General features: G+C 35.9%; 1 protein-coding gene across 1 annotated transcript; it reads left to right on the forward strand.

Annotated features, from left to right (window-relative positions):
* Positions 1-20,514: 20,514 nt before the first annotated feature.
* Positions 20,515-24,587, forward strand: LOC123902296 (ACT domain-containing protein ACR10). Its single transcript, XM_045951984.1, has 6 exons — positions 20,515-20,914; positions 21,290-21,508; positions 22,295-22,400; positions 22,878-23,214; positions 23,547-23,831; positions 24,262-24,587. The coding sequence occupies exons 1-6, from the start codon at positions 20,761-20,763 to the stop codon at positions 24,397-24,399; spliced, it is 1,239 nt and encodes a 412-aa protein (XP_045807940.1). The 5' UTR covers positions 20,515-20,760; the 3' UTR covers positions 24,400-24,587.
* The last annotated feature ends 47,502 nt before the right edge of the window (positions 24,588-72,089 follow it).

Here is a 72,089-nt window from a genome sequence, read left to right on the forward strand (position 1 = left end):
CACTTGTAGTCTACAAGTTACCAAGCCTGATAATCCTTACTCTCGGCTAGAGTATAACACACAAATTAAAGTCTTCATAGACGTACTGCTTTGTTGCAACAATATCACTCATTTCCCTATCTTTCACTAGATATCTAGAAGTACATGTTGATTCTCTTCTTGTTGTCCCACTAGAGAAAGACTCCACCTCAAGCTGAGTTTCCTCCACCATAGTTTCACGCAAGAAACCTTTATATGACTCAGCTCCCAAACGCGTACATCCACTATGACTTTCACCTTATAACCTGCAAATTTTATGCTCTGAAACAAACTTTAGGCCATTGTTAGTATCCAACATTTTCAGTTCAGTTACACCACCAGAAAACCTCGTTTAGTTTGTCCAACTAAACCCATGTCACCAACAAGCAACAACCTACAATCTCATAGCTTAACCATACTATGCGAGACATCACTAACAACCGATGCACGACCAATAATAGTAGAACCATCTAACATGTACAAATCATACATTTTGGTACCTTTACCAATTACCTTTGTATACAATGAATTGAAAATTTTCGCTTAAGTTCAGGAATATATACCTCGCAAGGAAGTCACGACCGTCAAACATCTTAAGATGAATCCATGTGTCGTGTGCATGATGTTCCTTCCTTTGATACATATGAAAAGAGCATACAGAGTCCACGACCCAACTCTCCTCCAATTCCCAACTTGTTAACACTAATGAAATCTGGCACGCAGTGAACACAATGCTGCACAAGATGCTATAGCATACGTTGCAGCAAGACAGTTGCAGAACACAGGAAATAAATAAATAAATTGCAGAATAATAAATAAGACAGATAGTTGTTAACCCAGTTCAGTGCAACGTCACCTACTCTGGGGGATACCAATCCAGGAATGAATCCACTATAATAGCTCTAGTTCAAAGCCCTCGACCAACACCCGGTACTTGACTTATCACCTAGACACTACCCGTGCAATCCTACCTAAGAACCTGTTAGATAATGAGACTCCGTCCCAAATTCCCTCTAACAACACGTACTATGTTGCTGTCAATAACAATAATCAGGATGGAGACACTCTCCTAGAAACTAGACCACACTCTTGCTTAAAAGCTTATGAGTGAATCACACACTACCTCCGTGCTTAAAAGCTTAGGAGTAGCTTACAATTAACAACCAAAACACAGTCCTAAACTTGCATCAAATTGACACAAGAAAGGCTAACAAAAGACACAAACTCTAAACCTTAAAAACTCACACTTTGTAAACAACACGGTTTAGAATACATGAATAGAATAGCTTGAGGCTTCACATATTTATAGTCTTCAATTGTCTTGATGTCCAAGTTAGGTCTTCAGACATATACAGCTGTAGGAATTATGGCCAACCCTAAATTATTTCCAGAAATATAATTCATGTTGTACCAAACAAAAAAAACGCTAAAAATATAATATAATTATATTTTTGTTTTAAATAACATTCCTTCAACCGACTTCAATAAAACTTGCTGAGCAAGGCTCGTTTTGCCCAGGCGCACGTGCTTGAATATATAATTGAAGCAAATCTTGACTCAGATTTGAAATAAAAATTCTGCACAAAAACAGAGCTTCAGTATGCTGTACTATAATGCTACAGCATCTCAGTCCAGCATCTGGCTGGTTGGCTTTTGCAAAATGTAACCAATCAAAACACCAACAATCTCCCCCTTTGGCAAATTTTGGCTAAAACAACCTTAGGCCAGTGCATAGAGAGATACAGTCTAAACTTTCCTTCGAGTCAACATAAGCACACAACTAGGAAAGAAAGTAGAACGATGCTAAGCTATTTAAACTTTCCTTCGAGTCAACATAAGCACACAACTAAGAAAGAAGGTAAGAAATTCATCAGATGAAAAGATAGCTAGCACGTAAGCATCAGAGGCATGCAACAGCGGAACATAACACATTTTAGCCTCAAAGTACAGATAGAGAGAAATAAACTCTCACATAGTGGATTCAAGATCGGAGAAATAAACTCCTTAAAATTTAAGCAACGCCACAGAGAATAGGAAAAATAAATTCCTATATAAGCATGCATATCATAAGTAGTAGAAAAATAAATTCTACCTACTCCCCCTCAACACATGCATAATCTTCACTCCCCCTCAAAACTTGCATATCACATAGAACAGACATGCTATACTAGATGCTATAGCATTATGCATCACATCATGCACACAAATATTACTCCCCCTTTTTAGCCATAAATTCTGACAACTAAAGTCATTACCATAGAATAGGAGCAAAGTACAGACTTCCACAGAGTTATCAGAGCATAGAGAAACATAGAGTGTAGAGAGTATCAGAGCATAAGAGGTCATAAAGTGCATATTACAGACCATCATGGCAAAGAGAACCTGGAGTGTCGGAGCCAAAAGACATGGATTGTGCATGTTACAATCCAGAGAGCAGCAGGGCGTAGCCCAACAGGACATGCAAATAAAGCATAAGCAGGTCACATAGAAGGACTTGCGTCAGAGTCCTCCTCCTCTACCTCAGTATCACCACCTGTAGCCAGAGTATTGGAATGAGTAGTTGGAGCCCAGTTGCAGTTTTCATCAATCCAGCTGCATTAATCAAATCAACAAGCTTTTGGCATTGTAAAAAAAACTTCACTTAAATTCCTTTCCACAGCAAGCCTTCTTTTTATCACAAATTTCCACCTGTCAACATTTTCAAAACGATGAAAGGAAATGTTGTCAATAGGCACAGGGGATACATCTTGAGGGATCCTCTTTTTCTTCACAGACTTCTTTGAGGATGCTGCAGGCGATGCAGTAGCATGTTGGTCTTCCTCAAACTCTGAATCACTAGAGGAAATAGTCTTCCTCCTAAAAAACTTCTTCTTTGGCTCAGAGGGCCTAGTAATCTTACTCCACTATCTTTTAAGACCATAGATTTTCTTTTCCTTGGCAGTCTTGACAGGAACATTAGAAACAGCTACATCTTTACCAGCATTGCTCCTTAACCTCCTAGTACTAGAAGCAGGAGTCCTCTCAGTAAGGTTGAGATTGTCCACATAAATAACATTTGAATCTTTCTCAGCAGATTCATCAACATTCAAAGGAACAAACATAGTTTTACCACTATCATCAACATAAGGGATCACATAGATATCATGAACAAAAACATTATCAGTAGTAGTTGCTTCAGAACCCTTTTCTTTGTCAGGAACAATAACATCATCTGGAGACTCGGGTATCACGATGTTATCCAAATTTTCCCGTGCTGCAGATGTTGTAGCATCATGTGCAGCATCTTTCTCAGGAACACTCTTCTTGACATGTTCCAACACAAAGTCATCTTTGACCTCAGTTGGAGCGCTAATATCATTACCAACAAATGTTAAACACGGCAGGGGAGAACACCACATAACTTTCTCTGACAAATACTTTCTCACCACAAGAAACATCCTTATCATCAACAAACACACAATTCTTAACAAATCTTCAGATGTTTCAACATTACCCATAACAGCGTGCATTACTAAATAAGTTGAAGAGAAAACTGTACGCCGCACTTGCAATAATTGCTATAACTCTTCAGATAGGCAAATCCCAAGTTTGGCTCGCAATTTTTCAAATTGGACCGCATCTAGAGCCTTAGTAAAAATATCAGCCAATTGTTCTTCAGTTGAAATATGCTCAAGAGTCACAATACCTTCTTCAACTAGGTCTCTAATAAAGTGGTGCCTAATATCAATATGCTTCGTCCTGCTATGTTGGATAGGATTCTTTGAAATATTGATGGCACTAAGATTGTCACAGTACAATGCCATAGCATCTTGTACCACATTGTACTCCAGCAACATTTGTTTCATCCATAATAGCTGGGAGCAGCTACTACCAGCAGCTATGTACTCAGCTTCAGCTGTAGATAAAGATACACAGTTCTGTTTCTTGCTGAACCAAGATATAAGATTGTTGCCTAAAAAGAAACAAGCTCCTGAGGTGCTTTTTCTATCATCTGCACAACCTGCCCAATCAGCATCACAATACCCTACTAGCATAGAATTCTCACCATGAGTATACAAGATTCCATAGTCACAGGTACAATTCACATACTTCAAGATTCTTTTTACTTGAGCAAGATGACTCATCTTTGGCTCAGCTTGGTACCTAGCACATACTCCTACAACAAAAGTAATATCAGGCCTGCTGGCTGTAAGATATAATAAGCTTCCTATCATGCTTCTATAAAGACTTTGATCAACATCAACTCCCTTTTCATCTTTGGTAAGCTTTAAATGGGTAGCTGCAGGTGTTCTTTTATGAGCAGCACTTTCCATACCAAACTTCTTCACTATATTTCTTGCATACTTACTTTGGGAGATAAAAATAGTATCTTCCATCTGCTTTACCTGGAGCCCAAGAAAGTAGGTTAGTTCACCTACAAGACTCATCTCAAATTCAGACTGCATTTGCTGCACGAAATGCTGTACCATCTCACTAGACATTCCTCCAAAGACAATGTCATCAACATAGATTTGTGCTATCAGAAATTTGCCTTGATCTTCTTTCACAAATAGAGTCTTGTCATTTCCTCCCTTCCTGTAGCCTTGACTAATAAGAAACTCAGTCAATCTTTCATACCATGCTTGAGGTGCTTGTTTTAATCCATATAGAGCTTTCTTTAATTTGTAAACATGATTTGGAAAGCTTGGATCAACAAACCCCTTTGGTTGTTCCACATACACTTCTTCATTTAAGTACCCATTGAGGAAGACACTTTTCACATCCATTTGAAATAACTTGAATTTTAGAATGCATGCCACTCCTAGAAGTAATCTAATGGATTCAAGACGAGCAACCGGAGCAAAAGTCTCATCAAAATCTATCCCTTCAATCTGTGAGTATCCTTGTGCAACCAGCCTTGCCTTGTTTCTGGTCACAGTTCCACTTTCATCAGACTTGTTCTTGTAGACCCATTTGGTACCAATTACATTTGCATTTTCTGGTCCAGGAACCAAGTCCCAAACTTCATTCCTCTTGAACTGATTTAGCTCTTTTTGCATAGCATTTATCCAGAACTCATCAGTCAGAGCTTCCTTCACATTTTTTGGCTCAAACTTAGACACAAAACAAGCATTAGAGACTAAGTCAAGTGTCCTTCTAGTAGTAATTCCTTGATTAGGATTACCAATAATCAGGTCTGCAGGGTGATTCTTCTGAGTACGAGTAGAAGGGCCTTTCTTTGGAGTAGCAGAGATTTGTTCAGATGCAGTAACCTCTGTATCATTCTTGGATTCATTAATAGTTTCACAATCTACACTACCTGTTATAGATGCTATAGCATCTTCTGTATCATCTTCAGCAGTTTCACTTGAGGTGTCATCTATTACCACATTTATAGACTCCATCATGGTTTTGGTTCTATTATTATATACTCTGTAGGCTCTGCTATTTGCTGAGTATCCCAAGAATATGCCCTCATCACTTTTAGGGTCCATTTTGGTTCTTGGTTCTCTATCAGACAAGATGTAGCATTTACTACCAAACACATGGAAGTGCTTAACAGTAGGTTTCCTCTCTTTCCATAGTTCGTACAGAGTAGTTGTAGTTCCAGATCTCAGGGTGACACAATTATGGATATAACAGGCAGTATTCATAGCTTCTGCCCAAAAACCATGTGAAAGCTTCTTTGCATATAACATTACCCTTGCAGACTCTTGTATAGTTCTATTTTTCCTTTCTACTACACCATTTTGTTGTGGTGTAATGGGAGATGAGAATTCATGTATGATGCCTTCAGAGGCACAGAAGTCAGAGAACCTGGAGTTTTCAAACTCCTTACCATGATCACTCATGATCCTTAATACAACATTGTTTTTCTCCCTTTGAAGTTGAATACATAGATCTTTGAACACATCAAAGGTTTCTGATTTCTTTCTAATAAAATTTATCCAGGTGTATCTAGAAAAGTCATCAACAACAACATATGCGTACCTTTTACCTCCTAAGCTTTCAGTTTGCATAGGACCCATCAAGTCCATGTGTAGAAGTTCAAGAACTCTGGTGGTGGTAAGATGCTGCAGCTTTGGATGTGGCATCTTGGTTTGTTTTCCAATCTGACAGTCTCCACATATGCTACCTTCTTCAATTCTGAGATTTGGTAGTCCTCTGATGGCTTCTTTAGATATTGTTTTCTTCATGCTTCTTAGATTAAGATGACCAAGCTTTTGGTGCCATATATTTACTTCATCTTCTTTAGTGATTAAGCATGTTGACATATTTGCTTCTTCTTGGGGAACCCATAGATAGCAGTTGTCTTTTGATCTGACACCTTTCATCAAAATCTCACCTTCGTTATTTGTAACCAAACATTCAGACTTGGTGAAGTTTACTTTCATTCCTTGGTCGCATAGTTGACTAATACTTATCAAATTTGCAGTCAATCCTCTTACTAACAGCACATTATTTAGTTTAGGCAAGCTATTACTTATGAGCTCCCCTATCCCAACAATTTCTCCTTTTGCACCATCACCAAAGGTTACAAAGCTGGTTGAATAAGACTTTATACCGACAAGAAATTTACTTATTCCGGTCATGTGTCTTGAACAGCCACTATCGAAGTACCAGTCTTCCCTTGATGAAGCTCTAAGTGATGTGTGAGCAATCAGAGCAGTAATCACTTCTTCAGGTTGAGTTGTATCACTTTTCTTCTCATTTTCACCTTTAGGTTTCCATTCTTGTTGAGTAGGGGCAGTTGTGGAAACAGGTTTGTGCTGAGGACGTCTGTTAGGGTACCCAAATAGTTTGTAGCAGTAAGGCCTTATGTGCCCTTTTCTACCACAGTAATGACATCTCCAAGCATGATGTTTTCTTCTATTTCTAGACATGGGATGCTGCTGATGATGCTGCGGCTTCTGATAAGGCATCCTTTGCTTCTGAGTCTCTCTAGGATCCATGTACATAAGGTCAGCACTGTATTTTTTGAATTTGTTGACATTCTCATAGCTAAGCCCAATATTCCTAGGCTTTCGAACATTTTTCTCTAAGATTTCCTCCAGTTGACCATCAGCCTTATGAAGTTTGTCAAGATGCTCATCATCTTTATACAACATGTCAGAGAATTTTCTCAGCCGCCAAATGTCAGCATTTAATTTTTCAATGACTTCCTTAGCTTCTTCAAGATCAGAGGATAGATAATTTACCTTCTTTTGAAGTTCCTCCATCTTTGATATATTCTCAAATTTTTCTGCTTTTAACTCATTGATGGTTACCTTTTGTTTCTCAATAACCCTGCAGATTTCTTCACTCTTAGAACAGAGTTCCTTGTAGGATTCAGCAAGCTCTTCATAGGTTACCTCTCCATCATCAGATTCTGTATCAGATGTAACAATACCTGTTAAGACTGAGATATGTTTAGCAGTTACAGATGCTGTATCATCTTCTGAATCATCATCCTCAAACCAACTGACAGTTAGCCCTTTCTTTGTTCTCTTCTGATATGTTGGACACTCAGGTCTGATGTGACCATATCCTTCACATTCATGACATCGAATGTTTCTGTTTAAGTTTGATTTTTCATCACTTTTAGGCTTTCCTTGATTTTCATTGCTGCGCATAGTGCCTGGAGCATTGTTTTTGAAATTTGATCTGGGTCTCTTATCCATTCGTTTCAGAACTTTGTTGAATTGTTTTCCCAATAACACCATGGCCTCAGAGATGCTCTCATTAGATTCTTCTTCATCCTCCAGTTCTTCTTCATTATTTTTAGATGAGAAGGCAATGCTCTTATTTTTCTTTTCACTTCTTCCATTTGCAACACTTTCATAAGTTTGGAGTGATCCAACCAGTTCATCCAGCTTCATCTGAGATATGTTTTTGGCTTCTTCCATAGCTGTGACTTTCATATCAAATTTCTTTGGAAGAGATCTGAGCATTTTTCTTACTAACTTTTCTTCGGGAATTTTCTCCCCCAAAGCATCAAATTGATTATCATAATCTAGAATAGTCATATGAAAATCTTGAATTGTTTCCTCATCCTTCATACTTAAATTTTCAAACTGAGTAGTAAGGATCTGTAATTTGGACATTTTTACCTGAGGAGTACCTTCATGAACAGTTTCAAGAATCTTCCAAGCTTCCTTTGCTGAGACACATTTTTTGATCAGTTTGAAAATGTGTTTGTCTACCCCTTGTATAATGCATATAATGCTTTTGAGTTTCCTAAAGCAAGCTCATCTTCTTCTTTAGACCAATCCTCCTCAGCTTTTAGTTCAAGTGTTGGCTTTCCATCCTTGTCCATGACCACAGGGGGGTCCCATCCTTTAAGAACAGCTTTCCAAGTTTTGCTATCCATAGATTTTAGGAAAGCAATCATGCGTGATTTCCAATAATCATAGTTGGAGACACCAACAAGAAGTTGTGGTCTGCTTACAAGCCTTCCTTCTTTGTCCATGTTGCCAGACATTCTCCCTATAGCTCACCCTATAACCAGAAAGGGTGCCTGCTCTGATGCCAATTGAAATCTGGCACGCAGTGAACACAATGCTGCACAAGATGCTATAGCATACGTTGCAGCAAGACAGTTGCAGAACACAGGAAATAAATAAATAAATTGCAGAATAATAAATAAGACAGATAGTTGTTAACCCAGTTCAGTGCAACGTCACCTACTCTGGGGGATACCAATCCAGGAATGAATCCACTATAATAGCTCTAGTTCAAAGCCCTCGACCAACACCCGGTACTTGACTTATCACCTAGACACTACCCGTGCAATCCTACCTAAGAACCTCTTAGATAATGAAACCCCGTCCCAAATTCCCTCTAACAACACGTACTATGTTGCTGTCAATAACAATAATCAGGATGGAGACACTCTCCTAGAAACTAGACCACACTCTTGCTTAAAAGCTTATGAGTGAATCACACACACTACCTCCGTGCTTAAAAGCTTAGGAGTAGCTTACAATTAACAACCAAAACACAGTCCTAAACTTGCATCAAATTGACACAAGAAAGGCTGACAAAAGACACAAACTCTAAACCTTAAAAACTCACACTTTGTAAACAACACGGTTTAGAATACATGAATAGAATAGCTTGAGGCTTCACATATTTATAGTCTTCAATTGTCTTGATGTCCAAGTTAGGTCTTCAGACATATACAGCTGTAGGAATTGTGGCCAACCCTAAATTATTTCCAGAAATATAATTCATGTTGTACCAAACAAAAAAAACGCTAAAAATATAATATAAATATATTTTTGTTTTAAATAACATTCCTTCAACCGACTTCAATAAAACTTGCTGAGCAAGGCTCGTTTTGCCCAGGCGCACGTGCTTGAATATATAATTGAAGCAAATCTTGACTCAGATTTGAAATAAAAATTGTAACACCCAAACCCCTTAACGCGTATTTATTGAATATAAATAAATAAAACACTTAAGAAAACTCAGGCGTCACATGTTATAATACAAAACCTCGGCATAATTAAAATCATGCTAGCACAACGGAAATTAAAAACAAATAATTATCATAGCGCATATTATATAATAGTCATAATTGTTCACACAATATCCCTAGGCTCAAGGCCATATCAACAAAGGATATTATGTTTACAACCCAAAAGATAGGATTAGCAAAGTTAAATATGCCGTCACGGGCTTAATACAATTCAATTCGAATAACCCGACACGGTAAATACCTAATCAGAGCAATTCTATACAACCCATCAAAAAGATATATAACATATATCTAAGGAGTAGTCTAAGCTAAACTCCTCACCAAAAAGCGCACTACCACTAGCACGAGCAACCTCTAACTCTGATCGGGATCCTCAACCTGAGAATCTGAACCCCCAACGGTCCAACACATAACACAAAGCATGAGAGTTAGATCACATAATCAAAATACAAGTGCAAGTAAAAGGGTACTTAAACACTTCTTCTATAATCATGCATATATCATACATTCATCCATATCCATCAACAATCTACCATTCAATTATAAGTACATAAACACATATAATCGAATACTCACACAATCAATTATCACAATTATCCAAGTATGTGTCACATATCACTTATCACCTAAATGTACACATATCCTAATGCATTCCAATGCGTCAACTTCATGCAATGTCACCCTAGACATATCTAATGCATGTGGTACCGTTTCGACTTTATTAGAGTATCTCACCTCTAATATTCGTCTTTATCGGATAAATATAATCTGATATCCGTCTTTATTGGAATATCCAATATACAACAACAAAATTCATGAATGCATGTATATGTTTTTCATGAATTCACCAACAATTATTTAGCATAAAGCTCGTCATTTACTATGTGGAACACTATCCAACATACGTCATTATTAAGATTAACAAAACCTTAATATTCGTCATTTACAACATCATACATGATTAACAATCGTTATAAGCATCAACAAGCATCAACAATCATGTAAGAATAAGACACTGATTTGAAACTACATGCAAAGGAAGATAGCAGATGAAAAATTGGTGAAATCTGCAGTATTTCCGCCTGGGGCGGAAATATTTACGCCTGGGGCGGAAATTTTACGCCTGAGGCGGAAATGTTTACGCCTGGGGCGGAAAAACATCTGAAAGGCTGGCTGCTCACTGCTCTGCCGTTTCAGGCGGAAATTATTGTGCCTGAAGCGGAAAAACTTGCGTTTTCTACACAAAAACGCCCAAAAATCCCATTTTTCAGGTTATAAATCCCAAAAGAGTTTGTATTCAAGCATAACAAACATGGATGAACACAAAAGGACAGTCCATTTCTCAGATCTACATCATAAACATCGAAAAAGTAAAGATTGAACACTTTTTCATCAAAACTCTCAAGAACACAAAGTTCTTGAGTTTAATCTGTTATAAAACTCGTTTTTAACCATTATTTTCGTTCATTAACCATGTTAAAAGCATGTTAAACATATTAAGAACCTTAGAAACGATTTCCATCAAGAAAATCCATTCCAAACTAAAACGAAAATGGGGTGGAGGAAGTTCGGGTGAGGAGAAATCGACATTCTCCCCTTCCTCGGGTCACCCACGATTATGGAACCTACTCTCATACCTGGATTCGAAGAAAACTCGATGAATGATCTTGAATCTCTCCCTTTCTTCTTGCCCTAGCTTCCAAGCTTTCCAACTCTCTCAAGAACACAAAACTATGAGAAATGAAATGTTCTCTTCTCCCCCTCATGGCCATATGGCGCCACCTCACACACACAAAGCCCATTGGGCCTCAAGCCCAATTGGCTTGGCCCAATAATACGTTAACCCACTCTACTCGCTTAATAACTAAAGTATTCGATAAATAACTCAAGTTATTAACTTAATTAAAATTCTACGTTAATAAAATATTTTAACACATAAAAATTATTAATTTGAAAATTGGGTCGTTACAACTCTACCCTCCTTAAAGAATTTTCGCCCTCGAAAATTACCTGGAAATAACTCTGGATACGAACTCATCATCTTGCTCTCCAATTCCCAAGTCGCATTCTCACCAGCGGGTCCTCCCCATACCACCTTCACCGAGGCGATATCCTTATTTCTCAACCTCTTCACTTCTCTACCGTCGATCCTCAAAGGCACAGTCTCGACTGTTAAGTCATCCCTCACTTGAACATCATCCGATTCCATCACATGTGACGGGTCTCTTACATACTTCCTCAATTGTGACACGTGAAACACATCGTGCAAATTCGCCAATGATGGCGGTAAAGCAATCCTATACGCCACTTTCCCCACTCTTTTCAAAATCTGATAAGGACCAATAAACTTCGACGTCAACTTCCTCAACTTCAAAGCACGTCCAATTCCGGTAGTCGATGTAACTCTTAAGAAAACATGATCACCTTCTTGAAATTCAATGTCCTTCCTCCTCTTGTCATGATAACTCTTTTGACGACTCTGAGACGCTTTCATCTTCTCTCTAATCATTCTAATCTTTTCCGTAGTCTCTTGCACAATCTCCGGACCAAGAATCATACTCTCTCCGGATTCAAACCAACAAAGCGGTGTTCTACACCTCCTTCCATACAAAGCTTCAAAAGGTGTCATTCCAATACTCGAATGAAAACTATTGTTGTACGTGAACTCGATCAACGGCAAACACGAATCCCAACTTACTCCTTGCTCCAAAACACAAGCTCTCAACAAATCTTCCAAAGATTGTATTGTCCTTTCCGATTGACCATCCGTTTGAGGATGATAAGCCGAACTCAACCTCAACTTAGTCCCTAAAGCCTCTTGCAAACTTTCCCAAAATCTCGAAGTAAACCTCGGATCTCGATCCGAAACAATACTCGACGGAATACCATGCAACTTCACAATTTGCTCCACATAGATCTCGGCCAACTTAGGCACCAAGGTACCTTTCTTAATAGCAATAAAATGCGCACACTTCGTCAAACGATCTACCACTACCCAAATCACTTCATAACCTTTCGTAGTCTTGGGTAAACCTCCCACAAAATCCATCGCAATACTATCCCACTTCCATTCCGGTATAAACAAAGGTTGCAACAAACCAGACGGTTTCTGATGCTCAATCTTCGACTTCTGACAAACTAGGCAAGCATAAACAAACTCAGAAATTTGCCTCTTCATTCCTGGCCACCAAAACAACTTCTTCAAATCTTGATACATCTTGGTTACCCCAGGATGAATACTCATTCCACTCCTATGACCTTCTTCCAAAATCATCTTCTTTATCTCGGGCACATCGGGCACGCACACTCTTCCATGAAATCTCACAACTGCATTCTCGTCAACTTTGAAATTAGCTTCTTTTCCTTCCTCAACTACTATTGCCAACTTCTCCATTAACTTCTTATCCGTCTTTTGACATTCTTTGATATTCTCCAGAAAAGGATTCGTCAACTTCAACATTCCCAATTTAACACTCTTAGGAGTCACTTCACATACTAGACTCAAGTCTCGAAATTCTTCAATCAACTCTAACTCTTTCACCATTAGTGATGACATGTGCAACGATTTCCTACTCAACGCATCGGCCACCACATTAGCTTTTCCGGGGTGATAACTCAAATCAAAGTCATAGTCCTTCAAAAATTCGAGCCATCTTCTTTGTCTCATATTCAACTCCTTCTGATCGAATAGATACTTCAAACTCTTGTGATCACTAAAGACTTCAAACTTCGATCCATACAAGTAATGTCTCCACACCTTCAATGAAAACACAACTGCGGCTAATTCAAGATCGTGTGTCGGATAGTTCCTCTCGTGAACCTTCAGTTGTCTCGATGCTTACGCTACCACTTGACCTTTTTGCATAAGTACACCTCCTAGTCCCATCTTCGAAGCATCACAATACACGACGAAAGATTCCTTAGCATCCGGTAAAATCAACACAGGCGCGGTAGTCAACCTCTTCTTAAGCTCTTGAAAACTTTCTTCACACTTCACATCCCAAACAAACGCTTGATCCTTCCGAGTCAACTGCGTCAAAGGCAAAGCCAACTTCAAAAATCCTTCAATGAATCTCCTATAATAACCAGCCAATCCAAGAAAACTTCTTATCTCAGAAACAGATTCCGGCGTTCCCCATTGCAATACGGCATCAACTTTCGCTAGGTCAACCGCTATTCCTCCACTTGAAATCACATGACCAAGAAAACTTACTTCTTTCAACCAAAATTCACACTTCGACAATTTGGCATACAACTTCTTCTCCTTCAAAACTTGTAAAACAATCCGTAAATGCTCCTTATGTTCCTCTTCGGACTTTGAGTAAACTAAAATATCATCGATGAATACCACTAGAAACTTATCCAAGAATGAATGAAAAATCCTATTCATGTACTCCATAAAAACACCAGGTGCATTGGTCACACCAAAAGGCATCACCGAATATTCATAATGACCATACCTCGTCCTAAAAGCAGTCTTTGGTATATCCTCCGTTTTCACTCTAATCTGATGGTATCCGGATCTCAAATCAATCTTACTAAACACGCAAGCTCCAACCAATTGATCCATTAAATCATCTATCCTCGGAAGTGGATACTTATTCTTGATCGTCACTTTGTTCAACTGTTGGTAGTCAATACACAACCTCATACTCCCTTCTTTCTTCTTAACCAACAACACAGGTGCACCCCACGGCGATACACTAGGTCGAATAAACTTCTTCTCAAGTAGTTCCTCTAGTTGCTTCTTCAACTCATTCAATTCTGACGCTGACATTCGATACGGTGCCATAGATATCGGGCTAGTACCAGGTACCAAATCGATCGTAAACTCTACTTCTCTTTTCGGAGGTACATCTGACACGTCTTCCGGAAATACATCGGGAAATTCACAAACAACCGGTAACCCTTCCACCTTAACTTCACCTTCCATCTTCAAGGATGCAAACAACGCATACACCTCTACAGGTTCCTTCAACGATTCTACTACTTCCTTCTTACTCATCAAATGCAAACTCTCCTCCGGTTTAGGAAATACAACGGTCTTCTCGCAACAATTGATATGGACTCGATTAAATATCAACCAGTTCATACCAAAGATAACATCTATTCCACTAAGTTGGATACACACTAGGTCCATTCCAAAGTGTCTACCAAACACAGTTACAGGACAGTCACGACATACGAGACGGGTAGTTATAGAACCATTAGCAGGAGTTTCTATTTCCATACGACCAGACATTTCAGACACAGGTATACTAAGACGCTTCATGCAATCAACGGATATAAAAGAATGTGTTGCTCCCATATCAATAATCGCAATTAAAGGAGTGTTATAGATGAAACACGTACCTCTAATGAGATTATCCCCCTGATCCGCATCATCTCCACTCAAAGCAAACATCTTTCCCATAGTCTTCTTCGGCTTCTTGCACATAGGACTCTTGTGACCCTCTTCACCACAATTGAAGCAAGTCACCTTCACTAGACAAACATCGGATCTATGTCCCCACTTTCCACAATTGAAACACTTGTCTCCTTTCCCTGGGCATTCATAAGACTTATGGCCCACTTCTCCACACCTATAGCACTGACCGCTACCTCTCTTTTTTCCACCACTAGTCTCAACAACTTTCTTTCCCTTGTCACCATAAGGCTTCCCACGGTCTTGACCTTTTCCTCTTTTGTCACTCATGGCCTTGTAGTAGTTAGTCTTGGCCTTTCCATCATCATCACAAATACGGCACTTATCCACCAAAGTTGCAAAGTCTCGGATTTGAGAAAATCCGATAAGATGCTTGATGTCCGGGCGCAACCCACTTTCAAACTTGACACACTTGTCATTCTCAGCTTCCACGGTGTTGTAGTGTGGACTAAACGCACATAGCTCCTCAAACTTCACGGAATACTCCGCTACAGACATGTTCCCTTGCTTGAGCTCCATGAACTCCACCACTTTCTTGTTCCTAATATCAGCCGGAAAGTACTTCCTCAAGAACTCTCCCTTGAACATCTCCCAAGTGATTACCACACCACCAATTCCCATCCTCAGCTTAGCATTCTTCCACCACTTGTTAGCTTCCTCACGAAGTACATAAGTACCCAAGGTCAACTTACTCTCCTCGGTACATCTCATAGCCTCAAAGACAATCTCAACTTCCTCTATCCACTTGACAGCAGCCTCCGGAGCATAGCCTCCAATGAAAAGCTTCGGATTATGCTTCATGAACCTCTCTAACCTCATCTCATCTTCCCTCCCGGGTTGATGATCTCTAGCCACGATGTTGGTCAAAGTAGCTATCGCATCTGCCATCTGATTGTTAGCCCTTGCCGCCATGATCCTGAACAACCAATCAATTCCAAGAATAGACTTAGAAAGGTAATGTCAACAGTGTTATCTCTACACAAGTTGAATATATGGGCAACTAATCCTAATTGGTTCCACATGAACCGACCTTGCTCTGATACCACTATTGTAACACCCAAACCCCTTAACGCGTATTTATTGAATATAAATAAATAAAACACTTAAGAAAACTCAGGCGTCACATGTTATAATACAAAACCTCGGCATAATTAAAATCATGCTAGCACAGCGGAAATTAAAAACAAATAATTATCATAGTGCATATTATATAATAGTCATAATTGTTCACACAATATCCCTAGGCTCTAGGCCATATCAACAAAGGATATTATGTTTACAACCCAAAAGATAGGATTAGCAAAGTTAAATATGCCATCACGGGCTTAATACAATTCAATTCGAATAACCCGACACGGTAAATACCTAATCAGAGCAATTCTATACAACCCATAAAAAAGATATATAACATATATCTAAGGAGTAGTCTAAGCTAAACTCCTCACCAAAAAGCGCACTACCACGAGCACGAGCAACCTCTAACTCTGATCGGGATCCTCAACCTGAGAATCTGAACCCCCAACGGTCCAGCACATAACACAAAGCATGAGAGTTAGATCACATAATCAAAATACAAGTGCAAGTAAAAGGGTACTTAAACACTTCTTCTATAATCATGCATATATCATACATTCATCCATATCCATCAACAATCTACCATTCAATTATAAGTACATAAACACATATAATCGAATACTCACACAATCAATTATCACAATTATCCAAGTATGTGTCACATATCACTTATCACATAAATGTACACATATCCTAATGCATTCTAATGCGTCAACTTCATGCAATGTCACCCTAGATATATCTAATGCATGTGGTACCGTTTCGTCTTTATTAGAGTATCTCACCTCTAATATTCGTCTTTATCGGATAAATATAATCCGATATCCGTCTTTATTGGAATATCCAATATACAACAACAAAATTCATGAATGCATGTATATGTTTTTCATGAATTCACCAACAATTATTTAGCATAAAGCTCGTCATTTACTATGTGGAACACTATCCAACATACGTCATTATTAAGATTAACAAAACCTTAATATTCGTCATTTACAACATCATACATGATTAACAATCGTTATAAGCATCAACAAGCATCAACAATCATGTAAGAATAAGACACTGATTTGAAACTACATGCAAAGGAAGATAGCAGATGAAAAATTGGTGAAATCTGCAGTATTTCCGCCTGGGGCGGAAATATTTACGCCTGGGGCGGAAATTTTACGCCTGAGGCGGAAATGTTTACGCCTGGGGCTGAAAAACATCTGAAAGGCTGGCTGCTCACTGCTCTGCCGTTTCAGGCGGAAATTATTGTGCCTGAAGCGGAAAAACTTGCGTTTTCTACACAAAAACGCCCAAAAATCCCATTTTTCATGTTATAAATCCCAAAAGAGTTTGTATTCAAGCATAACAAACATGGATGAACACAAAAGGACAGTCCATTTCTCAGATCTACATCATAAACATCGAAAAAGTAAAGATTGAACACTTTTTCATCAAAACTCTCAAGAACACAAAGTTCTTGAGTTTAATCTGTTATAAAACTCATTTTTAACCATTATTTTCGTTCATTATCCATGTTAAAAGCATGTTAAACATATTAAGAACCTTAGAAACGATTTCCATCAAGAAAATCCATTCCAAACTAAAACGAAAATGGGGTGGAGGAAGTTCGGGTGAGGAGAAATCGACATTCTCCCCTTCCTCGGGTCACCCACGATTATGGAACCTACTCTCATACCTGGATTCGAAGAAAACTCGATGAATGATCTTGAATCTCTCCCTTTCTTCTTGCCCTAGCTTCCAACTCTCTCAAGAACACAAAACTATGAGAAATGAAATGTTCTCTTCTCCCCCTCATGGCCATATGGCGCCACCTCACACACACAAAGCCCATTGGGCCTCAAGCCCAATTGGCTTGGCCCAATAATACGTTAACTCACTCTACTCGCTTAATAACTAAAGTATTCGATAAATAACTCAAGTTATTAACTTAATTAAAATTCTACGTTAATAAAATATTTTAACACATAAAAATTATTAATTTGAAAATTGGGTCGTTACAAAAATTCTGCACGAAAACAGAGCTTCAGTATGCTGTACTATAATGCTACAGCATCTCAGTCCAGCATCTGGCTGGTTGGCTTTTGCAAAATGTAGCCAATCAAAACACCAACAACTAACACCTAAACATATATCCTCCTATGAGGAGACCAACTAAACCACTCAAAATCGAGAAAGTTGTTGTTTCAGACATAACCGAGTATTCTTGACACTGTCTCTCCAGACAGATGATGAGTATGAAGGTGAGAAAAACACGTGGGGGGGGGGGGGGGGGGGGGGGGGGGGGTTGCATTGTGTTGGTTTTTTCTATTTTTTCTCTAAGTGTTTGGTTTTTATGAAGCGGGAAATAAATACAGAAAAAGATAGAAGAGAAAAGAACACAAAGTTGTTATACCGGTTCTTCTTACAAATAAGAGTAGTCCAATCCCTTTGCACTTCTAAGGGATTTCACTATAAACACTACTGATTACAAATTTTTAAGCACACAATTTTAAGATACTTCCTTTGCTCAAGTCCACTGACAAGAGACTTCACTAACTTAAATGAATTTAAGAATGTTTGATATGTACACTTGATATACTATCAAAGGTGTACACAAAATACAACATAGTTTCAAGACTTAAGTAATAAACTTGAAGATTTCTAAGATACAAAAATGATAATCTAAGTGTTTATCGTTTTTGAATTTGACAGAGTATTACAACTTTGTATGTTAAGCAATCTAAGTGTTTATCGATTTCTAAGAGACTTCACAAATGCTGCAAAAGGATAACCGTACTACATGCTCTGATAGTGACCTTTTACTTTAACCTTCCTTATAAGTCAACTCTATTTTGAACTTCTGGTCCTCTGAAGTGTGAAGCTCTTAGAGTCTGATCTTCCTAAACTTTGACTCTTCCAGCATCTAAAGCGTGTAGCTTCTGGTGTTCTTCATATTTTGAGGCTTATGACTTCTAATACTCTTCCGAGTTTGATGCTTCCAGAATTCATTTCAGCTTCTCTTAAAAATAATTTTTCGCTCTTTCATACATTTAAAGTTGATAGATTTTATCTATTAATCCTGCACACTTGAACATATATTAGCATATCCAATTGTACTTTTAATACTTTGTTATCATCAAAACTCTTAGAGAGATTAACAAAGTCAATTTTGTTCCAACATAGTATTCTTATCACTACCTCTCCAAGATGACCTTGAGTATATTACCACCACTTCTCCAAGCCAACCTTGAGTATTGTTACCACCGTCTCTCCAGACTAACCTTGAGTATTTTTACCATTGCCTCGCCAGATTGATCTTGAGGAACCACAGTTTTGACGCAATTATTACCTTTGTGATCCCCTTTAATACCTTTTCATAAAGACACAAAATGATAATGCTCCAACCTTCTCTATCATCTCAATCTTGTCTACTTGACTTAGGGCTTTAAGCATCCATGCCTCGCCTTCAATGATTCTCCAATATTCTTTTGAATCAAACTTGCTTCCATATTCACTTTTTCACAATTCCAAATTGTCTCCAGAAAGTCCTTCGATGTCAAACCTAGTATCTCATTGGTGCTCATTTGAAAATTTTGAACCCAAGCCCCATGGTGGGCACCAATTATTGTGAATTCCGAACCTCTTGTTCAAATATCCAACAGTAACAAGAGTGGAGCAAAAGTTCAATGGCAACCAACACTAAGCAATAATAATTCTAACAACTTAAGTGTAAGCATAAACCGAATCAAACAAATAACAAGAAATGGTAAGCAGAGGAACAAAACTCAAGAGATTTCTTAACCAATTCGGTCCAACGATGACCTACATTTGGGGGGAGAGCAACTCTCCAATTCACTATTCAAATTTGTTTACAAGATATCGAATGAGTTACAAGAAATTAGCTTCACAAGTTCACCAAGAACACTTCTAATTTCTACCCATTTTTCAATCTCTTTTCTTGAATAAGAGATTCAACAAAAGATACCAAAAGAAATGCACACAATTGCTCTCTAAGAACAATGCTCATTTTCTCTACTTTCCCTTTTCACTCAAGAACAAAGATGAACAACGAAATCCACTCCCAATGTGTTTGTCATGTGTTTCCAACCTTATATCTACCCCGAGCTTTCAATCATTAGGTCTTGAACACCTAATGATTTTCTCTTTTTGTCTCTCTTAAGTGTTTTCCACACCTTAGGACCAAAAACCTAAAAATATGTTAAATTCGCAGGCTTTTATAACATATCTGACAAATGCACTCCATTTTGACATGAAACTTGAAATTTTAAGGCGCACACAACATATCTGTAATTTGACCACATGTGATTACTGTCAATTGCCCTGACAAACCCGATCTTGGTTGTGACTTAACTCCGGTGCACTTGAAATATGTAAAAAGCTATATTTTCAATATTAATTTTATTTTTATTTCTTTTTATTAGTATGCTAAACAACGGTTGTGATAACTCGGCCATTTAATAATACTTTGAGAAAGAAAAAAAAAACACGTGTGTCTTTGGTTCAAGAAAATAAACTTCTTATTAAGTTAATCGTAATCATTCATTGTAATAACAGTATTCTTTCACCTTAAACAAACCTTTGTATCTGCCCATTAAAAGTAGTAGTAGTAGTCAACCCACCACCAGACAGTGTATCACTACTTCTTACTCACTCATATTATAGACTCTCTCTCTCTCTCTCTCGACAAAGATTCAACAACACCAACCTGTAAAGTTAAAGCACAAGCCATTGTAACAAAACCCTTCCACCAAACATTTTCCAACAAAATCAACAACAAAGAAGAAAAAAAACCATGGGAATACTATACGACGACGTAGTGATTATCAGACCACCGGAAAAAGAAGGTGACCCAACTGTGGTTACTGTTAATTGTCCTGACAAAACTGGTCTTGGTTGTGACTTATGTCGTATCATACTCTTCTTTGGTCTTAACATTGTTAGAGGAGGTATCTTTACATATCAACAATACCCTTTTCTTTCTTTCTTTCTTTCTTTCTTTCTTTCTTTCTTTCTTTCTTTCTTTCTTTCTTTCTTTCTTTCTTTCTTTCTTTCTTTCTTTCTTTCTTAACATTCTTCATAACTTATCAGATTCAAATCCATTTAAAAGTCATATTTTTATCCTAAATTTTTCATTTTTGTTTCAATTTGAAAGATGGGTATTTGAGTTTACTGAATTTGAGAGATGGGTTTGTGAGTTTATTGAATTTGAGTGATGGGTTTGTTTTAATTTTTATGTTTGATACTGTGAAGTGAATTTCATGAATTTGAGATTGAGAATAACTATTGTTTGTTTTTTTGTTGTTTTTTGTGTGGTGATGAAGACGTGTCAACTGATGGGAAATGGTGTTACATAGTTTTCTGGGTTGTTTGGAAACAAAAGACAAGATGGAGTTTGTTGAAGAAGAGGATGGTTGAAGCATGTCCGACTTGTTCCTCAGCTTCTGGAATCTCTTATTATCGCTCTGATTTGCAGCCTCCTAAGCCTCCTGATGTTTTTCTTTTGAAATTTAGCTGTCATGATAGGAAAGGACTGTTACATGGTAATTTTCGAAATTTTAATTAGAAATCTAACTCTACATGTTTGTTTAGTTCCGTAAAAAATTGATTTTGAGTTAATTGATTTTGGCTAAAAGTGCATCAATTCTACATATATCGAATCAATTTTGACTCCTCCAAAACTTTTATGACCAAAGCTTGATGAATGAAGCACCAACACTCCTCAAATTAGCGTGTCCCGGTGTCGGACACGCGTCAGTGTCGGACACCGACACTTATAATTACATTAAATTGTGTCATTTTCTCAAATTATTATCGGTGCCGAAGTGTTAGTGTCCATGCTTCATAGTTGATGATAGATGAATTAAGACCTTGCATTTAGTTTCTGGTTTTCTGTTTGTTATTTGCTTTTTTTGGTACTTATGTTTTTATTTCTGCATAATTGGCAAGTCTTAATTCATCTATAGTCGATCTTTGGTCACAAAACGACCCCCCTTCGTTCTCACTAGTATGGCGGAGTGATAAAAAGACTGTGGAGTCGTTTCAATTGTTATGAAAATCATGCAAATAAAAAAAATAAACCCTTCCTTAAGACGGCCATTGATGTCAAATTCTAGAATGCATTCCAATTTAAAGCTTCATTATGTGTTGTTCAAGATAGATCCACCCTGCCTGAATTTCTCAACATTTCCAAGATATAATGATTATGATTAGAAGTTATGTTATCTCATATCTTATTTTTATAAGAACGACTTTTAACTTGTGACACTTATGTTGTGTGGAATTGGTCGGCAGAACAAAATAACTGAATGTCTTTGTAATGGTGGCAGATGTTACGGCGGTTCTTTGTGAGCTAGAGCTTACTATTACCAAAGTTAAGGTTTCCACTACACCTGATGGCAAAGTCATGGATCTGTTTTTCATCATCGATAACAGGTTTTTACATATTCTATTTGCTACTCCATAATTGCGAGTTCATTTCCACCGAAACTTCTTTATTGTTTTACTAAGATTATTGATGAGTTGGAATGCAAAGTTTTCATGAAAAAATGAAACTTTAAATGGAAATAATATGAATGGTAACTGAGTTTTTTAACAGTCAATATGTGTCTGTATCCCAAGCGGTGTATGGATCAGCTACAACTATTGCATGCTGCAGTAGCCTGTAGAACCGTCCGATCTCTTGACAGAAAAGTTCTCACTCTAGATCTGACAGTTCTACAGGCTGTTGCACCGTGCAACAGCTGTAGACGATTGAAATCACAAAGTCTTGTAAGTGACTGATGAAAAAGGATGTAATATGTTTGATAAATGTGAACATTTATTTTCTGTAAAAAATCCCCCTTTGATGACAAATCTATCTCCTTTGAGCTTACTAATTAACTTACTCCGTTCTCGAATCTATAATAACAGAGAACTTCTACATACAAAGAAGAGAAAGGATGATACGATCGAACAGATTCAAGATGTTTTGGAGAATTCTATCCTTACTATTGACATTGAATTGGTTGGACCAGAAATTACTGGTTGTTCACAGGCATCTTCATTCCTTCCAGCTGCAATCACAGAAGACGATTATAATTTGGAATTGCCCGATTCAGTTCGAAGTGGAACACTCCGATCAGATTATGTCTCTGTCACGATGGACAACTTGCTTAGTCCGGCTCATACCCTTGTCCAAATTATGTGCCAAGACCACAAAGGCCTTCTTTATGACATCATGAGAACTATTAAAGATTACAACATGAAGGTATGTAAATGTAAAATCATGATAAATCAATATTTCTGATTGTTAATCTTATGCTGCTATCAATTGGAGATGTGCCAAGGCCACCCAGGTTGATTGTCTTCGTTATATTCTAAGCCGCTTGAACTGGATTTGGATCCCCTATAGCTTGTGCATGGTGCAACATCGATGCAAACCGTTAGATCTAGTGAGAGAAAGCTTGTCTCTCATGATCTTACGGTCTCCAAGATGTTGTGTCGTGCAGAAGCTGTAGGGGATCTGTTTCCGCTTGAATACTATACTTTTGAAGTCATCTTTAGTTAGTATCCTTACAACCTAATTTGTGATTTAACCAGATTTCTTACGGGCGTTTCACTACAAAACCTAGACGAAAATGTGAGATGGACTTGTTCATCATGCAAGCAGATGGTAAAAAGATAGTTGACCCAAACAAGCAGAATTCTTTGACAACGCGTTTTAGAACAGAACTATTTCGTCCACTCAGAGTAGCTGTTGTGAGTAGAGGCCCTGATATTGAGCTTCTGGTTGCAAACCCTGTTGAGTTGTCAGGCAACGGACGGCCTCTAGTTTTTTATGATATTACTCTTGCTCTCAAAATGCTCGACATTTGCATCTTTACGGTAATTAATGATCTGCTTCATGCTTCCTACCTGTTTACTGTTTATGAAGTCTGCACAATGTTCAACCTTTGCACTTTCTTGAGCATTGCTTAGTTACTCATAAAAAACAAACAAGTAGTTAACAGAAGCTAGATTTTACAATGATCTATGATAGAACCATATTCTGATCTATTAGATTTTACATTGAATACAAGTTAAAAAATGGCGTTTGTAACACCATAAGCTATTATCCAATTGCTTGAAAGTTCATAATACGACACCAATCTGTTCTATCCATAACAAATCGACTATGATGGTCCCTCAACAATCCACTAATTAGGTGGAAAATTTATTAGAATAGATATTTTGTGTTTCTATGTTATTATTCGTAATTTCTTTGATAAATTTTCAGCAGACATTATGTTAATATTCTGATTAATTGTTTCAACAGGCTGAAATCGGGAGACATGTGATTGGAGACCGCGAATGGGAAGTTTATAGAATCTTGCTCGATGAAGGCGAGGGGCTGTCTGTTCCAAGAAACAAGATTGAGGAGGGAGTTTGGAAGATGTTAATGGGTTGGGAGTAATCAATCCATAGTTGCTGTCATGACATTCCACCTTTTAGATGAACCTCTTCATATGTACATATAACAATGATATATATCATATAGTTTATTAGAATTAATTGTAAAATATATATTATGGTATGCAAATTGCAATGTTGTATGTTATTATTCATATGGTATGCAAATTTAATGTACATATAGTTGAATAACATAATGACTTACTTGTATTTCATAATGACTCACTTCTATCTAGGATCACTTTGACTTACTTAAAGCATCTTTGGTTCTCTTTGGGTTTTAGTTCGAACGTTGCTTTTATACGAGCAAAGGCAGAGTATTACGGTTAAGAACCAAAGTGGACCGAAGAGGTCGAACAATAAGAATGCAGTAGAAGTGCAACCTCAGAAGTAAGTATGAGCGAAGGTCTTTAGAAGCGGATGTTGGGGCTGCAACAATTGATGCCACAAGAGTAAGTAAGGTGACATCCCCAAGTGGTGTGAATGATGTGGAAGTAGTGCGTGGCTTAGTACCATTAGTAAGAGGCATGTAAGGAGAGGGAAGAATCGGCTGCGCTCAACTGATGGTAACATGCGTAAGAATTCAGAGGACTCTGGAAAAAGGTAATCTCAAATGTCAACATAAGCTTTGTTCATAGTAGAACCGAGACTGAGTATATAAGTAAGATGCCTGGATGATTGTAGTAAGTCTGGATTGTGTAGTGAGATAAATGATGGAATTGTAAGAACGGAGGACAGTTTAAACGAAGCGTGTAGTATGCAGGTAGTATCCAACTGAAATTTATGTGTAATCTGAACCTTTCCAAAATCTAGAAGTAACCACACACTCTCGTGAACCTACTTAACAGAAGCATGTTGAACCATGTAAGACCTAACGTTAGTCCGTAAGACCAAAACTTTTCCAAATCTATCTACCATCATAGTGTCGTAGGCCAATTAATTACCTCCGATGGAGAAATCAAATCATCTTTTGGTCAACGTAATTTAAAAAAAAGAATAGCTTATTCTTCGGTATCTCATATGGGTTTCATAATTATAAGAATTGGTTCTATAAGTGATACTGGGCTCAACGGGGCCATTTTACAAATAATATCTCATGGATTTATTGGCGCTGTGCTTTTTTTCTTGGCAGGAACTAGTTATGATAGACTACGTCTTGTTTATCTTGACGAAATGGGCGGAATGGCTATCCCAATGCCAAAAATATTCACGATTTTCACTATCTTATCAATGGCTTCGCTCGCATTGCCAGGCATGAGCGGTTTTGTTGCAGAATTGATCGTTTTTTGGGGAATAATTACTAGTCAAAAATATATTTTCATGATGAAAATCCTAATGACTTTTGGAACAGCTATTGGAATGATATTAACTCCTATTTATTTATTATCTATCTTACGGCAGATGTTCTATGGATACAAGTTTTTCAAACTTGGAATTTTTTTTGGGTAGTAATAATAATAATATGACAAAAAACTTATTGGATTAGAATGAGATTATTTGTTAGAGATTTGTTTGTTTGTTTGATGAGGATAAAGAGGAAGATATTGTTGTTTGGGAGATTATGTGAGAAAATATAGGGATATGAATTACCTTCTTGAAGATTTAGTTGAGAAATATAACATAAGTTTAGTAGAATATGTTTTTTTTTTCAAAAAAAAAAAAAAAACTATGAAAATTAGTGGGCCGGCCCATCGAGCCATGTAGGCTTTTGCTTATCGGGCCGGGCTAAGCGGGCCGGGCCATGAAGTTAACGGGCCGGGATGGGCCGGCCCCTTTATTTGACCGGGCCCCTCCAGGCCGGGTCAGTCCGGACCGGGCCGGCCCCTTTGACAGCTCTACATACCACCCATACTCTATTACTCTTCTGATGCCAATCGGTTGTATTACCTGTAGATGTCCTCAACGGAATACCTTCGGTCTTTCAGTTAGAAACTAGTATTCATTCCAGACCGTTAGGAGACGGACCTTAAATTGATTAACAGTTAGAATTCACTTATAGTGCTATCAGTCACTTAGGTCGATCTGGTAAGTATCATTATTACTTGTTCAGAAGCAAGTAACTTTGTTCAGTATTTGCTTCAGCTAGTCATCAAACAATTTCATGTATATGAACCTCTCAGCTAATGACCCAACAGATTCAGTTAAGCCTCTTGTTAGAGTTTGTTAGCTAAATCATAATGAGCATCAAGTTTTCCTATTTCGAAGGAGAATGGCCGGTAGATAGAAATTATGAAGTATGAGTTTGAACTCGGTAGAAGTCGGATCTTCAAATACCTATTCATGTGAACCCTCCTTCAGCTAATATTCATCGAATTGAGCGATGTTTGATTCGTAATCAGTAAACCTTAGAGAACTATGAATGAACATTCTTCCTGACCTGTCTGATTTTGTTTCGGACAAATAATTCCTTTCGATACCTTAATACCTACCAACTAAGATTAAGGTAAGGATTTGATTCAGTCGCGAACACCCTAACTTCTCAATATCAGCGAAACTGATTCACATTAGAGTGTTATCCTTATGTAACTCTAATGAAATGTCTTCGGCATTTTAGTTTTGTTATCAGTAATCAGTTCGGACCTGTGTAAGTTCGAGTTTACTTGGTAAGAGTAATGAATTGTGTTCCTTTAAGGACTATCAACTTACCATCATTAAATTATTCTGAAAATAGATAACTTAGTTTAATACCATTCTTAGTAAACAGTATTAACTTATGTAAGCTTGCAATTCCTAGCTAAGAACAATGAGTATCCTTTGAAAACTATCAGTGATCCTTATGACCGATGAATTAACACCAAACAACCCAAAATTAGGCAACTCAGTTAGTAGTAGCATTATCACCAGGAACCCAAGACCATTGAGTTCTGACAGTTCTGACTTCCCCTTAGCGACCATACTATTTTAGCCTACTCGTTATCGCAAGACCGTGTCAAGCAATTCAATCAAGATCCAAACCTTACCTTGATGAAGTCAAGAGCTAGTAACAGAAGGAGTAGTTTCAAGAAACACCGACAAGATAAACAGAATCGTAAACTTTGACAAGGACAATTTTTCAGTTGGTCGATATTAATGCTCAAGCTTGTACCCTTAGATAATCTTGTAGCATCAACAAGTTTTCTATTTTTGGATTTGTCAAACCAGGCCAAATACCGACCAATGCAGTAAGTTGTGTAATAGAGTTATTGCCGAAAGCAATAAATGTAGTAAGTCAGAAAAGGAGATCAATCGTAGCAGCAGCCGTAAAGTGAGAAGTTGAGCAAAGTCCAACTGGGAGGAGAACATCAGTGGATGAAGTAAAGGACGTTGGATCAATTCAGTCATCAAAATTGAATGTAGCGATGAGGAGTGAACGAAGTGACAAACGCGACATGATGAGGAAACTAGGAATATGAGACAACCGTAAGTGATAAGAATTAACGTGTCGCGGACCGGTAAGATTGTGGTAAAGTGTTAAATATGCAGTGATGCGGTTGATGTCACGAGGTGATGCAAGTTTTACCTTGTGATGTCATACAGAAGAATCAGTAATAACAATTGGAGTAATTTTCGGATAAGATGAAATGATGTGTAATAGTGTCCTAGAATTTGTAGACCTAGCTATAATGACGCAGTCAGGAGAATGACAGTAAGTAGTCGAAATCAGAGTGCACAACAAGTGTTAGTTGAGTATGTAGCCATCAGTTTGGTTTTTAGGCCAACATTCCTTTGAGAGAGGACAGTTTTGTTCTAAGAGACTGGATGCAATTGTCCGTAAGATGATCGACGAAGTGTGACGAGTAAGTTACGCATACGCCGGCACTTAAACCTTGGATTATTAGTAACGAAGTACCCTTGATATGTTAATCTCTGATTTTATATAACAACGCAACCTCCCAACTTATATGAATGCATCACACATATAAGATATAATTTTTATACATGTACCAATACCTTTTAGATTCCATCCACACAAACAATTGAGTTGAATAAATGTTGAATTTTTCACAAATAAAATAGAAATCGAAAGTGTTATACATAGGCTTAAAGTTTGTTCTCTAATGGTTAGAGGAAGAGTAAGGTTAGAATTCAAATTATATCCCAAAAACAACATGAATAATTATGTCCTAATACAATTATGTCCAAATTCAAATTATGTTCTCTGGGATAATACTAATTATGTCATTTTTTTTAAGGGTAATTATGTCCCTTTTGGATAGTACTTAACTTACGATATGTAATTATCACTTGTTTTTTTATTTTGAGTAATTTGAATGTTCATTTATATATTTTAATTTTTAAATAACGTATCCCAACCTTATCGTATCGGGAATTTTGAAAATTTTCCCGTATCGCCGTATTGGTATCGTGTCACGTATCTGGACTTCATAAATTTAATCTATATTTTTTTATCATAATGGAAATATTTTTATATATTCATATATATCCATAATAAATAGTGAAAGACAAAAGGACAACAAACAGTGCCTCTATTCAATATATATTATATTTTTTATCAGAAAAAATATAATATATTTTTCTTTAGAAAAAAGTAAGTCAAAAGAAAAAAATGTAATATACTTTTATTCTTTAAGGAGGATTATATATATATATATATATATATATATATATATATATATATATATATATATATATATATATATATATATTCTTTAAGTTAAAATATTAATTGACTCATAAAAGTAATTACCAATAATTTCAATATTTCCGCTTAAAAAAAAAATTAACTTGACAAAAAAAAAGTAATTTCAATATATAATTATTATTTTTAGTAGAAAATCTTTTTTTTTTGTCAAGTAGCCTAGTGGCAAGACTCACACATTTAAATGTGAAGAAACGTGGAATCCGAAGTTCGAACACCGACCACTCCAATAATATCTCTAGTAGCTATAATTTGAACTACTTATGGGACATCTAAAATAGTTAATGTAATTGTGTATTATTAAATACAACCACTAATCCTATATATTAGAATTTTTTTACTTTTTAGATTCATTATATAATTGATGTATCTAGACAATATTATAGTCTACGTACATCATTTCTATAATGAATCTAAAAATTAATTTATATATATATATAAGACCCAAGACAGTATTAGCTATAAATTAAAGATATGATTGAGTATAATAATTTTTTTTTTTGTAATGATCAACACAAATTGTTTTACGAAATTCAGTCCTAATACAATGAACTTACGATAATATTAAATTTGGTAATTTGAATTTTTAATAAAGAATTATCTCTAGCTATTCTTTTTCTAAATTCAACTCATCTTTAGTTTATCAATATATAAATATTACATAACTAGAGTGAATACACACCTAGCTTAATTTGTGTTTTTGTAGAATTCCTTTCTTACTCGTGTTCTCTGGTGTGAACATTGCAATGACTAGGAGGAAAGTGAAGATTTCCTACATAATCGATAACTCAAAGAGGAGGGCAACATTCATCAAAAGAAAAAAAGGTTAGAATTTTTTCATCTCTCTTTCATTTATATAAACCTTGCAATATGTATATATTTTAATTACCATTGATTAATGATAAACTATCAAATCTACTAGAAAAATAAAATTAATAATTATTGTTAGATCTAACAATAATAATTGTTAGATCTAGAAATAGATAACTAATTGGGATTGAACCTATTGAAAGGAGGAGTTAGATATATTTATATTTACGGTTGATATTGTCTCTAAAAGGATTATCAGTTACCACCGATTAAGATCAAAACATGTAAAAAAAAAAAGTAGTGATATATAAATTGAAAGATCTCACTAATTTGCTTCTCACAAAATTTAGTTACCGAATTAAAGAGATAGATTTTATATTTTATTTGTGTTTGGTTTATGCCGTTATGATTTTTTATTTTATTTTTATTTTTGTGATTACAAATTTAGATGTTAATATTAAATAGAAAAAATATTTTTCAATTGTCATCTGACTAATTTTTTTTAACAGGCTTAATAAAGAAGATTGATGAAATAACCACACTCTGTGGAGTTGAAGGATGTGCTATAATCTTCAGTCAAAATGATCCTCAACCAGCGATTTGGCCATCACCATCGGGAGTCCATACAGTGCTTTCAAGGTTCAGGAGTTTGCCTGAATTGGAACAAAGCAAAAAGATGCAGAATCAAGAGAGTTTCTTGATGGGAAGGATACGCAAGGGAGAAGAACAATTGAACAAACTAAGGAATGAGAACAGAAAAAAGGAACTGACCCAACTCATGTTTCAATGTCTTAATGCTGGCAAGATTATTGACGATGTTAACATGAATGATGTCAATGGTCTCTATTGGCTAATTGAACAAAATATGAAAAAAATTGAAAGGCACATGGAAGAAACACAAGCTGCAACGGTGGTCGAAAATCGTGCTGAAAATGTGATTGGAAGTGTGCAAGGGATGGAGAACAACGTTGGTGCAATGCAGACACAACATTTGTCATTGGACTTCATGACCAACAATAATTTTGGTGATGTGTTGCCATTTGTAAATGGCAATAATGAACCAAATGGAAATCGTGCTGAAAATGTGATTGGAAGTGTGCATAGGATGGAGAACAATATTGGTGCAATGCAGACACAACATTTGTCATTGGACTTCATGACCAACAACAATTTTGGAGATGTGTTTCCATTTGAAAATGGCAATAATGTACCAAATGGTTTATAGCCTTAATCCACAAGTCTTTTAAAGAAAAACTATGTTATTCATTTGTAGTTTTTTTGTAGTCTCTCTCGTTTCAATTGTTAAATTTATCAATGTTTGGTTTAATTTTAGGATTTATGTTTTAAAATGTGTCTTTGGTTGGAAGTATTGAGTTGGACACTAATAATTTCAGGGTTTATGTTTTGATGTCGTGATATATAATATAGTTTTCTGCTTTTTATGTATGCTTATTAATTTCGTGTTTGCAAAACATATATAATCACTATATGGTTTCCAATGACATCTTCTATGCAGATTATATATTTGTGTGTGTGTGAGAGACACCTCAATCCTGAAAGTGATTACAAACGTCAATAGACAAATTTGGTCTAAAAAGAAAGTAGATAAACAAGTCACAAATTAAAATACAAAAATAATAAAATCAAACATTATAAAACTTAAACCTTGAGTGTAACTGTGATTAAAGTCGACTCTAAAAAATCTCAAACCATATTAATTATTAGTCAACTCTACAAAACCCCAAATGCATGTAACAATATCATCATCATCAACATAATCATCAAACATATGGCCTTCTTGTTGATATGTTAATCTCTGATTCTATATAACAACGCAACCTCCCAAATTATATGAATGCAACACACATATAAGATATAATTTTTATACATGTTCCAATACCTTTTAGATTCCATCCACTCAAACAATTGAGTTGAATACATTTTGAATTTTTCAAAAATAAAATAGAAATCGAAAGTGTTATACATAGGCGTAAAGTTTGTTCTCTGATGCTAAGAGGAAGAGTAAGGTTAGCAGTCAAATTATATCCCAAAAACAACATGAATAATTGATTATCAATATGACTAATTGATTACGTGTATCAGATAAGTATCGGAAAATTAATGTTCTTTGAAGATGGAAACGGAGTAGATGAGATTGATACAATTCGTTTCCTCTTAAGTAATGAATGTATGCAGTGTTTTAAAAGCCGAACCGAACCGGCCGGTTGAACCGGTCAGACCATGAACTGGAGGATAACCGGTCTGGTCTGAGTATTGGATCGGACATGTAATCAGACCGGTGCGAACCGGCATGAACCGGCCAAAACCGGAAAAAACCGGCGAAACATAGGTTTCTGCAAACCGGACGGTTCATTGCTTACCATATTTTTTTTATAGTTTTGTCATTTTTTTATGTTAGAAATAGAAATTAGAAAGGTAGAAGAAAAACTGTCAGGGAAGAAGTGAGTGGAGAAGAGAAGTGAGTAGAATAGTGAATAAAACAAAATTATGATTTAGATCTGTATTATCATCCATAATTGTTGCAATGTTACTGAAGAGTTATGGGAGAAGATGAAAAGAAAAAAAAAAGGATGTTAAAAATTGCAGCAAACAATGAGAAAATAAGAAGATTGAAAGAATGGTTTTCCAAGGGAAAATTGAGAACGGCGCTGTTGTTGTTGCTGCTGCAAGGAGAGGACTACAAGAAACACATAAGTAATAATATTTAGGGTTAATTTGGGCTTGGGCCACTAACATTTAAACAGTGTGATGAAGTGTTTTTTAAATGCCGTTAATCTTTATGTGTCTCAATAGCATATCAAATGATTTTGGATTTGTCTGAAATTTTACACAAATGATCTATATGATGTAAACTTTCAATCCAACGGTGGATTTTATAAAATTTATATCGGTTAAAACGTTATTGAGAGGTGTAACATTTGGTGTCAAACTAGTTGGTGTCAACGGATCCTGACTCTATATTTTAAAATACAGTACTTAATAAAATACTAATAAATTGTGTCAAAAAACATAAAATACTAATAAATATAAAAATCCATTAAAATAAATAATGATATTAAAATACATTACTACTTAATAAAAACACTGATCTAGCTTTAGTAAAAAAAATCACTAATCTAGCTAATTATAAATAAAAAAAAACTAATCTAGCTATGTGTTTCGACTCATAAATTTTTTTTTTACATCTAATTATATGTTAGTGTTACAACTTATTATGAGTTTATGAAATTTTCAAATTTTCATTTTTTTTTAACTATATTGAGACCGGTTCAATAACTATATAAAGACCGGTTCATTCTACCGATTTAATCTGGTTTAATCCGGTTTGTCATGCGGTTAGACCAGTGACACAGCGGTTCGACCAATGAACCAGCGACCCGGTGCCCTCGCCGGTTCGATTTTTAAAACACTGAATGTATGATGTTTTCTATAGATAACCATTTTTTTTTGTAGTAATGGTGATGCTTTTCTAGGATAATACTAATTATATCATTTTTTTTAAAGTTAATTATGTCCCTTTTGGATAGTACTTAACTTACGATATGTAATTATCACTTGTTTGTTTATTTTGAGTAATTTGAATGTTCATTTATATATTTTAATTTTTAAATAACGTATCCCAACCTTATCGTATCGGGAATTTTGAAAATTTTCCCATATCGCCATATTGGTATTGTGTCACGTATCTGGGCTTCACGTATCTGGGCTTCATAGATTTAATCTATATTTTTTTATCATAATGGAAATATTTTTATATATTCATATATATCCATAATAATTAGTGAAAGACAAAAGGACAACAAACAGTGCCTCTATTCAATATATATTATATTTTTTATCAGAAAAAATATAATATATTTTTCTTTAGAAAAAAGAAAGTCAAAAGAAAAAAATGTAATATACTTTTACTCTTTAAGGAGGATTTTATATATATATATTTTAGTGCAAGGGAAAACGTTAGTGTAACCAATATGTTAAAATATTAATTGACTCATAAAAGTAATTACCAATAATTTCAATATTTCCTCTTAAAAAAAAAATTAATTTGACAAAAAAAAAGTAATTTCAATATATAATTATTATTTTTAGTAGAAAATCTTTTTTTTTTTTTTGTCAAGTAGCCTAGTGGCAAGACTCACGCATTTAAATGTGAAGACACATGGAATCCGAAGTTCGAACACTGACCACTCCAATAATATCTCTAGTAGCTATAATTTGAACTACTTATGGGACATCTAAAATAGTTAATGTAATTGTGTATTATTAAATACAACCACTAATCCTATATATAAGAATTTTTTTACTTTTTAAATTCATTGTATAATTGATGTATCTAGACAATATTATAGTCTCCGAATGCCCCCCCCCCCACTTTTGTAACACCCAAACCCGTTAATTAATTAACTCTGCCTTTATAAAATCTTTTTATAAAATACACAGCGGAAAATTGAAAATATGATTATAAAGCGCTGGTTTGAATACTACAAGCTTCATTCAAAGATAATACTAATACAATTAATTAGTAAAATGTTTCAATAAACAACACAAATCTTCGCATCGACACGATGCATCATTAGTCATACAAAACGGATACATTTTCAAAATGAAACTAAACCAAACAGAGTGTTCTCAAAGGACTCTATATAGATATAAAACCCCTTTTTCCCGTGTCTCAAATCAGAGCAGAGCTTCACCGTTTCACTCGGACGAGGCTAACACATAACCTGTCAACCTGGACCCCCAAAGGTCCAGCAAATAACACAAAGCAGAGAGTTAGAAAACATAAACATAAATATAAGGGTGAGTAGTATACTACACACTTCACACGCTATCATACATTTCTAACTCACGCACATACATCGTCAAATACGACTACCAATTAATCATTCATTTACAAACACACCAATCATATAGTTTCACGTCTTCTCGGACACTACCAAAGTGTTCATTTTATAGTCATGACGGACTCTACACTTGTTCATTTTATAGTCATGACGGACTCTGCTCATATACCAAGACATGGCAACAATCACAGTATTAAACAATTAGTAAATACCAAAGCTTAACACATACGGAAAACACATTACAATCCGATCAGATAATGTCACATAACAATTATCAAATACATGTGCATTTACCCTAATGCATCTAATGCCAATTATCCAATGTCATGTCATCCCTAGACACGACTAATGCATGTGGTACCAATTTTACATTGTTCAGATTTCAGTCATGACGGACTGTTCAGTTTTCAGTCATGTACAGACTGTTCAGATTATAGTCATGTACGGACTGTTCAGATTATAGTCATGTACGGACTCTACATCAGCAGTTTTACATCATGCAGGATAAGCGTCTCACCAATGGTGGACCAAACCAGTTTTACATCATGTTGGATGCGTCGGAACTTACCGAACCACCTTATCTCCCTTGGATAAGCTCAATAACAGTTTTATATCATGTAGGATATGGCTATCATCAACCATCTCTCCCATAAAGAGGAGTCACACAGTTTTATATCATGTTTGGATATGGGTTCCAGATCTCGGATAACATAATCCCATCTTCGACCACTTTTCATAAACATAAACCATTTTCATCAATTATTGGAATTCACATGATTCCCATAACACAATTATTCATGAATGCATGATTACTTTTAAACACATCAAATACATGACGCTATCTAGCTCGAAGCTATCCATTCACTGATGCGGAAACACAATTCCAACATCTAACACATTAGGATAACACAATATCCTATCACTCCAATCATAATTATTCATATGATAATTATCTGCATAACCATTTTTATACACATAAAGTTTCATTTACACTTATGTCATAAAACACACATCATTTCCTTAACATTGCAAATTAATGCTAAAACATCACATTGCTCACTTTTAAGCTACAACTTATTGCATACACGTTTATCAATCATATAACGATTAACAATAAGCATTAACAGTATCAACATGTATCAATAATCATGTAAGGATACCCTTAAACCATGTTACAAGTGCCTAATTACACTTACGAACATCAACAAAAATTGCTGTCACAGAGGCCTTCGCTAAGCGAAGCCTCAGCGAGACATGGCGAACCTCACCAGGAAGTCACCTGCTCATGGCGAGCATTGGCGAGCTTCAGCGAACATGTTCGCTACAGCGAACTCCTGGTCGCTTAGCGAACTACACCAGAAAAATATCTGTTCTTGAGTTTTCCAAAGGCGGTTTAACATGGAATCCACTCAAAAATCCATCTAGACATGTTATAAATTCTTATAAACAGCTAATTCAAGCATATATGGTATCTATGAACATTAATTAACACTCACAAACACCCACATACATCACACTTACAAATTCATACCAATTTCTTGCATTTTAAGCAAGTTTAACAAAACATGCAAATCATTGATCAAACATCTACATATACCCACTTTCAACTCCCCAAAGTTGTTTACCTCATCTACCATGAGTCCACTACACATGTTAGGATCAAAAGAATCCATTTTCCATTAAGAAAATCACCCACAAAACCCACAAGAAAATAGAGTGGAAAGAGTTTGGGAATGGAGGAATCGACATCCTCCCCTCTTTCGAATCACTCACGAATATGTAATCTAACTCTCGTACCTTAGTTCGACGATTCCTCGAGCTTGCTCTTCTCTTCTCTCCCACGAGCTCCTCTCTTTCTCTTTGGCTCTTGCCCTAGCTCTCAATCTTCCTTTCTCATGAAACATAAATTATGAGACTATTCATGGTTTGACTTGCTACTTATAGCTCTCTCTATTCTCATGGATCAAAGCCCAATTGGCTAAGCCCAATAACCACTTACACGCCCCAAGGCCCAATCAACATAACTTCTCGCTCATTAACTTACGTTCTCGCTAAATGATTATTCGCCGCTTAATAATTTAATTATAAATCACGCCCTCGCGTAATAAAATAATTAAATAACGAATACTAAATTTTGGGTCGTTACAATTCTCCCCCACTTAAAAATATTTTCGCCCTCGAAAATGACTCGACTAAGAACAACCTCGGATGAACTCTCTCATCCGACTTTCTAATTCCAACTTACATTCTAACCAATGGGTTTCCTCATACTACCTTAACCAAAACATACAAAACACTTCATGCAAATTCGCCCATGATGGCGGCAAAGCAATCCTATACGTCACTTTTCCGAATCGTTTTACTTCCCTCGGTATTCCTTTATACCATCTCCGGTCAAAATAACACTTCTTCCGGATTCACACCAACAATCATTCAAATTCCAAACAAACCAAGTCTGACAAAATCAGTTTATTCCCATCTACACAATGAAGTTTACTACCAACAATAGATCAAGGATAGCTAATCCCTCGATTTGTCGATAGATAGTCAACAATCGTGACAACGGTATAAATCATTCTTATCAAACTACTTAAAATTTCAACTTAACATCTTACGGTACTCGCAGCACCACTCCAAAACAAAACCACTTAACCCAAAATACTCCGAAAGACCCTTCCGTTGCATACTTCACAACTTTTCAAATTCCATAAGTTCTTAACTGCGTCGAATCTCACTCCAACCATTCATTCGGTAGCACAACTTCTACACTCATTTGTTGTCCAACTTCTCAAAGTTCTTAACACATTCCAAAAATATATTATCTCCAACCGTCAAATTCTTTTCCTTCGCAATTCCCAAATCGTTGCGTCGAACCCCATCATAACTGTTTTATTTTCCAAACAATCTCTTATCCAAATTTCTAGGTTCCTTAACACGACATTTCCAATGTCACTTTTCCGTCGAGGTACTTTTATCCAAAATATTACCTTAAGTCACTCGTCGACTAACTATCATTTCATCGTCCATGATGAAAATATCCAAAATATTTTATTTCCTTACCACATAGTATTACTATACTACTCCAACATATACGATGTTCCCAACATCACTTAGTCTCCACCGACTTTTCCATTCCATAAATAATTTTCCAATTGCTACAAAACATCTCTGATACTTACTTCAAGCATCACTTCTAAATTCTCAACACACATTTTCCAAACACAACAATCACATATGTGTGAGATAGTCCTTTCCGCAAATTCTTACTTGACATAAGTCACTTTCTTACGTCTCTCTAATACTCGTACTCGCCGCTTAATAATTTAATTATAAATCACGCCCTCGCGTAATAAAATAATTAAATAACGAATACTAAATTTTGGGTCGTTACACTTTTCTAGGATAATACTAATTATATCATTTTTTTTTAAAGTTAATTATGTCCCTTTTGGATAGTACTTAACTTACGATATGTAATTATCACTTGTTTGTTTATTTTGAGTAATTTGAATGTTCATTTATATATTTTAATTTTTAAATAACGTATCCCAACCTTATCGTATCGGGAATTTTGAAAATTTTCCCATATCGCCGTATTGGTATTGTGTCACGTATCTGGGCTTCATAGATTTAATCTATATTTTTTTATCATAATGGAAATATTTTTATATATTCATATATATCCATAATAATTAGTGAAAGACAAAAGGACAACAAACAGTGCCTCTATTCAATATATATTATATTTTTTATCAGAAAAAATATAATATATTTTACTTTAGAAAAAAGAAAGTCAAAAGAAAAAAATGTAATATACTTTTACTCTTTAAGGAGGATTTTATATATATATATTTTAGTGCAAGGGAAAACGTTAGTGTAACCAATATGTTAAAATATTAATTGACTCATAAAAGTAATTACCAATAATTTCAATATTTCCTCTTAAAAAAAAATTAACTTGACAAAAAAAAAGTAATTTCAATATATAATTATTATTTTTAGTAGAAAATCTTTTTTTTTTGTCAAGTAGCCTAGTGGCAAGACTCACGCATTTAAATGTGAAGAAACGTGAAATCCGAAGTTCGAACACTGACCACTCCAATAATATCTCTAGTAGCTATAATTTGAACTACTTATGGGACATCTTAAATAGTTAATGTAATTGTGTATTATTAAATACAACCACTAATCCTATATATAAGAATTTTTTTACTTTTTAAATTCATTGTATAATTGATGTATCTAGACAATATTATAGTCTACGTATATCATTTTTATAATGAATCTAAAAAATAATTTTTTTTATATATATATATATATAAGACCAGAGACAGTATTAGCTATAAATTAAAGATATGATTGAGTATAATAATTTTTTTTTTTGTAATGATCAACACAAATTGTTTTACGAAATTCAGTCCTAATACAATGAACTTACGATAATATTAAATTTGGTAATTTGAATTTTTAATAAAGAATTATCTCTAGCTATTCTTTTTCTAAATTCAACTCATCTTTAGTTTTTCAATATATAAATATTACATAACTAGAGTGAATACATACCTAGCTTAATTTGTGTTTTTGTAGAATTCCTTTCTTACTCGCGTTCTCTGGTGGGAACATTGCAATGACTAGGTGGAAAGTGAAGCTTGCCTACATAATCGATAACTCAAAGAGGAGGGCAACATTCATCAAAAGAAAAAAAAGGTTAGAATTTTTTCATCTCTCTTTCATTTATATAAACCTTGCAATATGTAGATATTTTAATTACCATTGATTAATGATAAACTATCATATCTACTAGAAAAATAAAATTAATGATTATTGTTAGATCTAACAATAATAGTTGTTAGATCTAGAAATAGATAACTAATTAGGATTGAACCTGTTGAAAGGAGGAGTTAGATATATTTATATTTACGGTTGATATTGTCTCTAATAGGATTATCAGTTACCACCGATTAAGATCAAAACATGTCAAAAAAAAAAAGTAGTGATATATAAATTGAAAGATCTCACTTATTTGCTTCTCACAAAATTTAGTTACCGAATGAAAGAGATAGATTTTATATTTTTTGTGTTTGGTTTATGCCGTTGTGGTTTTTTATTTTATTTTTATTTTAATATATTCAATTGATATTAACCGATTAATTGTAGTTGTGTCAAATTGGTTTTTTTTTCTTCGCAAAGATCCTCTGGTAATGGATGAAAATTAATTTTATTTTATTTTTGTGATTACAAATTTAGATGTTAATATTAAATAGAAAAACTATTTTTCAATTGTCATCTAACTAATTTTTTTTAACAGGCTTAATAAAGAAGATTGATGAAATAACGACACTCTGTGGAGTTGAAGGATGTGCTATAATCTTCAGTCAAAATGATCCTCAACCAGCGATTTGGCCATCACCATCGGGAGTCCATACAGTGCTTTCAAGGTTCAGGAGTTTGCCTGAATTGGAACAAAGCAAAAAGATGCAGAATCAAGAGAGTTTCTTGATGGGAAGGATACGCAAGGGAGAAGAACAATTGAACAAACTAAGGAATGAGAACAGAAAAAAGGAACTGACCCAACTCATGTTTCAATGTCTTAATGCTGGCCAGATTATTGACGATGATAACATGAATGATGTCAATGGTCTGTATTGGTTAATTGAACAAAATAAGAAAAAAAATTGAAAGGCACATGGAAGAAACACAAGCTGCAACGGTGGTCGAAAATCGTGCTGAAAATGTGATTGGAAGTGTGCAAGGGATGGAGAACAATGTTGGTGCAATGCAGACACAACATTTGTCATTAGACTTCATGACCAACAACAATTTTGGTGATGTGTTGCCATTTGTAAATGGCAATAATGAACCAAATGGAAATCGTGCTGAAAATGTGATTGGAAGTGTCCATAGGATGGAGAACAATATTGGTGCAATGCAGACACAACATTGTTGGAACAAAATTGATTTAAAAATGTTTGCCCCTAAATCTATTAAGGTTTTGATGATAACAAAGTATTAATATACATTTGGAAATACTAAAAATTTATTTTAAGTGTGCAGAACTTAGTTTCAGACAAGCTCTGAAGAAAGCTCAGAAGTTAAGTTATCAGAAGTTCGCAAGAACTCAGAAGATAAGAATCTTCAGAAGTTACATGCATCAGAGGATGAAGACATCAGAACTTGCTAAAGTCTGAAGTGAATCAAACTCTGATGTATATCTTGGATTGTGTGAAGATTCGTATTTGAAGTTCAACTCTTTTACCAATGAAGAAAATGACCTCTCAACCTTGATCAGAACAGCTACTTACATTTTGTCTGTCCACAAGGGAGAACGTGACTTATCTGACTCCTTAGCTGAATAAGGAAAGTCTTCTCTGCACATGGTCAAAGTTACTGAAACTCTTACTCTGTTTTGGAAACGACCAAACTGCATCAAGACAAGTTGCTTGAAGACAAAAGGTTATCTTTAACAACGGTCATCTTTGCAACAACTCTTTCTTAGTCCTATATATACTAGAAGAATCAGTTTGCAAGATATCAACAATTACAACAACGCGCTCGAATTTTTCATACTTACGAATACAAGCTCTGAACCTCTGAACAAGTGTTTTTCACTCTTAGTCCAAATACTTTGTACTCACTGTATTTGATCTTTAAGGTTCTCTTAAGAGCAGTTGTATTTTATTCAACAAACTTATTTACTTTGTTTGTTTGAGAAGTCTCTTGCTTGTGTGCTTGAGCATTGTGGTGAAGTCTCTTGCTTGTGTGCTTGAGCAATTGTAATCTTGTGTGATTATAGTGAAATCCCTTGGAAGTGCAAGGGGACTGGACTATTCTCGTTTTGTGAGAGGAACCAGTATAAATTGGTTGTGTGCTTTTCTCTCTCTCTGATCTTGTTATTATTTGTGTTGTTTATCCGCTGCTAACTTAGTTAAGTTAAGAACTTTGAAAAAGTTTTAACTTGGCTAAAACACAATTCAACCCCCCCTTCTTGTGTTTTCACACCTTCAATTGGTATCTAGAGCACTGGTCTGTTACTTTCACTTAACAGTGAGATAGTAAAGATCTTGTGAAAACATTATGTCTGGAGAAGAAAGTACTAGAACCGGTGCTAGTGCTGCTGGTGAAAGCAGTAGAGGAGCTGCCTTTGGTCATGACTATTTGAATAATGAATCATATGAACATAGTGGCAATAGAAAAGCCCCTATACTCAATGGTGATGCTTCATTATTTGAATGGTGGAAGGAAAGACTTTATAGTAATATCACTGCTATTGATCATGAGTTGTGGGATTTGGTTGAGTTGGGAGTAACTTTCGAAAACTTGAATGAACATGGAAGGTTGTCCATTGAGCACAGAAAGTTACTCACACCAGCTAACTGATCACCGTCGTTTCGTGATCAAAATAATTTTAAAATAAGTAGTACAAGGTAGTGACCTTGGTCGTTTCGCAAGGACTCACGATCGGTTTAACAATATTAGAATGAATTTAAAGGTTGCAATTTGGGGTTTTTTTGTTTGTGGAAGCAATAACAGAGATTACGAATTTAATTAATATAAAAGCAATCAATCCATTGGTTTTAGGCAACTTTGTTTATCATCTATCATGGGTTCTTATATGAATATTCATACAGTTTATGCTTCGGCTGATTATAGAACTAATTTAACAAGCGAAAATCAGTTTTATAACGAATTCGTTGATTAAGCACCAGCGTGTTCGACTAACTATGGCGATGATCAAGCGTCACCAATAACACAGTTAAAAATCATAACAATAATTCGGCAGCCCTATTTTGCAAGCGAAAATAATATAACAATTTCCTATTCAGATTAATTTGAACAAGCGTGAATTAATTTGAATAGTCTCAATGTTATGAACGTGAAACAAAATAATTAAGCATCAATTGCATCAACTCATACACAAAAGAGAGACAAGAAAATTGATATATGATAAGCGTAAACATAACGATTTGCTATTAAAACCGAACCTCAAGATTCGAGAACAAAGTTCCTTACACCAATGGATCATTAGAAGTTTAGTTCTCCATGGAAGATGACGGCTGCTCTAGGGTTTGAATATTTCGTGAACAGTGAATGAATAACCCTAGCTTCCTTTTTTTCGGTTTAAATAATACATGGAACGGGCCTTAAAACAATTGGGCCGAAAAATATAAAGTTGTGCTGAATTAAATTCGTCTGGAACATAAACGCAATTATTTGACACACTTGCGCTCCGAACTGGGTTTTGGCCTCAACATGAAAGTCGTAGCTCTTGATCTTAGCTTTCCAACGCATCTTCCCGCGCCTCAGTCCGATATTTGTAACTCCAGTTATGACCTACGGACCGGAAGGGTGTCAAAGTGCTATTTATTCATAAATTAAGTGCGAAAATAAAATAGAGTTAGAAATAAACTTAAATATAAAAACACCTTAAAATAGTGAAAATAGTAAATTAAACCATAGGAATACACTAGTACAATAGTAGAAGAATGTGCATTAAAATGCACTGATCACTAACCTAAAAACCTATACTAAGCATCACAGAGTAAAGGATATTGTTGTTGGTGCTATAAGGCATGAGGACTATGTCAGAATTGAGAACAAATCCTCTGCTAAATCCATTTTTGATTCTATGCGCGCAACTTATGATGGCAATGAGAAAGTTCAAGAGGCTAAGGCTAGTCTCTTGATAAGACAGTATGAACTTTTCACCATGAAACAAGATGAAGATATTGAAACCATGTTCACAAGGTTTCAAACTCTTGTATCTGGTCTCAAAGTTCTGAAGAGAAGTTACACCACCTATGACCATGTTCAGAAGATTCTGAGAAGTCTTCCTCTTGCATGGAGACCCAAAGTCACTGCAATTGAGGAAGCTCAAAATCTCAAGACTCTGAGTCTTGAGGCTCTGATAAGCAATCTCAGAAGCCATGAGATGGTTCTGGACGCTGACTCAGAAGCTAAGAAGAAGTCCAAGTCTGTGGCTTTACAGTCAACTAGGATTTCTTCCAAAGCTCTTAAGACTCAGCTTCTTGACATTGAGGAGGAATCTTCTGCAGATGGTCAAGAGGAAGAGATGGGTGAAGATGAGTTTGCTCTGTTCACTAAGTTTCAACAGTGGAACAGATTCAACAAAAAGAATTTCAGAGGAAATAACTCAAGGAATTTTGTGAGCAAGAAAGAAGATCAAAAGAATTGCTTCAACTGTAAGAAGCCAGGACATTTCATTGCTGATTGTCCAGAGATGTATTCAAAAGACAAGAGTAAAAGGTACAACTCAAAGAAGCAACAATTCAAAAGTAAGCTGAAGAAGAGTCTGATGGCTACATTTGAAGAGCTATCATCTGAAGAAGTTGAAGAGGATGAAGAAGCCAACCTAGCACTTATGGCTTCAACAGACTCAGATGTAGACTCAGATGATGAGCTAGAGTCAGATTCAGAAGTTGCTGATGAGGTATTTTCTGACTGCTCCAAAACTCAACTCTTAACTGCACTTAACAAAGTGATTGAGAAACATCTCAGAGTGTTAAGCAAACAAAAAGTTTTACAAGAAAGGCTTAATGCTCTGAGTGAATAGGAAGGTCATTTTCAAGGTCTATATCAAGAAACTCTGAACAGAGTAAATGATCTTGAAAAAGGTTGTGCTGTTTGTCACAAACTCATTGATGAGCAGGAATTGGCTCTTCAACAGTTTGTGCATCTCAACTTTGGAAAGAGCAAGGTTGCAAACTTAATTTACAATGTCATGAGACATAGAGGAGAGGGAGTTGGCTATGAATATGGCAGAATATATTCAAAGCTAAAAACCTATCCCAAAAAGGTTGGAAAATCTTGGGTTTACTATGTTGTACCCCAAACTGAAGAGGGGAAGAATTTTGGTGCTCTGGGGAATGAGGCTGATGATCTGAGAAACTTGGAAGCTGATAGCTCAGAGGAACCAAGTTCCTGAGGATCTAGAAAGAAAAGCTTAGAAGATAGAAGCTGTTCAGAACCTGAGAATATTAAATCAGATGTTCTGAACACTTCAAAATCTGTAGCCTCAACTTCTGGAACCAAAGGAACTTCAGTACCTGAAGCAAATCAGCCTAAAAGCTCAAAGGTTTTTAAAAGAAAAGAGTCAAATCTCAGACCTCAGAAGCAACAGAAAACTAAGGTTATTTATGATTCTAGAATTAGAAGATACAACCAATCAAATCAATGGATTGGTGATCAATATAAATTCTGGAATCATAAACAATCTAAGTCTTGGAATAATAACAATTCTCAAACAAAGAAAAAATTTCAAAAAGGTTATTATTCCAAACCAAAGTCCTTCTCTAATGTTCAACAACATGGCAAGCATTTAAGGACTAACAAATATGGATCTAGAAGCAAATGGGTACCAAAAACTGAAATCATGTATCATTCAGATTTACCATCTAGGAAAGGCTATGTCCTACCTAGAATGTGGAAACAAGTCCAATGCAGAGGAAGAAAAGCATATGTCTTAGACAAATGGCTTACAGGTTCTCAAGCCTACAATCAGAACTTGAGAAATGAAGAAGAAGAGTACTGGGATGATTTTATGATTAACTGTGATGAAGAGTTTTATCGCAATGATTAAAGTTGTTTATCATACAGCTCACCACTCAAGGAGGAATCATGAATCATTCATGGTATCTGGATAGTGGATGCTCAAGGCATATGACTGGTGTAAAACGACTATTTTCAAAGCTAACTCTTAAAGAGGGAGGCTCTGTTGGCTTTGGTGGAAACCAAAAAGGGAAAATCATAGGTACAGGTACAGTAGGTAATTCTTCCTTATCTATTAATGATGTTTGGTTAGTAGATGGACTTAAACATAACCTATTGAGCATAAATCAATTTTGTGACAATGGTTGTGTAGTTGTCTTTGATAAGGAATCATGTACTGTGTCTAAACAATCTGACAACTCCATAGTATTCAAAGGAATGAGAAAGAACAATGTTTATAAAATTAATCTTTCTGACTTGAATGAACAAAAAGTGGTTTGTCTTCTGACATTGAGTGAAGAAAAATGGATCTGGCATAAGAGGTTAGGCCATGCTAACTGGAGGTTAATCTCTAAGCTTAGCAAGCTTGACCTTGTCAAAGGTTTACCGAAAATTAAATATCACTCAAACACACTTTGTGGTCCATGCCAAAAAGGAAAGATTACTAAATCCTCTTTTAAACCTAAGAACATTGTCTCTACCTCAAGACCATTGGAACTTCTTCACATTGATTTGTTTGGGCCAGTTAACACTGCCTCTATCAATGGTAAGAAGTATGGATTAGTAATTGTGGATGATTACAGTAGATGGACTTGGGTAAAATTCCTAAGAACTAAAAATGAAGCTTATGATGAGTTTAGCATCTTCTGCAAACAAATTCAAAATGAAAAAGGCTACACCATTTTAAAAGTTAGAAGTGATCATGGTGGGGAGTTTGAAAATGAACCTTTTGAAACCTTTTGTGAAAATTATGGCATATTGCATGAATTCTCTTCTCCTAGAACTCCTCAACAAAATGGGGTTGTTGAAAGGAAGAATAGAACTCTGCAAGAAATGGCCAGAACCATGATGCACGAAACAAAAGTAGCAAAGTTTTTATGGGCAGAAGCTGTAAACACAACATGTTATGTTCAAACTAGAATCTATATCAGATCTAAGTTGAACAAAACAGCTTATGAGTTGTTCAAAGGAAGAAAACCTGACATTTCTTATTTTCATCAGTTTGGATGTACTTGTTACATTCTAAACAATAAAGTCCATCTAAAGAATTTTGATGCTAGAGGTTATAAGGGTATCTTTATAGGATACTCTTAACGCTCAAAAGCATACAGACTGTATATTTCTGAAACACATATTGTGGAAGAAACTATGCATGTCAAATTTGATGACAAAGAGCCTGACCAAGTGTCAGAGCTTGTGGAAGGTTTCTCTAAATTTCAGGTATCAGAGGATCAGTATTCAGACATTCCAAACTACTCAGAACATTCATTTTCTGAAGAACCTCTGAACATGATAGTTCCAACAGACTCTGAACATCAAAGTAATGAAGCAGCTTCCGAACCTGTTGTTGATGAGTCTGAAGATGATGAACCCCCAAGAAATACTTTCAAATACAAATCATCTCATCCAAAGGAACTGATCTTAGGCAACAAAGATAGTCCAAGAAAAACAAGATCTCAACTTAGAAGTGAGGAATCCTTGGTTGGTCTTATCTCAATGATGGAACCCTCAAAAGTTGATGAAGCTCTGAAAGATGATGCTTGGATAGTGGCCATGCAAGAAGAGCTGAATCAATTTCAAAGAAATGATGTGTGGACTCTGGTGCCCAAACCATCTCATAAGAACATTATTGGAACAAAATTGGTATTCAGAAACAAGCGGAATGAGCAAGGTGAAGTGGTAAGAAACAAGGCTAGACTGGTTGCACAAGGGTATAATCAGCAAGAAGGGATTGACTATACTGAAACTTTTGCACCAGTAGCTAGACTTGAAGCTATCAGGTTACTTCTATCCTATGCTGTTAATCATGGAATAACTCTGTATCAGATGGATGTTAAAAGTGTCTTCTTAAATGAGTTTATTTCTGAAGAAGTGTATGTCAAACAACCTCCTGGTTTTGAGGATATCTCAAACCCAGAACATGTTTTTAGACTGAAGAAATCACTGTATGGTCTGAAACAAGCTCCAAGAGCTTGGTATGATAGACTCAGTATTTTCCTTCTTGAAAAAGGTTTTGAGAAAGGGAAAGTTGACTGCACACTCTTCAGAAAAACAACCAAAGAAGATATTTTAATCATTCAAATATATGTTGATGATATTATCTTTGGTTCTACTAATGCCTCTTTGTGCAAGAATTTTTCTAAGATAATGCAGGATGAATTTGAAATGAGCATGATGAGAGAATTGAAGTTCTTCCTTGGAATTCAAATTAATCAGAAGAAGGAAGGAACTTATGTTCATCAATCTAAATATACCAATGAACTTATGAAGAAGTTCAATCTAGATGATTGCAAGATAATGAACACTCCCATGCATTCAACAACCAACATGAGCAAAACAGAAGATGAAGGAAAAGTAGATCAAAAGGTCTACAGAGGTATGATTGGTTCTTTACTCTATCTGACAGCCTCTAGGCCTGATATTTTATTCAGTGTTTGTTTATGTGCAAGATTCCAGTCAGATCCTAGAGAATCTCATCTTACTGCTGTAAAGAGAATCTTTAGGTATCTGAAAGGAACAACTAATCTTGGACTTCTCTATAAGAAATCCAATGATTATGTGCTAAATGGATTCTGTGATGCTGACTATGCTGGAGATAAAATTGAAAGAAAATCCACAAGTGGCAATTGTCAATTTGTTGGTGAAAACCTTATCTCTTGGGCTAGTAAAAGACAAACTACCATAGCATTATCAACAGCAGAAGCAGAATACATATCAACAACTAAGTGTTGCACACAACTACTCTGGTTAAAATATCAGTTAGAAGATTATCAAGTAAGCAGTCACAATATTCCTTTATATTGTGATAACACTGCAGCCATTCATTTATCTAAAAACCCTATCCTTCACTCTAGAGCCAAACATATTGAAATTAAACATCATTTCATCAGAGATTATGTTCAGAGAGGTATAATAGATATTAAGTTTGTTGATACTGAAAATCAATGGGCTGACATATTTACTAAAGCCTTACCTGTTGAAAGATTTGATTTTATAAAGAAACATCTGAACATGTTTTCAATCTCTGAATAAATTTTTTTTTTGGGCTTCTAAAGTGTAAGAGGTTGTGTACATCAGAACTTCTGCTTCAGAACATCTGAATACAAAAGCTCTGAAGTACTTAACCCTGATAGAATCTTTTTTAACTCAGAGGCTTTGACCTATCTAAGTGGAAAACATTTAACATTCGCTGCTGAACAGTTGTCCACTAAGATGGTAGTTACCAAATAATCTTTTACACGTGGCTTATGCCTGTCAGGTAGTGGGTGGTTTATGATGACTTTTTGTATTCAAACTTTTGTCAATAAGCGTAACTTCCCAAATTTGTCATTTTTATGTTAACTGTACGCATTTAAATAAACTTACACAATACACTTGCACACTTTTCACTCTCACAACCTACACTTTTCATCTCTCTAAACCTTCAACAAAACTTTCTTTCTCTCTCGTTAGCATCAACCCTAACCTAAACCTTCATCATGTCTACTTTAACTTCAACAAATCCAATCGTTATTCCTCCGTTTCTCTTCAAGAACATGGAATTTGTCGGGAATGATATTGAATTTCAAGAATCCTTGTTAACTCTTCTGCCTGAGAAGATGGTTGATTTCAATAGCTTGAAAGTAAATGGATATGATGTGGAACCTTACTTTGCTTCTCAAGGTTGGAATAGGTACTTCGAGATGTTGAACGGTCCAATCTACCCAGATCTCCTTAAGCATTTCTGGATGAAAGCTAAGGTCTTCGCTAAGTACGAAGCAAAGCAAGAGGAACTTCTAGCTATTGAGAGGAATCCAAGTCTGAAAGGAAAATCTCGGAAGGAGATGGATCTTCTTGAGTTCACTGACACTCAGATTAGGTCTAATATCTGCGGCATGAATCTCACCTTCTCAAAGGTTCACTTCATTGCTCTGCTTGGATTAACGGACTCTGGTATGATTTTGGAAAAATTTGAAAAGGATACAAGGTATAGAGAAGATTTACTGCACAGGATGTTTACAGATTTAAATCAGAAGGGCAAGGTCAAAGGAATGACTGATGAGTGCAGAGTGCTATTTAAGATTATCATATCATCTATCTGTCGAAGATTAGGTGGTATTGATACCATCTCCTGGCCTCATCGTCATCTTATTTATTTTCTTCTGACTCAAAGAAAGGTTAATCTGGGCGATTAGCTCTTTGAACGTGTGTGAAGCGATTTTCTTTAGCAAGTCTCAGAGGAGAACAACTATTGTTCATCCTAGATTATTGTCTGACCTACTCTTTCAAGGCAGAATAGTGAAGTTGCTTAAGAAGTTTCATCCTGAGCTTGTTGAGAATCAAGTTACTCCAGAAGTTCTGTCTGCAAACTTCTTATCAAAAATGCATCTAATCAACACCAAAGTGGTTCAACCTACACAAGACTTTCAAGTTCGCACAGGTGATCCATTTTACGTGGATGGTAATCCTATCGTATCTGAATAAGACTGTGAAGAAGTCATTCAGAATTACTTAAAACAGCTTAAGGGAGAAGGTTTTGTGGTCACTAGGGAAATGGTGCCAAAGGAGCCAACTGTCAGTATGTACAATCCTATGAAGAGGAAGTCCAAAAGAAAGGCTGAAACTCAGGAAGAACAAATTCAGCCAGATCTTCTGACTCAGAAGAAGATCAAAGTGGAACAAGCTGCTGCTGAACAAAGGACTAAACAGAAGCATGAGGCTCCTGCTAAGAAGGTTGATGAATAATCTTCTAGAGCTCCTAAGAGGAAACTAAAGCTGGATGATGATGAAGCTGACTCAGAAGAGACACACTCTGATGAGGAAACTCTTGCTGATAGGCTTCGGAAGAAACAAGTTCCTGTTTCTAAAGGTAAAACTCCTAAGATCTCTTTCAATGAAGCTGAAATTGGATTAGGTTTTACAAAACCCCTTAGAAGCATTCACCCTGACCCCATTAATATTTCAGACTCAGAAGAACAAATTTGTTCAACTGATGAGCTGATCAGCAAAGGTAAGTCTTTCAAAACTTACCTCCTCTGATAAGTCTCAGCAGAAGGACAAACAAGTTCTCTCTGAGGATCCTATCATTGAACTAGAAAAATATCTGAGCCCAGATACTCTGAACAATCATCCATTCTCTCATGAAACTACCAAACCCAAATCACCTACCAAACCCAAATCTCCTGCAAAACCTAAATCACCACAAAATCAACCATAACAAGAATCATCTGCCAAACCAACATCTGATCCACAACCAGATAAAACACCTGAACCCATAAACTCTCCCACCAAACAACCTAAACAAACCTCTCCTACCAAATCTCCTGAACCAACTTCTGAACCGATAAACTCTGAACCAATTTCTGAACCTAACCCAACCCCAAGTGCTGAACATGTATCTCCTGAACGTGTTCACACTTGTGCTCCTTGTCCCTCAGAAGTAGATGTTGTTGATAATACCAACTCTGCTCCTGAATCACCCAAGCCTTACACAATTCCTTATACCTACCCCACAACATCTGACCCTTTTGGAAGCCTATCCAATCAGTTTTATGATGATCTTTTGAGGTTGTCTGAGCTTAGGAACAGGTTCTTGGTTTGTCCTACTGATATGGATGTTGAGGTCTCTTCTCTCAAGGCCAAGATGTGTGACATGCTGGATGAGATTGGTGAAGAAATCAAGGCTGAGATTGGTAAACGGGACATGGAGGTTGTTAGTCTGATGCGGGAAGCTATTGAAAGAGCAAGTCTGAAGAGATTGACTATGTTTAACCATGAAGAAGTTGAGTCATCTAGGGCTGCAGTTGTATCTGCAAGGAGAGCGGCTGATGATATGCTTCTCAATGTTTTCAAGAACTGTTGGGTGGACTCAAAATTGTTCAAGTGCTTAGAGGATCAGAGGATTTGAGACTGAGAGGATTGCTCAAGAGGCTACATTACTAGATCAAGAACAGGTTCTTATGATTGAATATCCAGAGGATAGTGGTTCTTCCTCTGATAAAGGAAAAGCTCCCATGGAAGCAGATGTGAATCATCTCAGGGTTCTGGAGCAAGCTATTGAAGATCAGAGGTCAGATCACCAAGTTCTTGCCAGCAAGGTGGATTCTTTGGATTCTAAAATGGATGATCTGCATACCAAATTTGACACTATCATCGCCCTCCTCCGAAAACCCTAGGCTTCTATGCACATTATTTTGTTTTGTTAAAGATATTGTTTTATTTTGTTGGATTTCAAACACTTGGTTACTTATTTTGTTCTTGATTATATTGTTTGCATGATTTGGTTCTTTTTTGTTTTTACAATTTTTATTTTTTTTACAAGTATCAAAATAAGGAGACAAAGAAACACTAGCAGAATATATTTAAAAATTTTCATTAAATTGGCTGAAAATTCCTTGAGTACATTAGCATAAGAAAAAGAAAACCTAATCCTAATCAGATAAAATCTCAGAGGAAATCTCAGATTTCTTCTCAGATTCATCTGAGGATATTTCTATTGGCTCTAGGTGTTCTTCTTCTTCGTCTTGTTCCTCCTCAGGAACATAGCCTGCTAAGAACTCAGCATAATCAGCATCTATTTCATCTTCTTCCGACTCAGACTCTGAAGAGATGATGATTATCTCTGCCTCCTGTTTCTTCTTGTCATCCTCTTCTTGATTTTTCTTGTTTTCTCTCTCACGTTCATCTTCCTTTCTTCTACGAAATTCTGCGATGCGAGCGCTGAATCTTTTCATTGTTTCTTTGTATACTCAGTTTGATTATTTGTTTTTGTGAAGAATGTTTGTTCGATGGTAACGTATTTATAGCTACTTTGGCGCTTTGGTTTTTATCTTTTGAAATTAATTTCACCTCCGTAACAACCATTTCCTATCTTTGACTGTCTTGGTTTCTTCAATTTTTAACTTTTGACCATTACTTTTTGATAATGACAAAAGGGGGAGTAGTTACGCATTAATTGATATGTTTCAAAAATCTGAAACCACGCTTAAAGTTTGTTAAGTTAATAAAGTTTGTTACAAATGTTTGTTTTAATTATTTTATGCGGAGACTAAGTTTTTTTTTTAACTGAAAATAAATTTCACAAGTAAGGATAAGTTAAGAGTGCAATTTTAACTTAACCTTATGAGACTTAGGGGGAGAGCTTGCAAACCTCTCGTCCTGAAGAAAAATATGGAATTTAATTTCATTCTAAAAATTACTTAATCTTATACTAAATTAAAATATCATGGATAAAACTTACGCATTAATTGATATGTTTCAAAAATCTGAAACCACGCTTAAAGTTTGTTAAGTTAATAAAGTTTGTTACAAATGTTTGTTTTAATTATTTTATGCGGAGACTAAGTTTTTTTTAACTGAAAATAAATTTCACAAGTAAGGATAAGTTAAGAGTGCAATTTTAACTTAACCTTATGAGACTTAGGGGGAGAGCTTGCAAACCTCTCGTCCTGAAGAAAAATATGGAATTTAATTTCATTCCAAAAATTACTTAATCTTATACTAAATTAAAATATCATGGATAAAACTAAAAGCTAAGGCTTTATGGAGTATCAATCTTAGGGGGAGCTTGCAAACCTCACAAACCTAAGAGAAACATGATAAGTTAATTTAACAACAATTGTCAATTAATACTTATGTTTGTCATCATCAAAAAGGGGGAGATTGTTGGAACAAAATTGATTTAAAAATGTTTGCCCCTAAATCTATTAAGGTTTTGATGATACTAAAAATTTGGAAATACTAAAAATTTATTTTAAGTGTGCAGAACTTAGTTTCAGACAAGCTCTGAAGAAAGCTCAGAAGTTAAGTTATCAGAAGTTCGCAAGAACTCAGAAGATAAGAATCTTCAGAAGTTACATGCATCAGAGGATGAAGACATCAGAACTTGCTAAAGTCTGAAGTGAATCAAACTCTGATGTATATCTTGGATTGTGTGAAGATTCGTATTTGAAGGTCAACTATTTTACCAATGAAGAAAAGGACCTCTCAACCTTGATCAGAACAGCTACTTACATTTTGTCTGTCCACAAGGGAGAACGTGACTTATCTGACTCCTTAGCTGAGTAAGGAAAGTCTTCTCTGCACATGGTCAAAGTTACTGAAACTCTTACTCTGTTTTGGAAACGACCAAACTGCATCAAGACAAGTTGCTTGAAGACAAAAGGTTATCTTCAACAACGGTCATCTTTGCAATGACTCTTTCTTAGTCCTATATATACTAGAAGAATCAGTTTGCAAGATATCAACAATTACAACAACGCGCTCGAATTTTTCATACTTACGAATACAAGCTCTGAACCTCTGAACAAGTGTTTTTCACTCTTAGTCCAAATACTTTGTACTCACTATATTTGATCTTTAAGGTTCTCTTAAGAGCAGTTGTATTTTATTCAACGAACTTATTTACTTTGTTTGTTTGAGAAGTATCTTGCTTGTGTGCTTGAGCATTGTGGTGAAGTCTCTTGCTTGTGTGCTTGAGCAATTGTAATCTTGTGTGATTATAGTGAAATCCCTTGGAAGTGCAAGGGGACTGGACTACTCTCGTTTTGTGAGAGGAACCAGTATAAATTGGTTGTGTGCTTTTCTCTCTCTCTGATCTTGTTATTATTTGTGTTGTTTATCCGCTGCTAACTTAGTTAAGTTAAGAACTTTGAAAAAGTTTTAACTTGGCTAAAACACAATTCAACCCTCCCTTCTTGTGTTTTCACACCTTCAAACATTTGTCATTGGACTTCATGACCAACAAAAATTTTGGTGATGTGTTGCCATTTGAAAATGACAATAATGTACCAAATGGTTTATGGCCTTAATCCACAAGTCTTTTAAAGAAAAACTATGTTCTTCATTTGTAGCTTTTTTGGAGACTCTCTCGTTTCAATTGTTAAATTTATCGATGTTTGGTTTAATTTTAGGATTTATGTTTAAAAATGTGTCTATGGTTGGAAGTATAGAGTTGGATACTAATAATTTCAGGGTTTATGTTTTGATGTCGTGATATATAGTTTTCTGCTTTTTATGTATGCTTATTAATTTCGTGTTTGCAAAACATATATAATCACTATATGGTTTCCATTGACATCTTCTATGCAGATTATATATTTGTGTGTGTGTGAGAGACACCTTCAATCCTGAAAGTGATTACAAACGTCAATAGGCAAATTTGGTCTAAAAAGAAAGTAGAAAAACAAGTCAAAAATTAAAATACAAAAATAATAAAATCAAACATTATAAAACTTAAACCTTGAGTGTAACTGTGATTAAAGTCGACTCTAAAAAATCTCAAACCATAATAATTATTAGTCAACTCTACAAAACCCCAAATGCATGTAACAATATCATCATCATCAACATAATCATCAAACATATAAGGCCTTCTTGTTGATATGTTAATCTCTGATTCTATATAACAACGCAACCTCCCAAATTATATGAATGCAACACACATATAAGATATAATTTTTATACATGTTCCAAACATTTTAGATTCCATCCACTCAAACAATTGAGTTGAATAAATTTTGAATTTTTCACAAATAAAATAGAAATCGAAAGTGTTATACATAGGCTTAAAGTTTGTTCTCTGATGGTAAGAGGAAGAGTAAGTTTAGCAGTCAAGTTATATCCCAAAAACAACTTGAATAATTGATTATTAATACGACTAATTGATTACGCGTATCAGATAAGTATCGGACAATTAATGTTCTTTCATGATGGAAACGGAGTAGATGAGATTGATACAATCCGTTTTCCTCTTAAGTAATGAATGTATGATGTTTTCTATAGATAACCAACTATGTTTTTTTTTTTTGTTGTAATGGTGATGCTTTTCTGGGATAATACTAATTATGTCATTTTTTTTAAGGTTAATTATGTCCCTTTTGGATAGTACTTAACTTACGATATGTAATTATCACTTGTTTGTTTATTTTGAGTAATTTGAATGTTCATTTATATATTTTAATTTTTAAATAACGTATCCCAACCTTATCGTATCGGGAATTTTGAAAATTTTCCCGTATCGCCGTATTGGTATCGTGTCACGTATCTGGGCTTCATAGATTTAATCTATATTTTTTATCATAATGGAAATATTTTTATATATTCATATATATCCATAATAATTAGTGAAAGACAAAAGGACAACAAACAGTGCCTCTATTCAATATATATTATATTTTTTATCAGAAAAAATATAATATATTTTTCTTTAGAAAAAAGAAAGTCAAAAGAAAAAAATGTAATATACTTTTATTCTTTAAGGAGGATTTTATATATATATATATATTCTTTAAGTTAAAATATTAATTGACTCATAAAAGTAATTACCAATAATTTCAATATTTCCTCATAAAAAAAAATTAACTTGACAAAAAAAAAGTAATTTCAATATATAATTATTATTTTTAGTAGAAAATCTTTTTTTTGTCAAGTAGCCTAGTGGCAAGACTCACACATTTAAATGTGAAGAAACGTGGAATCCGAAGTTCGAACACCGACCACTCCAATAATATCTCTAGTAGCTATAATTTGAACTACTTATGGGACATCTAAAATAGTTAATGTAATTGTGTATTATTAAATACAACCACTTATCCTATATATAAGAATTTTTTTACTTTTTAGATTCATCGTATAATTGATGTATCTAGACAATATTATAGTCTACGTACATCATTTCTATAATGAATCTAAAAAATAATTTTATATATATATATATATAAGACTAGAGACAGTATTAGCTATAAATTAAAGATATGATTGAGTATAATAATATTTTTTTTTTTTTGTAATGATCAACATAAATTGTTTTACGAAATTCAGTCCTAATACAATGAACTTACGATAATATTAAATTTGGTAATTTGAATTTTTAATAAAGAATTATCTCTAGCTATTCTTTTTCTAAATTCAACTCATCTTTAGTTTATCAATATATAAATATTACATAACTAGAGTGAATACACACCTAGCTTAATTTGTGTTTTTGTAGAATTCCTTTCTTACTCGCGTTCTCTGGTGTGAACATTGCAATGACTAGGAGGAAAGTGAAGCTTGCCTACATAATCGATAACTCAAAGAGGAGGGCAACATTCATCAAAAGAAAAAAAGGTTAGAATTTTTTCATCTCTCTTTCATTTATATAAACCTTGCAATATGTATATATTTAAATTACCATTGATTAATGATAAACTATCAAATCTACTAGAAAAATAAAATTAATAATTATTGTTAGATCTAACAATAATAATTGTTAGATCTAGAAATAGATAACTAATTGGGATTGAACCTGTTGCAAGGAAGTGTTAGATATATTTATATTTACGGTTGATATTGTCTCTGATAGGATTATCAGTTACCACCGATTAAGATCAAAACAAGTAAAAAAAAAAGTAGTGATATATAAATTGAAAGATCTCACTAATTTGCTTCTCACAAAATTTAGTTACCGAATGAAGGAGATAGATTTTATATTTTATTTGTGTTTGGTTTATGCCGTTGTGGTTTTTTATTTTATTTTTATTTTAATATATTCAATTGATATTAACCGATTAATTGTAGTTGTGTCAAATTGGACTATTTTTTAGGACTATTTTTTATATCAACATAAAAAATATAGTCCTAATTAATTGATACAAGGTTTGTCACAAGGAAGGGGGGTTTGAATTGTGACCCTTTAAAATTTTCTACTGCAAAATAAAGTTAGACAATAACAGCCTACAAAAGCTTTGTTGGGTTTTTGTATATTGGCTACATTTTGCAAAAACATATTTTAGCCAAGTGTTGAGACAAGTGTGCTGACCCCAAGTGTTGTGACAAATGTTGTGACACTTTGGAACAACACCTGACTCTGTTCTGCGCGCGCCAGCTGGATGTTATTATTTTCTACTCAATCTTTTGAAGATCTGTTTGAAGAATTACGTCAAGGTTTCTTACAGAAGAAGGCGCACGTGTTTAATGTGTTTCATGAGGCAGCTAAACCCTAGATTTATTTTCCAAAAGAATTATATTTTTGGAAAATATATTTTTGCGGTTTCAAAAATATAACTATTGTTTTCAAAAATATATCACTGCTGCCGCAATTCTAGAAGCCCTAATTTTGTCTTGAAGCCCAAGTCGTTCTACTACTATAAATACGAAGGCAAGCATATGGTTTCAAGCATCTAAAATCGAGTCTTACAAAGCGTGTGTTTTTAGGGATTTTAGAGTGTTAATTGTGAGCCTATCTTGTGTCTCATTGATGCAAGCTTAGGACCTGAGTGTTATTGAGTTGTATGTGTGAACTTCTCCTAAGCTTTGAAGTACGGAGATTGTTCTATTGTGTTGTGTGGTTTACTCGCAAGCTTTTAAGCAAGAGTGAATCCTAGTTTCTTAGGAGTGTGTCTCCACCTGTTGTGTTTGTGTAATTGAATAGCAGCGCTGTCTGTGTTGCTAAGGTAGGAATTGGGACGGGGTCTCATATCTAGGAGTTCCTAGGTAGAAGGGTCATTGGGTAGTGATTAAGTGAGAAGTTGTAAACGGGTGAGTTTAGCTTCGAAGTAATACTGCTGATAGTGGACTTCATTCCTGGATTGGTATCCCCCAGAGTAGGCTTTAGGCTGAACTGGGTTAACAACTCTCGTGTGTTATTTACTTTACTGTTTGTATTGTTTTATGTTATTTGCTCTGTTTATAGACAAGTGTTGGCGCACTAGTAACAACATCTGTCTACAACAGACAAGTGTTGCTACACCTTGAGCAACACCTGTCCACTGTGTGCCAGGAATTTCAATTGGCATCAGAGCAGGCACCCTGTTCTGAATTTTAGGGTGAGCTCCAGGGAAACTTTTTCTGGCAAGGATGGACAAAGAAGGAGGTTTTGTTACCAGACCACCTCTTCTGGTTGGTGCTTCAAACTATGACTATTGGAAGTCCCGCATGATGGCCTTTCTAAAACAAATTGATAGCAAGACTTGGAAGGCAGTTCTGAGAGGGTGGACTCCACCTGTGAAGATGGACAAAGATGGTAAACCAACTCTTGAGTTGAAATCTGCTGAAGAATGGTCCAAAGAAGAGGATGAGCTTGCTCTTGCAAACTCAAAAGCATTATATGCACTATATAATGGTGTTGACAAACACATATTCAGACTCATCAAAAAGTGTGTTTGTGCTAAGGAAGCTTGGACAATTCTTGAGACTGTTCATGAAGGTACCTCTAAAGTGAAGTTGTCTAAGCTACAACTCCTAACAACTAAGTTTGAGAATCTTAGAATGAATGATGATGAAACCATTCAGGATTTTCACATGACCATACTTGACTTTGACAATCAATTTGATGCCTTGGGTGAAAAGATACCTGAAGAAAAGCTGGTAAGAAAAATGCTCAGGTCTCTACCTAAGAAGTTTGACATGAAAGTCACAGCTATAGAAGAAGCAAAGGATATCACAGATATGAAGCTAGATGAACTGGTTGGTTCACTACAAACCTATGAGGTAGCTGCAAACGAAAAGATGGATAAGAAAAACAAAAGTATTGCCTTTGTTTCAAATGCTGAGGAAGAAGATCAACTGAGTGACACAGAGTCTGAACAAAGCATCTCTGATGCAATGGTTCTTTTGGGAAAACAATTTAATAAAGTACTGAAGAGAATGGACAAACGCCCTAAGACAGGTGCAGCTGACATTGGGCGCAACACTTACAGGAACTTCAGAAAACCTGTAACAGATGAAAAATCAGCTCCAAATAAAGGTGTTCAATGCCATGAATGTGAGGGGTTTGGTCACATTAGAAGTGAATGTGGTACCTTTCTGAAGAAACAAAAGAAGGGATTAACTGTAACTTGGTCAGATGAAGATTCTGAAGGAGAAACTGATACTGCAAAGGCTATACATGTATTGACAAGTGTTTGCACATCTGACACTGAATCATGTGAAGAAGAACTGACCTTTGATGAACTGGCTGAATCATATAAAAAGCTGTGTCTGAAGAGTGCAGAAGTGTGCAGAGTCTCTGAAGAACAAAAAGAAACAATCACTAAGTTGCAAACTGAGAGAGCTGCTAATATGTCAAGAATCTCTGAATTTAGTACTAAATGGGAAGATAGTTTAAAGATCATTGAGGAACAGAAGGCAACTATCATCAACTTAGAAGCTGACAAGATCAAACAACTGACTGAAATAGCCCATCTAAATGAAGAGGTAACTGAATTAAACTCTCATCTTGAGAATTTAAAGAAGCATGTTCTTAGGCTATTCAAAGGAAGTGATCTAGATGAAATCCTGGAAACTCTGCCTGTTCCTAGCAAATCCAAAACTGGTATTGGGTATGAATACAAAAATGTTAATAGGATTATGGATTACAACAAAGAGGGGAAATATATGCCTGAGATAAGTAAACAACCACCTCCAAAAATGCATGACAGGATGTCGCCACACCTGTCTCCTAGACAGCAGAGACAAGTGTTGCCACATGTGGCACCACATCAGCAAAGATGGCAGAGACCTAGGTTTATACCTAGACCAAGAAGCAGGTACCATTCATGGAGATGTCATCACTGTGGAAGAAAGGGGCACATAAGGCCTTATTGCTACAAACTATATGGTTATCCAAGTGAAATTCCACAAGAATCTGATCAATCCATCACTAAAACAAAGATGGAATGGAAGCAAAAAGATGATACAACAAATACCAAGGAGTATACAGCTGAAAGCAGTGGGAAAAGTTTGATTGCTCATACATCTCTCAGAGCATCATCAAAAGAAGATTGGTACTTTGATAGTGGTTGTTCCAGACACATGACTGGTGTTGAAAAGTATTTGAAAGAGGTAAAATCCTATGCCACAAGCTTTGTGACATTTGGAGATGGAGCAAAGGGGGAAATCAAAGGTATTGGAAGACTGATTGACAATGGTCTACCAAAACTTGAAAATGTTCTCCTTGTAAAAGGCCTAACTGCCAATCTAATTAGTATAAGCCAACTATGTGATCAAGGCATGAGAGTCAACTTTACAAAAAATGAATGTCTAGTCAGCAATAATGAAGGAAACATCCTTATGAAGGGTGTTAGATCAAAAGACAATTGCTACTTGTGGACCCCTCTTGAAGAAGCTAATGTATCTACATGTCTCTTAACTAAAAATGAAGAGGTTAAGCTGTGGCATCAAAAATTAGGACACCTTAACCTGAAGAGCATGAAGAGAGTCATATCAGAAGAAGCTGTCAGAGGACTACCAAGTTTACAAATACAAGAAGGCAATATCTGTGGTGAATGTCAGATTGGGAAGCAAACCAAAGTGTCGCACCAGAAGTTGCAACACTTGTCCACTTCTAAAGTTCTTGAGTTACTACACATGGATCTGATGGGGCCTATACAAGTGGAGAGTCTTGGAGGTAAGAAATATGCACTTGTTGTTGTTGATGACTTCTCTAGATATACTTGGGTCAATTTCATTAGGGAAAAATCTGAGACTTTTGAAGAATTCAAAAATCTTTGCTTACAACTTCAAAAGGAGAAAGATTGTGGTATTGTAAGAATTAGAAGTGACCACGGTAAGGAGTTTGAGAACTCTAAATTTGCTGACTTTTGTGCTGCTGAAGGAATAACTCATGAGTTTTCTTCACCTATTACACCTCAACAAAATGGTGTGGTTGAGAGAAAGAACAGAACCTTACAAGAATCTGCTAGAGTAATGTTGCATGCCAAAAATGTTCCTTACAAATTCTGGGCTGAAGCCATGAATACAGCATGTTACATTCACAATAGAGTAACATTAAGAAAAGGTACTGCTACAACACTGTATGAACTATGGAAGAATAGGAAGCCTACTGTGAAGTATTTCCATGTGTTTGGGTCAAAATGTTATATTTTGGCAGATAGAGAACCTAGGAGAAAATTGGACCCCAAAAGTGATGAGGGGATCTTTTTAGGTTACTCAACCAACAGCAGAGCCTACAGGGTTTTTAACTCCAGAACAAGAACTATGATGGAATCAATTAATGTTGTAGTTGATGATAGTGATACAACAAGTGCAGATCCAGCTGAAGAGACAGATGTCATAACACCTGTCCCAACACCTGACGATGATCAATCTGAACCTGAACCTGATCAACATTCTGAATCTACTACAGAGGTTCCTAGACCAAACAAGGGACCATCTACTAGAACACAGAAGAATCATCCTCTGGAACTTGTCATTGGAAATCCAAATCAAGGAATTGCAACAAGAAGATCAAAAGAAGCAATCTCCAATTCATGTTTCATATCAAAGATTGAACCAAAGAATGTTAAAGAAGCTTTGACTGATGAATACTGGATCAATGCTATGCAGGATGAACTAACTCAGTTCAAAAGAAGTGAGGTATGGGATCTAGTACCTAGACCAGATGGTATAAATGTTATTGGTACAAAGTGGGTGTACAAGAACAAAACTGATGAAAATGGTGATATTACTAGAAATAAAGCCAGACTTGTAGCACAAGGATACACCCAGATAGAAGGAGTAGATTTTGATGAAACTTTTGCTCCAGTTGCTCGCTTGGAGTCCATAAGATTACTCTTGGCTGTGGCATGCATTTTAAAATTCAAGCTATACCAAATGGATGTAAAAAGTGCATTCCTAAATGGCTATCTAAATGAAGAGGTATATGTTGAGCAACCAAAAGGGTTTGTAGATCCAAGCTTTCCTAACCATGTTTACAAACTAAAGAAAGCACTCTATGGATTGAAACAAGCCCCTAGAGCATGGTATGAAAGATTGACTGAATTCCTTGTCAGCCATGGATACAAGAAGGGTGGTAATGATAAAACCCTGTTTGTAAGAGAGGAGAAAGGGAAGCTAATGATAGCTCAGATATATGTGGATGATATTGTATTTGGTGGAATGTCGCGACAAATGGTGGAACACTTTGTGCATCAAATGCAATCTGAATTTGAAATGAGTCTTGTAGGTGAGCTAACTTATTTTTTAGGTCTTCAGGTCAAACAAATGGAAGACACCATATTTATCTCTCAAGAAAAATATGCAAGAAACATTGTGAAGAAATTTGGTATGGAAGGTGGCAGTCACAAAAGGACACCTGCACCTACACACTTGAAGCTTACCAAAGATGAGAAAGGGGTAGATGTGGATCAAAGTCTCTATAGAAGTATGATTGGGAGCTTACTATATCTCACAGCTAGCAGGCCTGATATCATGTTTGCAGTTGGAGTTTGTGCTAGATACCAATCTGAACCCAAGATGAGTCATCTGACTCAAGTAAAGAGGATCTTCAAATATGTCAATGGCACATGTGGCTATGGAATTCTATACACTCATGGCAATGATTCTACCTTAATTGGATATTGTGATGCAGATTGGGCTGGAAGTGCTGATGATAGAAAGAGCACCTCTGGTGCATGTTTCTTCTTGGGAAACAATCTAGTATCTTGGTTTAGTAAGAAGCAAAATAGTGTGTCTCTATCAACAGCTGAGGCAGAATATATAGCAGCTGGAAGTAGTTGCTCTCAATTGTTATGGATGAAACAAATGTTGAAAGAGTATAGTGTGGAGCAAGATGTCATGACACTCTACTGTGACAATCTTAGTGCTATAAACATTTCTAAAAATCCTATTCAACATAGTAGGACTAAGCACATTGACATACGTCATCATTTTATAAGAGAGCTTGTAGAAGAAAAAATTGTTACACTTGAGCACATTGCATCGGAAGAACAATTAGCAGACATTTTTACTAAGGCGTTGGATGCAAGTCAATTTGAAAATTTAAGAGGCAAACTTGGAATTTGCCTTTTTGAAGACAAATAGCAGTTACAGCATGCAATGCGTGTAACTACCTCTCATCACTTTAAGTTACACGCTAATCAAGGAAGTTCTCATTCAACTTCCCACAACCTCCATCAACCACAATCATTACTTTTCATCTATTCTCTCTCTCACGCTCAAAAACTCTCTATCTTCCTCATCAACATTTCTCTGACTTCTCCTCTTCTCAGAAAATCTCAATTCCAAATCATGTCTAACTCCGCCAAATCCTCACCAACAAAGACAGATGCTACTCCATCACTACAAAAGGTGGTAATCGATGATGTTCCTCTCACCACCATACCTTCCATAAGTCCAACTATGAGGAGAAAATCAGTTGCGAAGAAGGAAAAATTATCACGATCGAGCATAAATCCTTCATCTCCCTCCTCTTCAATTAAGAAAACGAAGAAGAAGAGCAAGAAATCGCGAACTGAATCAAGAAGGGCTTATACAATGTCTGAACTGCATGTTGATCCTCTGCCATCAAAAGATGTTCCTACTCCTGTCGTTGATACTACAGAGGACGATGTTGACACATCTGGTAAGAACTCACTTAATCAAAACTCTGATGTTCCAAATTCTGTTGAAAACCTAGGTTTAGAGAAACCTACTGTGTCTGGAAATTTGGGGAAAAATGTTCCTAATTCCCCTGTTGCTGTTGATGATAACATTGGTGATTCTACTGAGACCAATAATGATGTTGCTGATGAGTCCATTAAGAAAACTGCTCCTGAGACTCATGTTGCGCCAAGTGTTGCAACACATGGCGCTACGCCAAATGTGGTGCCAGATGTTACCACATCTTTGGCACAAGAAAACCTTGTGGACTATTCTGAGTCTGATGAGAGTCCTCCACCTAAGGATACTGATAAAGAAGCTGTTTCTGATAAAGCTGTTAAAACACCTGAGGTTATCATTGTTAATGAAAATGAAACTACTGTTAGTGATAAGGCCATTCCTGCTCATTCTGAAGCTAGTGTGGCTAGGAGGACTAGAAGTAGGGTTGGTAAAACTGTAGAGGCTACTAATACACCTGCCCAAACACCTAAACCCTCTAAGGCTGGAAAGGCTACTGGTAAAAAGCCTGTGTATGGACCTCCAAAACCTGTCAGTAAAGTGGTCCCTAGGTCAGAGACCAAGAAAAGAAAAGCTCCTCCAACTAGTGATTCTGATTTTGAACCAGAGACAGATGTTGCTGCATCTGGCAGCACATCTAGGAAGAGTATAGGAAGGAAGAAGGTTCCTCAAACTGTTCCCTATGCTCCTTTAGATAATGTCTCATTTCATCTGGAGAATGGGTCTGCAAGGTGGAAGTTTGTGTATCATAGAAGGTTAGCTCTGGAAAGAAATTTGAAAGCTGATATTCTTGAATGTCCTAGTATTGTAGAAGCTCTTGAGTATGCAGGTCTGATGAAAACTGTGGTTGGGTTGGACAAGTGCTATGACAGGCTTGTCAAGGAATTTTTGATCAATGTGGCTGCAGACTGTAATGACCCAGCAAGTCCTGAATACAGGCAAGTGTTTGTTCGTGGAAAGTGTGTGAAATTCTCACCTATTGTGATAAACCAATATCTCCAAAGAAGTTCTGATGAAGTGGCTCCTCTAAAAGCCACAGATAATGAAATCTGCAAGGTCCTCACTGGTGGAAAAATTAAAGTGTGGCCAAGCAAGGCAAAGTTGTCTGCAACTTCCCTCTCACCATTCTATGCTGTTTTAAATAGGATTGCTGCCCATAATTGGGTACCAACCACCCACTCAGGTGATATTGCAAGAGGATTGGGCAAGTTCATTTATGCTGTGGGTACCAAGGCCAATTTTGACTATGGAGCTTATTTCTTTCAAGAGACTCTGAGCCATGCCCTGACTTATGCTGTTGAGAAGCCAGTTGCTCTCCCCACTCTGCTATGCAATATAATACTTGAGCAACACCCAGATATACTAAGGAGTACTGATGTTCCTTGCAAAAGGAAAGGGGTGTTGGTTATTGAGCAGAGACTGCTGGATGGGACAAATGCTGTAGCAGGTGTTGGCACATCTGTCCAGGCTGGTGTACTCTCTAGGAAGCAGATGATTGCTGATCTTACTGAGACTAGCAGAGCCCTTGAGGCAAGAAAATTGAAAATTGATCGTGTGATTGAGGCACTCAAGGCTGAGGAAGCTGCTGAGATGGCTGAGGGTGAGCCAAATGGACAAGAAGGAAAAGAGGCTAGTGAGTCTGAGGATGGTTCTGAGGATGTGATGGAGGACTCTGATGAAAGTTCTTCAATATAATTTCTGATGTTTTCCTTATATTTGTTTCTGATGTACTTTTGGTGTTTCTTTTGTTGTTCCTTTATGGGCTAGGCCCTGAATTTCTAGCACCTGTGTGTGCTCTATGGTCTGTAATAACTGCACACTGATATTCTCTATGCTCTGGTACACTATGATTTCCTATTCATGATGTTTGTCTAAATTGTGGCTAAAAAGGGGGAGTAGTGTGTGTGTGTGTGACAAGTGTGTGGTCAGATGTTCTCACATCTGGTGACTGTTGACTGTTTTTGTGCTAGTATCCGTATGCTCGTATTGAGGGGGAGTGTGAGTAATATGCATGTACTGAGGGGGAGTAGTAAATATTCTGGTGTGTGTATGCATGAATTCAGGGGGAGTGTGAGTGATATTATCTCTTGATCGCCTGAATACGTTTGATGACAAATGTTGTGCCAAGTGTTATGGCACCTAACTATTGAGTCCACTATCCACTATGACTGAGAATTTATTTTTCTCAGATGTTTATGGGAATTTATTTTTCCCTGTTGTTCTTATGAAATGCGCCTTAAACTATTAGGAGTTTATTTCTCCCTTGTGTTGTTCCATGAGGCTAGTTGTGTTTTATTCCGCTGTTGCATTGCCTCTGATGCTACTTGACTATCTTGGAAGTAGTTTTTATTATGTGTTACTTTCTTTCCTAGTTGTGTGATCATGTTGACTCGAAGGAAAGGTAATACTGTATCTCTCTATATACTGGTCTAATATTGTTTTAGCCAAAATTTGCCAAAGGGGGAGATTGTTGGGTTTTTGTATATTGGCTACATTTTGCAAAAACATATTTTAGCCAAGTGTTGAGACAAGTGTGCTGACCCCAAGTGTTGTGACAAATGTTGTGACACTTTGGAACAACACCTGACTCTGTTCTGCGCGCGCCAGCTGGATGTTATTATTTTCTACTCAATCTTTTGAAGATCTGTTTGAAGAATTACGTCAAGGTTTCTTACAGAAGAAGGCGCACGTGTTTAATGTGTTTCATGAGGCAGCTAAACCCTAGATTTATTTTCCAAAAGAATTATATTTTTGGAAAATATATTTTTGCGGTTTCAAAAATATAACTATTGTTTTCAAAAATATATCACTGCTGCCGCAATTCTAGAAGCCCTAATTTTGTCTTGAAGCCCAAGTCGTTCTACTACTATAAATACGAAGGCAAGCATATGGTTTCAAGCATCTAAAATCGAGTCTTACAAAGCGTGTGTTTTTAGGGATTTTAGAGTGTTAATTGTGAGCCTATCTTGTGTCTCATTGATGCAAGCTTAGGACCTGAGTGTTATTGAGTTGTATGTGTGAACTTCTCCTAAGCTTTGAAGTACGGAGATTGTTCTATTGTGTTGTGTGGTTTACTCGCAAGCTTTTAAGCAAGAGTGAATCCTAGTTTCTTAGGAGTGTGTCTCCACCTGTTGTGTTTGTGTAATTGAATAGCAGCGCTGTCTGTGTTGCTAAGGTAGGAATTGGGACGGGGTCTCATATCTAGGAGTTCCTAGGTAGAAGGGTCATTGGGTAGTGATTAAGTGAGAAGTTGTAAACGGGTGAGTTTAGCTTCGAAGTAATACTGCTGATAGTGGACTTCATTCCTGGATTGGTATCCCCCAGAGTAGGCTTTAGGCTGAACTGGGTTAACAACTCTCGTGTGTTATTTACTTTACTGTTTGTATTGTTTTATGTTATTTGCTCTGTTTATAGACAAGTGTTGGCGCACTAGTAACAACATCTGTCTACAACAGACAAGTGTTGCTACACCTTGAGCAACACCTGTCCACTGTGTGCCAGGAATTTCAAGCTTGATGGTTAGATCAACTGGAGAACGTTCTCCTTAAAATGTAAGTGCAAATAATCAAGTGATTAGTGTGTATAGTGTTTGCACAAAATAAAAGAGTAAGGGAGAAGAGAATCACACAAAGAATTTATCCTGGTTCACCCCTTAATAGTATGGGCTACTCCAGTCCCCACTTGCGTGAGATTATCCACTATAATCTAGACCAAGATTACAGAAACTTCCCTTTGATCTAAGCCCAGATCAAAGAACCCTTTATGACCTAAATCCAGATCACAAAGTATCCAGCTATATTCAGCTGATCTACCTTTACAAGGTAACCTCAATCAATTATACCCAATTGACTTGAGAGAATCCTAAAGATTTAACAATGATTCTTTTGGATCTAAGCTTATACACCTAACCGGATGTGAAGCTTACAAATTGATACACTCAAAGTACTCTACAAAATATGATCCTAGATTTCTAGAGAGCTTTAGAGTATGAGTGAAAAGAAGAGCTTGATTGCTTGAGATGGAATGTATTTATATTGCTTTATGTGCTTCAAGTTCTTGCTCTTCCAATTAAACCAACGTGCTATTTATAGATGGAGATGCTCCCTTGTTGCTTGGACATCACACATATTCGTTGTGAGTGGAGAAATAGCCGTTGAGAGACAAACAAACCAGCCCATGTGATTCTGTCCTTCAGATGCTTCAGGAGATCGTTCTTCTCATGGTCTCTGACAGTCACTTGTACTTGTTGGTCAGAAATATTCTTTGGCCAACTGTAAATGGGTTGTCTCTGAGTGTATATCCGTTGCAAATGTATTTCCCATGTGTGGAAATAGAATTTGAATGCCTTTGGATAAGATTGCCACCTAAGTGCAGAAACTGGGAGATCATTCTCCAGGACGTTGGAGACCATTCTCTGAGATGGTGTGGATAAGGTCCAACGAAAATATAGCTGTTGCAAGTTGTTGCAAGTTGTCAAACAGCTGTAAACTCTTCATCAAAGGCATAGAGTAGCCACTATTCACTTGTCCTTCAAAGGACACATGAATAGTAAGATGAGTACTATTTTATGGGGGAATGTAGCCACCCTTGTCATAAGCTTTGTACTTGATTCAGATGTGAGGCTTCTATGCAAGCTGTATGTACTTGTTGCTGAGTTCTTATTGGTCTAGATTATCTTCTTTAATGATGTTCTATGAGAACATAAAGCCTTGTCGCAAGATGTGAAGTTATTATTCCTTAAAGAAGCTTATTCGAGTAAGCTCAAGAACCAAAATCAATTCCTTGCCTTAAATGACTTATTTGCACTGTTATGATCCTTTAATAAGTCCAACTTAAAAGTTCTTTCTTGTCTTGTACCAGTTGACTTGAATAAGTGCTTATGCTTTAGAACACATAAGTCTGGAGACCAATCTGAGATCATTCTCTTGAGGCAGATTTGTCTAAAACGTGCTTGATTCTTTTCTTATGAGTGAAACAAGGTTAATTTAATCCATTGCATCTGTTCTTAAATTAAATCACTCAAGAGCACTTGTTAGATCACAAAATGATCAGAATCAAATTAAAATTTAATTAAGGGTTGTTATCTTTAAAACATCAAAATAGGATTTTGTCTCAACAATCTCCCCCTTTTTGATGATGACAAAACCTTTAATTAATTTTTGATTGTGATTCTGATTAAACCATATTCAGTAATAATACTTGTGATTTAATCATATAAAGCTCCCCCTCAATTTTAGCATTCTTTATCAATTTATAAAATATGCAAATGCAAATTGAGTAAAAATATGTAAAGACATAAATTTGAATCAAACATAACATCCATTAATCAAACTCATAATCAGAGAATATGACATTGTTCAAGTACATGATTAATGATCAAAACATAATAATTCAAAAACATAATCTAAGTTCTTAGAATTCAAACAACATACAATTAGAAGTTGAAACCAAAACAACTTCCAACTATATCTACAAATTCTAAGACTGACAACAACATAATCAAAAGAGTTTTTAAAACATTTCAAAATATCACAATCTCCCCCTAATTACTACAGAATTCATTCTCCCCCTTTTGTCAACAGCAAAAAGGCTTGGGAGGTATGAAGGAGTGCTACTGAGGATCTGCAGGAGAGGAAGGATCAGAGTTAGAGTCTTTGCCAAGTTCTGGAAAATCTGGAACTTGTGGAGGAGGATTTGATGGAGGTGGATTGATACGCATTGCTGGGCAAAATTCTTCAATGAGCCAGGTCCTAAAGAGCTGGTGCTCATGGATAGTGTAGTTCATCAGAGTGTTGTTGATCTTGATGGCTTGAAAGAGCTTAGCCATATCTTTCTCAACTTTTGACTTTTTGATGGGTCTTGAGTCAAAAGGAGGTAAGTTAGCAGAGTTTTGGTATGCAGCAGAATCAGTTGATGGATAGCTAGTGCAAAAAGAGTTCATCGAAGCAAAGTTTTGAGGGAAGGATGGCAGAGATGGACCAGCATCAGTATAGATGGGCTGATGGATTTTTGAAAAATCTGAAGGAGTTGAAATAAAATTTTTCAGAAAATCTGTTGTGTCAAAGGAGGTTTGAGGAGAGGTTAATAATGGTGAGAAGATGGATGTATTGACAGGATTATTAATGGTGGAAAAGTTATTATCCAAGACAGAGGTGTGTGGATTTTGAGGGTTGCCTAAATCATTTCTTAGGTTATCAAACTCTAGGGATACAAAAGGGTTGAACTGAGCAGAAGTGGTTTTCTCACTTACAGTTTCTTTGGTTTGATCTGTTGGAGCTGAGACTGGGAGAATGATCTCTGGATGGTCTCCCTGCTGTGTTGTCATGACTTCAGCTAGAAGGTTCAGATTGCTATCCTTCTCAAATTCTTCTCTTTTTCTTTTCTGGCTTGGATCAGGAATGGTGTGGTCTTCAATATCTCCTATGAACTTCATTCTTCCAATATTCTTTAGGGAGAATGTGGTAGATGAATTCTTTCCTTCTTCTCCTTCAAAGTTTACTTTGAATTTGTTAAAGACTCTTATTAGAAACATTCCATAAGGAAGAGTGACTTTTCTGGATTCATTTTCAATGACAGAAATCATATGTTTGAGCATGACAAAGGGTAGGTTGAGAGGAATTTTGTTGAACATATGATACATTATCAACATATCATTGTCAGTGACTTTATCCTTGCTACCTTTTCTGGGAAAGATGGCATGAAGACACATGTTGTGAAACATTTTGAACACAAGTTTAAGTTTGGAAGAGGATGGATTTTTGAGAGAGGTTCCGGGTTCATAGATTTCAGACATGAATGTTTCCTTGTTCACTCCTGCCATGGAGAACCAGCTTTCTCCATACAGTTTGTGACCAGATGAGGGTACATCTAAGAGTTCACTGAGGAGTTGTTCAGTGACCTTGAATTTGATTCCTTTGAGTTCAGAGGCAATGTAGGTTTGTTCAGAGGAAATAACAGCATTGAAGTAAAAAGCTGAGATAAGGTTAGGATAATGAGTTTCTCTAATGTTGAACAAGTTTGTCCATCCAAGAGGATTGGTATATTGAGTTAGGTCATGATCTGTGTTGATAAGATCATCAAAGTTATACACTCTACCAGGAAGAACAGGTTTTTTCTTTGAAAAGATTTCGAAGCTTTGTTGACAATCCTCATGAATAAGAGGAGCAGGTTTTTTGAGTTTTCTAATCATGATATCTTCTTCAGAAGATTCAGATTTTGAGGGTTTGGAGTGGTGTTTGGACGATGAAGGTCTTTTTGAGTAGGTTTTAATTTCAGGAACGGATTTGGCTTTTGGAGAGCCTGAGTGTGTATTTTCTGAATCATCATCAGAGAGAGAGTACACAGTTTTATCTATTGCTGGTCTTCTCCCAACACCTGAGGCTAATCTACTTGATTTTCTGACTTTTGAAGCATCGAGTGATTTTGATTTTTTGGTTTTGGTTGAAGTTGAAGTTTTCTTAGTGATAGGGTTAGTTTTGATTTTTGGAGTGGTGGTTTTGAATTCAGCAGTGGTTTGAGAACATTGAATGGGTTCAATGACGATTTTACAAGCAATTGGAATGGTTCCAATTAAAACTTCAGAAATTTGAATGGTTGTTGGTGGTGGTGATTGTGTTTCAATAGAGGGTTGGTTTGTTTGAGGCGTATTTGAGGGATTTGATTGAACTTCAATCTCATTTTCACGAGTTGAAAGTGATTTAGAAGAGGTAGATGGGGATGATTTGGTACCTGACTTTTGAGAAGAGGATGAACAACTTTCCATTTTGTTCTTGTTTGCAGGTTTCTTCAAACGAGCCATGGAAGCAAAATTTGATTTTGGAAGATGAACAGTGGAGAAGAGATAAGGGTTTGATGAATAGTGGAGAATAGATAAGGATTTTACGGAAGTGATGATGAAAGAGTGTAGATTTTGTTTTGATTAAATAAACCACTAATGAGAGAGTGTCTAGAGAATAGGAAAGGATTTGATAGATAGGTTAGGTGTAGCTTAGTACAATGATGAATAGTTGCAAATTGTACTTAGGAAAACTAAAAGGAGAGAGAGAGATAGTTAAGGCGTGAGAGAGAGAGAGACAAATGTCATGGGAAGAGTAAAAGACTTAAAAATTATAATTAATTTGAGAAATAAACATTTAAGAGTTTTCAGCCAAAACTTAGATCATTTTTAAGACCTGTTTTTTTTTTTTTTTTTGTTCAGGGAAAGAATGTTCTCCTGACGTTCTCCAAGAGGAGAAACTTTGTCTCAACAATATTCAGCTGGGATTTTTTATAATTCTTAAATTTTCTTTAATAAAATTAAAACGATCTTCAGTTAGAGGT

This window comes from Trifolium pratense, linkage group LG1, assembly GCF_020283565.1.
Source record: "Trifolium pratense cultivar HEN17-A07 linkage group LG1, ARS_RC_1.1, whole genome shotgun sequence".
In the NCBI taxonomy this organism is placed as follows: domain Eukaryota; kingdom Viridiplantae; phylum Streptophyta; class Magnoliopsida; order Fabales; family Fabaceae; genus Trifolium; species Trifolium pratense.

Excerpts from the sequence above, each read along its gene's own strand:
- LOC123902296 (XM_045951984.1), top strand. The coding sequence starts at position 20,761 with ATGGGAATACTATACGACGACGTAGTGATTATCAGACCACCGGAAAAA. Across the intron at positions 20,915-21,289 it reads TCTTAACATTGTTAGAGGAG|ACGTGTCAACTGATGGGAAA; the intron begins GTATCTTTACAT and ends GTGGTGATGAAG. Across the intron at positions 23,832-24,261 it reads TCGACATTTGCATCTTTACG|GCTGAAATCGGGAGACATGT; the intron begins GTAATTAATGAT and ends TTGTTTCAACAG.